The following is a 60948-nucleotide window of genomic DNA, read 5'->3' on the forward strand; positions in this document are numbered from 1 at the left end:
TTGTGTTGAAAAGTTTAAAGGGAAAGATTAGTACACACTGTTGAACCAACACAAATTAACACAAATAGATAAAGGAATCAGGGAAAGTATCTTTTAATTATTTTTAGGATGAAAACTCAAGTGAAGTCAACTTCACGTGAAGTTGATATATGAGAGTCGTTAAATGAAAATTTAGTCAAATCAGTCAAATCATCTAATGGTTTTCAAATATTAACTTCACGTGAAGTCGACTGCACCTGAGTTTCCATTCTCTCTTGAGTTGGATTCTCCTTAAAAGATATAAATAGAGTTTGCTTATTTAAAATGGTTGCCTACTTTATATTTCTGCAATATTCGAGAAATTATTCGTTAAATTTTTGACCTGATAGATATTCAAGTGAAAAAAAAAGTATATAATGTTAAAAAATGATTATAATTTTTTTTATAACATCTTTTATTAATATATTTTTTTATGGTGTGCAGTCGACTTCACGTGAAGTTGATAGTTGAGAGCCGTTAGATGAAAATTTAGTTAAATCAGTCAAACCATCTAACGGCTCTTAGCTATTAATTTCACATGAAATCGACTGCACCTGAGTTTCCACCATTTTTTATATATGTTTAATATACTCCTCTGTCCTCTCATCTTTCTTTTTGCATGTAACTTCAACCTTTTCTTTTTCACGATATATGTCATTCTCACTTTTCTATCCAACTTTTATTATTAAATTACTAATTATATATATACTCTTAATCTATAGAAGTGTTGAAATTTAAAAATGATTCTATTGTTAGCTCTCTTCATTGCTTAACTATTGTTTATATCATTTTTTCTATGATATGAAGTTTAATGATATTACTTTTAGTTTAGTCTTAGCTTGATTTCGAATTTCTCAAGGATTGTACATTTAATTATTTATCTCTGCTGTTCTATATATTAAGGTAATATATATTATGCAAACTTTTCACACAAGAGTACATAAGCCTCACTAAAAAACCATATATAGGTCCCAGGTGCTCTTGTGATGAGATGAAATTAAACATAGAGAATTCACAGAAACATTTTTTTATTTTATTAATATATTTTATTCATTTACTTTAACCATGTTATATGATACCTATAAATTAAGAAAAGATAATTAATTATGCTATTTTTTAATAGAAATATCATTACAAATCAAAATTAAATTATTCCAGTATTTTCGAAGAATAAATTACTATCTTTTATATATTATCAGATAATAAACTTAATTATACATGTATGTAATACATAAAAAAAAATCTTTCTGCATATTTTGTTGGAATATAAAGGAGTTAAGTTTTAAATAATTAACTTTATGAGTTATAAAATATTTTGCACAGTTATACAACGATATCTGTCTTTTGGACCACTATTCACGTGATCTATATCAAAAATAGTTATTTTTTATGATTTATCGTTACGTAATTAAATACATGTATAAAATTATTTTATATTGATTGTACATCAAAATTAAATTCTTAACTTATTGCATCATTATATTTTTTTCTCGTTGAGCTATAAAACTTGATAAATTCTTGCGTAATTATTGATTATATTAGAGTGCACCTTGTATTATTTGATATGTGTGTTGCAAAATTTATCCAAACTTTAACTATATGTTGCATTAATAAATGTATATTTATTTTATATATATTAAAAAATGTATAAAACAGACATATTATTTATATAATAATAATAATACATGAGAGAATGTAAACCTTTAATCTCAAAGAAAAATTCTCCACATACAAGTCATACAAGTTATTTATTTCTTCTTCTTTTTCTTTCTCCATACCTCCTCTTTTTTTTTCTCCTTCTTCTTCTTCTTCTTCTTCTTCTTCTTCTTTTCTTTCTTTTCTTACCTTCTCTTTCTCCTTCTTCATTTACGTGCTTTTTTCTCTGTTTTCTTTTTTTGTTATTCTCGATGTCCATTGTTTTTTGACATCAAACTCTGAAATCGTTTTTGAAGAAGAAGAAGCAGCAGAAGATGAGGAGGAGAAAGAGAAAGAGTTCTGCATAAGGTGTACTTCAACAAATTTTGGGTGTATTTCTTAAATTCTTTGGGTGTATTTTTGTAATCCGTTGGGTGTATTTCTGTAATTCTTTGAGTGTATTTTTATAATCGTTTGGGTGAATTTCTGTAACTGTTTGGGTGTATTTCTGTAATTCTTTGGGTGTATTTATGTAATTGTTCGGGTGTATTTCTGAAGTTTCATTATCTTCAAAACGATTTCAAAGCTTGATTTCAGAAATCATGAAAATCGAAAAAAAAAAAACGAAGCAAGAATACCAGTGATAAACACAGATAAAACAATGAATGAAAAGACAAAGAGAGAATGCACAAAGGAGATCAAATTTGACAAGAAGTTCGTTTTCATGGAAGAAGAAGAAGAAGAGTAGGAGAAGAAGAAGGAAGAGGAGAAGAAGAAGAAGAAGAAGGAGAAGGAGAAGAAGAAGGAAGAGGAGAAGAAGAAGGAGGAGCACGCCATGGAAATCGTATATGGGTCATCTGGGTTAGCATGTTTTTTGTTAAGTTTATCGCACCTTGTACGATGACTTGTAAACCAAATGACTTATATGTGTATCACTCCTCAATTTCAAAAGGGTACTGAAATAATTGTCATAAATTTTCAAAAATAGACTACTATTATTTGAGAAACAGAGGAAGTAGTATATCTAAACAGTATAGAGAAATTGCAAAGAACTTTACTAGAAGTGATTCTTCGCCGCAAAATTGGATTTGAAGCCATTACTCTCTCCAGGGTCACGATGACTTTCTAGCTAGTTTCTGTTGATCCGAAATTACACGGTGGATTCCCATTGACAAAACATCACTTTTGATGGAGTCATGAGAAAAGATTAAAGGAGAAAAAGACAATAACATTGTTACACCTTTTTCCTCAAATATATGATCGATTAACTTTAATTTCATGAAAGGAGAAATAAAGCTAATTAGGATTTGATAAGGGTGCATGCAACAACAATCAACGAGTCCACAAAAGCGTTGCGCGTTGAAGCTTGATACAAACATTATACACATTATTGAAAAAGTCTTTTTATGCGACTTGGTCTTTCTATTAATGTTTGAATCATCATTCTTCATCAGATCAAAGTTTCCTTTGTTTTTTTGGTAAACATAAATTTCTAATATGTTGAATGAATTGCAACTATTAAGAGATGAATGTATTATATATACAGTTCCTACCTAACAATTTATGATTGGCGTTAGGGATGTCAATGGAGCAGGGCGGGGGCGGGGGATGCCTCCCTACTTCCCATTCCCGCCCTCAGATTTGCTCCCCATCCCCGCCCCATTTTCTGTCGTGGGGGAATATTGCTCTCCATTTCCATTCCCCACGGGCCCCATTTCCCGCGGGGACCCCATTCTCCATCTACATAATAGTTCTAACTAATTATTAATTTCCATATGAATAGAGCTGCAAGTATCTATCTTATACAAAAACTGCAAGATTTTATACAAAAAGTCTAAATGACACGATGGTGACTTCTTTCGAAATAACGCAATGGGGGGACGCAACGACGAGTCAAAGGAAAAAGCAGTGGACGAGGTGGGAGACGCGGAAACAGAGAAGAGAATGGACACAACGGTAGAGTTACGAAAATGAACGCCGCAAATAGAAATTACGACACGGTAAAGGTGATAGCACGGTGAGGTGTGACGATGCGGTGAGAATGGTGACGAGGGGGTGGCTGCATAGAGGTTGGATGGAGTATGGACAGCCTTAAGATCTCTGAATTGAAGAATGATTATGCAAATAAAGAATAGGAGTTTTGGGTTTCTATATATATGTGTGTGTGAGAAATGACTAAAAAACATATATGAAAAATAAACTATTAAGGATAATTTAAGGAATTCATTAATTTCGGAGAATAGCGGGGACGGGGCGGGGATCCCCGCTCGGGTCCCCGCGCCTGCTTCGGAGAAATTTTGTCCCCCATCCCCATCTCTGCGAGAAAAATTCCCCACAATCGGATTCCCATTCGAGACAGTCCCTACAGGAATCCCCGCGTCTCGGAAAATTTTGCCATTCCTAATTGGCGTGTGTTTATGCAAAACATATTGATAAACATGAGTTTATTTGTCTTTATTTTTTTTATAGACTAAGTTATGCTAAATTTTTTCTAATAACATCTTTAAAATTCGTAAAAATAAAGGATTAAAGATCAATAAATATATTATGTAACAGCTCAGACCGAAACTCCCTCACTCACTCGTCAAAATACGTCATACTAGAAAAAGATATTTATATCTTTATAAGGCATGATTCGTTTCTCTCTCCCACCGATGTGGACCTTACATATTATATAGATTATATCAAATGGCATATATATATATACAACAAATATACATATATGCTTTTCACTAATCTGTCCTCTACCGTGTAACTAACTAGTGGTAGCTATTGTAACAATTCTTTGCTTTTTAAAAGGGAAAAAGATAAGAGGGAAAAAGGCTTCAATAATAAGTATTTGTGTATTACACGCTTATGTTATTTCATGTATCACTTTTGTTAAAGCAATTGCTTTGAAGGATGATGATAGATGAAGGTGCAAAATTTGTACTATTCTCACAGCTTCCGCGTTGTAAATAGTGATAGACACATGATTGAATACAATGATGGTCATTTTTTTATTTAATTAAATCAATGATTTTGAGTTTAAGCTACTAAATATCTAATTAATGCTCTAATAACTTTACTTTACATACTACTCGGCTTGACTTGGGGTTGACTTGACTTGACTTGACTTGAATATATATTTTCACTTCACCAGCTTGCTAGAATCATCCTCATCAATTATATCTTCTATATAAGTGTGTCTTGCTCAAACTTAGCTTCATAGCAACACACATCATCACCACCTTCACCTACTTAATCACAACTCTATTCTACTTAATTACCTTAGCTTTCAATTTGCAACTGTGACCAAAAAAATTTACTCAGCTCTCACAAATTTCATCAACAATGAAGGTAAGAATTATTAGACTCTACACTGGTTAATATAATAAAATTAAAGTATATTTTTTATCTTTAAAATTTATTAAAAGTTTTAAAAATGTTCTAAGTTTTATTTTATTTTAATTTTAATTTGTTCTAGAAATGTTTAAATCGCATGAAATATACTTTTGATGACTAATTTTTTAAAAAATTTAGAACCAATTCAGTAATAATTTCATAAGAATAATCTTTAACACAAACAAGTCAGACATAATCGTCATGCGTTATTATTGGATTGGTCCTAAACTTTTTGAAAATTTAGCTATCAAGATATATTTGATACAAATCGAAAATTTTAAGGACAAAATTAAAATAGGGTAAAGTATACTTTTTGTCCCTGAAGTTTGACAAAAATTTCAAAAATACCCCTAAGTTTTATTTTGTTTCAATTTTGTCCCAAAAGTTTTCGATTTGCATTAAATATACCCTTGGCGGCTAATTTTTCAAACAATTTAAGACAAATTTAATAATAATTTCATAAGAACAACTCTCAACACAAGCAAATTAAGCATTATTTTCATGCATTATTGTTAGATTAGTCTTAAATTTTTTTGAAAATTTAGCTGTCGGGAGTATATTTGATGCAAATCGAAAATTTTTGGGACAAAATTGAAACAAAATAAAACTTAAGGGTATTTTTGAAACTTTTGCCAAACTTCAAAGACAAAAAATATACTTTACCCATTAAAATAACATAAAATTTAAGAATATTTTTAAAAATTTTTACAAACTTTAATGACAAAAAATATACTTTATCCATATAATAATTACTTTGTTAATGTATGTACTACAAGTCCTAACGTGTACTTTAATTTGTTAATGTATGTTTCAGAAAGTAGTTTTGAAGGTGGACTTTTATGATAATAGAACCAAGCAAAAAGCTATGAAGAAAGTCTCTAGCCTTTCAGGTATATATATAATTTATATTGATCTTAATTTTCTCTCTTTAATTTGCTAACACCTCTAATTATCAATCATATGTACAATTATTAAATTATATTTGTTATTTAATTTTGAAGGGGTTGAATCAATATCTGTGGACATGGAAAACAAGAAATTTGCTATAATTGGGGAGATGGATCCAGTAGATGTTGTAGAGAAGCTTAGGAAATTGTGTAATGCTGAAATGGTTTCTGTTGGACCTGCCAAAGAAGATAAACCATATTATGGCATGGAATTTTTAACAAATATTAAATCATCATCATCAAATTCAGATCCAATCATCACATTCCATGAAGCCTATCCTCCTCTTAATTATTATTACTATCAAATGGGGCCACCACTATATAATAATAATCAGTGTTATTACAACTATGTTGGACATGCACAAGAAGATCATCATGGTTGTGTTATTTGCTAGATTATTGTAAAATTGCAGAAACTTTAATTTTAATCAAGAGTGTGTGTCCTACTATGTAATATATGGTAATTTCTTCTGTACCTAACTAATTTAAAGGTATTACCCTTTTTACATGTTTCAACTAATTAGTGACAAGTGTATTCATTAATTTCAATCAGCAAATAAATTTTTAATTTTTAAAAATAAAAAATAATAAATTTAATATATGTATTAAATACTTTATATATACATATCTTAATATATTGTACATATATTTAACTTTGTTAAATCAAACCACCATAATTTTATTTAAAATTTATCATATATGGTGGTTTGATTTAACCAGAATTAAATGTATATACAATGTATTAAGATATGTATATATAAAGTATTTAATATATGTATTAAATTCATTATTTTTTATTTTTAAAAATTAAAAATTTATTTACTGATTGAAATTAATGAATACACTTGTCACCAATTAATTAGAACATGTAAGAAAGATATGTAATACCCTCAAATTAGTTGGATATCCAAGAAATCACCAATATATATATATATATGCTGTAAGCCTGTAAGGATTAGTTTTGTGATGATGTTTATATTATTTGATTACACGTTGAAACTTTAATTTGATGTGGTAATGCTATTATTTCATAAGTCACTGGAATAAAGATGCGTGCATTGTTAGTTATCTCTATAAGAATAATTTTGTTGCCTTCCTTATTGTGTTTGTTAAAAAGTTAAATGAAATTTGTCACACTAAAAATTAATTAACTATTTTTAAACTGATAAGTCACAATTATATCTTCATTATGGAGTACATATGATATTTCAATAGTATGACTCCCTAAGCCTCATTTTGCCAAGGTTCGGAAACCGGACCGGTCATCAAACTGCTCTAGTTACTGGTTTACTGGTTTACTGGTCCAACCGGTCTAACCGGTAGTTCAACCGAAAAAACCGTTTTAAAATAAAATAATAAATAAATTATAAATAAACATGCTAAAATATAATTAATTAATTATAGTATAACATAAATATTAAAATAGTTTTCAAATTTAAAAAACTACATTAAATGTCATCAATCAAATTCATATAATCTTATTAATATGTTGATGGTGGTGGTGTCTTCTGAGGCATCAATGTCTCTTCATCCAGCCCCTCCAATTTCTTCGGCTAAAGCCAACAATTAGAAAACAAAGCCAGCAATTAGAAAACACTAAACCTTCACCCAGCAATTACAAACAAAGCTAGCAAAACCAACACAACCAGCAACTACAAATCAAAGCAAAACCAGCAACTACAACACAATGAAAACAGAGTAGCATTCAGCAACAACCATTACAAAACAGCAGCATAACAACAACAATGCCATAACAAAACAGCAGCATAACATCAACAGCACCTTAACAAGTCACTAATCAGAAATTCCAAATTTAATTAGCAATCCTATTCTTGTTTCGTGCATTTAATTACTCATAAACAAAACTCAACTCCACCTGAATTGTTAATTTAACCTTGGTCTTATGGAATCATAAATAGGAATACATTACATTGCTCTTTCTACTAAAATTCAAGCAACAACACATGATTTCACAGTTTAAAACCTTATTCACCGGCTTCTCTTCTGATGTTGTGACTGGGAAGCAACAAATTCAGCAACAAGCAACAAATTTAACAAATCCTAGTAAAGTCCCGATTTATAGCAAAAAGGCAAATTTATTGATTACCAATTCAGCAACATGTAGAAATACAAGAGAAGGGAAATATGGAAAAGAGAGAACACCAAACCAAAACATTAACCAATAATCACAAAACACTAAACTTTCACCCAGCAATTACAAACAAAGCCAGCAATTGAGCAACAAACAGAAATTGAGCTACAAACAGAAATTGAGCAACAAATAGAATTTTAGTAACCATGGAATATAAAGGGATCTGATGCTGTGGAACACTAGCAGCCACTGTTGCTGCATTACCAGCTGAATTCCTGAATTGAATCGGAAAAATAAAGTGAACTTTCAAACAGATCAACACTCTACAACACAAACTTCCCATTTACAATCATATATATATACACTAGCTTAGTTTGAACACCCTAAGAGATTTTAGGGAGAAAAACCATTTTCAAGAGCTATGTCATAAATTTTTGTATTACAGGTTATTATTTCAAACACAAACTAACTTAATCAAGTAACCAGAGCAAAATTACAAAACAGAGCCAGCAACAAGCAACCAGCTAACAACGATTAGAAAACAGCAATTACACTAACATTGGTACATTATGAAACAGACCAGTAACCAGAGCAAAATTACAAAACAGAGCCAGCAACAAGCAACCAGCTAACAACAATTACAAAACAAACCAAAACATTAACCAATGCAATAATCACAAAACACTAAACCTTCACCCAGCAATTACAAACAAATCACTGAGGACCTAGGGAGGGCGGCGGCGCTGAGGACCTCGGGCACGACGGCGGCAATGAAGGGCTAGGGTTTTGCTTTGCTTTAGAGGTCTCCAGGGAGTGCACAAATGATTTGGGATTTGGAATACAATAAAATAGAAATTGGAATTAATTTAATTTTATGATTATTTTTTTCTTATACTAAACAAGAAGACCGAAGAAGACCAGAGGCGAAGAACGAAGAAGATGAGCAGTGGAAGTTCAGAGAAGATGAAGGGGACGAGTCACTCACCTGGGTTCGATGGAGGGCTACTGGTGTTGAGGACCAGGCGACAATGAAGACGATGAGAGGGCTACTGGTGTTGAGAAGATGAAGACGATGGAGGGCTACTAGGCTGGGAACCAAGCGACGATGGAGGGCTACTGGTGCTGAGGACCAGGCGACGGCGGTGGCGCTGACGACCTGAGACCGCGGCGACGATGGAGGGCTACTGGGCTGGGAATGCTTCAGACTTCAGAGGGTTAGGGTTCACTGAGACTAAGATGAATGAACGGGGGTTGAGGGAAGAAGGGGGGTGTGGTTCACGGGTGGGTCGGGTTTTTTTTTTTAATTTTTTAAAAACAATTACAAAACGGCATCGTTTATAAGAACCGGCCGGTCACCGGTCCGGCCCAACCGGCCGGTTTTCGGCCGGTTCACCGATTTTTTAGCGATTTTTTATCTAACGGTTATTAAAGGAGGACCGGACCGCTTACATCGCCGGTTCGCAATTAAACCGGTCGAACCGGCCGATCCGGTCCGGTTTTCAGAACCTTGAATTTTGCACAATGAAAAATCTATATAAAAGTCATAACTTTTTATTTTTTATAGTTTATGTCTTACCAATTTAAGTAATCAGCTGACACATACTATAACTTTAAAATAGAAAAAAGTATTTAAATAATGACTAGCAATAAATTTTTAAATAGAACTCAAATTTATTTATAACAGATTAATTTTGACCTACTAAAAAATATCGTAAAAAATAAAAAAATAATATTATTTGTATAATATTCTATCTCAAGCATACAATTTTTTTACTGTGCAAGGTAACCAAAATCAACAATCAGAACATGACGGATGCTTTTTCTTTGAATAAATACTAGTGTCAAATTATAGGTTTTTAGATTTTTTTTTTTGGTGACTATTATAGGTTTTTAGATTAAACACTTGAATGTTTGATATAGTTGTATTGCTTTAAAAATTTTGAAAAATTATTTTTGTTACATAATTTTAATGTTTATATTATACAAATAAATTTTTAATAAATTATAGAGTAAAGTATCGTTTTTATCCTCAACGTTTGGGGTAAATTCTATTTGTGTCCCTAACGTTTAAATCGTCCTATTTATATCCTTAACGTTTATAAAAGTGATTCAATGTTATCCTACTATCAATTATACTAACAAATCAGATTATATTTTTCAATTATTCTCACTTGGATGTATTCATCCTCAATTAGGTCTCACTTGAATGTGTTCAATTTTAATATTATACCCACTATTTGTGTTTAGATTCAATTATGTTCCTAGAAAAGTGAATTATGTAATTGTTGTAGGAATTAGTTTCAATATTTGATGAGCTATTTTTCAGAGTAAATCATCAATTTCATCCCAGACATTTGTATTCTAATTTCAAGAAGAGATTTTTAAAACTCATACTAAAGCGCTCATGATGTGTAATTGACGGCAGGATAACATTGAATCACTTTTACAAACGTTAGGAATACAAATAGGACGATTTAAACGTTAAGGACACAAATAGAATTTACCCCAAATGTTGGGATAAAAACAATACTTTACTCTAAATTATAATATAAAATAATTATGTCATAAAACATATATATAATATGTTTGAGAAACTTTTAGAGTAATAAAAAATTATTAAAATTAAAATATTCTAAATCTAGCTACTTTTGATACAACTAATATTAACTAATATTATGTGTACTTAAACAATAACTACTAAATTAATTATTCGTAAAAATATATATTAAAAATTAGTTAAATAAAACATATATTGATCTATAAATATTTAGTAACTAATTTAATAATTGATTTTTTTTGTATATAGTATTTTTTTATTGAAAACCATTTTTTTCTTTTCAAGAAACTCTTGATTTTATTAAAATTGGTGGCAAGATATAAGAGGATAATATAACCCAATAACACAACATACATACTTAACATACTTATCGAAAATTTTACTGTCTAAGCCATTGTTTGAATTGAGAAAAAATGATGGAAAAAAATATAAAATGAAAGAAAATAAATAGAAAAATATATTTTATTTTATTTAGATAAAAAAAGGAAAGAAAATTTTTATGTGGTCTTACCACAAAAATTTTCTTCCTATCACTAGCAAGAAAACAACTGTGTGTGTTAGTTTTTGTATTTTTTCAATAATACCCTTAGCTATATATTTTTTATGCTAGGAACTAAGAGGGTATCAGTCAAAAACTAATTAAATATCTTTGGGTGAATTTAAATTTCTACGTGGATGGTGTTTATACTAGATATTAAAATATTTCTTCTATTAAGTATCAGAATTTTTTTTTCATACTAAATAGATGTTATTCTTTCATACTAAATAGATGTTCTTTTATATATTTTATAAATTTTTTTATATACTAAAAATCAAGATTGTTAGAAGTTCCGTGATCCCTGCCCTTATTTCTTAAACGTATCATTCAAAATTTTAATTTAAGGTGAGAAGTAATTAATATCAAATATTATAAATTAAAAATAAATAAAATTAATTAAATATAATTATAAATTAATTAAATTATTTACTTTTGACAGATCACCTCTTAGTTCCATATACTTTTTCATATTGTTATTATTAATTGTTAATTACAAACGTAGTTTCAACTTTCAACACAGTTTGAATATGTTATTACAATATAAATTCACTTCTAAACATTACATTTATTAAATAAATAATTTATATTATTGTATGAATTTATAAGTTTTTATAACATTTCAAAAAGCAATTAAAATAAATAAATAAAAATATTTATATTTTATTTTATTATAAAAGTAAATATGTCATTTTATACAGTAACTATTTTAATTTTTATTGTCTTCTCTTCTTATCCAAACAATGTATAAATAAATAACCTTAGTATAAAACTAAAATCCGTTTCTAATAACTATAGATATACTCAAAAATCAAATAAAACTCTTTTTTGTGGCCACAAAAGAATGTCCTATATTAAATACGAAAACCAGTGGCACAAAAATATAGTTGATTGATAAAAAAGGACAGAGTCAAGTTCTACGAACGTGGCAGTAAGCGAGTTACACAGTAACCGATACAAGGACGCGGTTTTGTCTTGGGAGTGGACTTGGAGTATAGAGACCCAAAGGCCGAAATAAGTGTAAGATATTACCAAAATATCATTTTTGATTCAACACGTAGTTTCGTACTTAGCTAGTTAACTTTGGCTTTGTTTCTTTCTAAAAACAAGAATATGAGTTGAAACCTATTTTGTCCTTTGAAATTTTTTATCCGTCTTAATTTCAATCTCTAAATTTATAGTTATTCAATTAACATCCTCAAATATTAGATTGTATTTTACGTTTGTTCGAATAATTATCTCCGTTAATAGAAATTTAATGTGACACGTTAAGTTAACAGAGTATGTATCTACGTGGCACCTAATTTGTCAGAATGGATGTGTGATGAGTGAATGGTATGACAAAAGTTGAATGAACTCAATTTCTCCAACAAAATATCGAATATATTGGAAAAAGAGGACTGTAAATTGAATTCATTCAACTTTTGTCACATCATTCACTCATCACACATCCATTCTAACAAGTTGGGTGCCACGTGGATACACACTCTGTCAACTTAACGTATTACATCAGACATCCATTAATGGAGATAGCTACAGAGACAAGTGTGGGGCACAATCCAATATTTGGGGTATTAATTGGATAACTATAAATTTAAGGGTCGAAATTAAGGCCGGTCGAAAATTTCAGGAGACAAAATGAGTTTCAACTCACAAGAATATATACAAAATTTTATATTCTTATATTTTATTTAATAATAAATTAAAATAAATTAAAAAAATTTAATTTATTTTTTATTTAAAAAATTTGAAATAAAAATATAATAATAAAAAATTAATAAAAATAATAAAAAAATAAATTATATTTTATTAATGTTTATATTTTTTTATTATAATATATATAAAATATATTAATTTAATATTTTAAATATAATATTTTTATATATATTTTATCTATCAAATATAATTTTATATTTTTATTTTTCTGTACCCTCTCCCTGTAAATAATTACAGCCTTTTAGATTATTGATTATTTGTCTTTTTACTGTTTTGTCAATGCTTTGCTAGTTGCTGTGATATACATAATATATAAATTTAATTGAAATTAATTACCGGTAAGTTTTTTTATTTGATTTTCATGTATACATATACAATCAGTATAAAAATTAGTTCACACAAACAATTAATGGTATATTACTATATCAACAACAACAAAAAAAAAAAACTAATTTTTAAATTTACTTTAATTAAATGATTGTACAAAACTCAATACATTTTTAATACATGAAAATCACATTCGAACTTTTTTTTACGTCGCCATCCACTTATATTATCATATTAATTAGTCATTAGAGTCAATTCTTTCACATGCACACTATTAAGATAGTAATCATACTGATTAAATTCCATGTAAATTTAAAAATAAAAAATAGAAAATAGAATCAAAGACTAAGAGTACTTCTTTTGAATCATCATCACATATGATATATATTAATTTCATATCATGACTGTACTACTTATACTATTTTAGATATTTTAAGATTCCTATCATTCTCAATACATTCTACATCATATATGGCATAATAATATACTAATCGCCTCAATTAATTGTAACCAAGAAAATAAGTAAAATTCTTACTAATAAGTAACACATAACTATCATTACCATAATTGAAAAACTCAGTTGTAAACACATGCCCTTTCATATGTGAAAAATGAAAAAATATTTCTTGTACAATAGACCTACCTTCTTATTTGAAATTATTAATAATCTTGTTTTCACTAGTTCATTTTTATTATTGGTTCTTAGATATTTTGGTAGGTGTACATATGTTTATAGGACCAACTCACTCTTTTTCTTATTAGAGTGATTTTTTGTTGTTGTTCATGGTATTTTTCAGTATGACAGGATAAGAACTAATTCGTCGCGAGTTTGAATTTTATTTAAACGTTTGTCGTTGGCCAATAGATTGCTGCATCTACAAGGTCGAATTCGAACCCCTCCGACACTTGTTTTAAGTGGACGAGCCACTCGACCAATTCAAATTTTTTTGTTGTCCACGGTATCTCTCTCAACCCGACAGATAGGAGTGTCCATGGATCGGATCGTATCCGCGGTAAATATCCGCATCGAATCCGAAAATTGCAAATTGATCGGATCGGATCGTGGATATCTGCTCTACATCCGCGGATCCGCAGATCCGCATTATAATAATTAAAAAATAAATAAATATATATATATGTTTGGTATTATATTTACTTGTTTTTATGTTTTAGTTAGTAATTATTATTCATATATTGTATTATTTTATTTTTATTATTTAGAGAGAGTTTGATTAAAAATATTTTAGGAATAAATAAGTTTAAAAGTATGAAAGAAATATTTTTATCGAATTCTTTTACATAGAAATATGATTAAAAAGAGAAGGTTAAATTATGCGGAAATATCCGATATCCAATCCGACCCGACCCGCACATTTGCGGATCGGGTCGGATTCGGCACAAAAAATGCGGATATGATATCCGATCCGACCCGATGGAAATTGTGCGGATCGGGTCGAATTTTCAGCCATATCCGATCCATCCGATTTGATCTGCGGACACTCCTATCAATAGACTAAAGACTAATCTGTCATGGATCTGAGCTCCATTTAAGGATCAACTGCTGGCCAATGAGTTGCTGCATATATAAGACGAAATTCAAATTCCAACACTTATTTAAGCGGATGAATAAACTGACCACTCGAAAAACCCAAGTTAGTTACCCGACCAATTCAAATTAGTTTCTTATTAGAGTAATTTGATTTTATTCTCACACTCTATAATCCAATAGTAAGCCAAAGTAAATGACTTGTGTTATGTGCTAATAACAAGATTGATGGAAGGCCCAAAACAAAACTGGGCTTGACTTGTGTGTTGACTTCCTCTCTCTAAAACCTCCACATTGCATCTCTCTCTCTAATTAAGGAATAGTAGCTTGTGATTGTTTGTGCCTATAAATACCCTCAAAGGGAAGCCTTAGAAGTTCATCATCAGTTTCATTCAGAACTATCTCTTCTCTCATTCTCTCAACTCTTACCCTTCCTCAGCATCCTAATCCTTCTTCAATATCAACATGATGGTGAGATTTTTTCCTCTCTTATATAATTAGCTTCTATCTCATTTATATAATATTTTCAACCACTCTTTGATGAGATCAAGTTCTTAATTATGTATCAATTTCAACATGTGCCTATGTTATTCATTCTTTAATTAATTAACTCATTCCTATTGTAATTTCCTTGCTAGTAGAATAACACCTTCTATATATCATGTTGTGACAGAAATTGGTGCTAAAAGTGGAACTCTATGATAACAAAGTTAAGACAAAGGCCATGAAGGCAGTTTCTGGTCTTTCAGGTACATGTCATTAAAAATCGAATAATTTTGTCGAACTAATTCAAATTTTTTTTTAGCCAATGAGTTATAGCTCAAATGGCATAGTCTCCCCATACTCAATTAAGAGGTTGCGGGTTCGAGTCTCCTATCTTTGGTAAAAAAAAAAAAAAGTTAGTTTAGATCTTCTATGATTAAAATTGTAAGAGTTGAAATATTTCAGGAGTGGAATCAGTGTCGGTGGACATGAAGGACCTAAAGATGACAATAATTGGGGAAGCTGATCCAGTGACAGTGGTGGGGAAGCTTAGGAAACTGTGCCATGTTGAGATAGTCTCTGTTGGGCCAGCCAAAGAGGAGAAGAAGGAAGAGGCGAAGAAAGAAGAAAAGAAGGGAGGAGAAGAGAAAAAGAAGGATCCAAAGGAAGAGATGGCTGATCTTATTAAGGCATATGAACAGTATTATAATCAGACGAGGCAGCCATATCCCTATCACTACTATTACAGAGTTGTGGAAGAGGATCCTAATTCCTGTGTTATCATTTAGGGGGATTTGAATATTGGAAACAATATATATATTTATTTTAAAATAGAAAATAAATGAGGACATGGTGGGAAAAGAATAGGGTGGTATGTATACTACGGTACATTTTAGTTTTGTTTAAATTTTGGGCTTTTTTTCTTGGAATAAAGAAAAAAAAAGTTGTGGTTGTGAGTCTTGTAAGTTGTGACTTTGTGGAGGAGCAATATAATCTGTACATTATTTTTATGGTGCAACAGTGTTTTTAGACTTGCTTGGACTAGATGTATGTATGATGTATCAATTATGCTATACGTATACTAAAATCAGCCATAAGTATAAATACATGTTAGAATATAAATATATATTGAAAATAAACTAAACTACACACGTAATTACACACAAATATATTGGTAGCTAATTTTAGTGACTAATTTTAGTATACAAATAATATTTTTGATGATGTATATATTCAAAGCTAAATTTCAAGTAGTTAATTTACTCATCTGCTTAAATAAGTATTGAAATTTTGAATCTTAATTTGTATACGTGACTAATTCATTAAATGAAGTTTAAACTCGCTATAAATTAATTCTTCTTTAACTTGTCAAATTAAAAATTACAGGAGGAAAAAAAAAAACTGTTGTATAATAATAAAAGTGACATTTGAGATATTTGGTTTGATTTTGAATATTTTTACCATATGTTAATTAATTTTTAAACTTAATCTTGTAACTATTTAGTTTGAGAATGAGTACTGGAGCCAAATTAGTAAGAAAAATAAAAACTATTCTATCAGTTTTGTATTCTTCAGCATGATCAATTGCAGTTGAAATAATTCCTCCAGGATTAGTGACTTTATTATCAAAAGAATTTTCCTTCCTTGCAATCAATATTCAACAGGCAAACAAACAAGGAAAAAATGTAGAGACAAAATAATTATCTATAAGAAAAGGAAAGAGAAAAAAAAAAAAGAGAAGGACGTATATATGGACAGGGAGGGGTTTATATTATTACAAGAGATAAGACAAAATACAGTTGTGGTTTTAAAAAAATTCGGTGGGCATGAACTATTCATTTTCATATGGATGCATATAATTCGAGTGTTATATGTAAATGTAATATGAGTTGATAGTGAAAAATAATAATTACTAAAAAGTTAAGGGGGTGATTGATTTGGCCATTTTAATGAAAATAAAAATAGAATATAAAAATATGTAAATGTAGGCATGCGCCAATTTTTTTTAAAATTTAAATGTCTCAAATTAATTACTGTGAATTAAATTGGTATAATTATTTGTTGTACGTTATTATTTAATTAACAGAATGATTAATTTGATTTATTATTATATTTTTTAAAACTAATTTAAGGCTTTAATATTTTAAGGGCAAAACAGAACAAAGATAATGGTTGATGGTGACAAAGGTTGATGACGACTGTGATGATGCCATGATGGTAGAGATGTTAAGTGGTATGAAATGTTGCTTCGTCGTGCTTTTAAAAATCTGTACGATTTTTAATTAATAGTGTTTGGTGGAGAGACAGAGACTAAAAAATTGATATTAAAAGACTGAGATTAAGAGATAGAGACTAAGAGACAGAGATAGAAATAAATTTCAGTATTCTGTTTGGTGCAAAGTGGGAGACAAAAATTAAAACAAGAATGAAACTTTAATTTAATTTGTACAAAAGGTAAAATTATAATTAATTAATTGAGATGAGCGTATTTTATGTATAAAATGTTATTAAAGTTTCGGTCTTTATCTTTAAAAATTTCAGTCCCTGTGTCTTACTTTTTGAAGGTACTAAAATACTGAAATTTTAGTGCCAGTTTCTGAACCAACAAACATGATACTGAATTTGAGTCTCTTAATTTTTGTCCCAATACCTCAAAACAAACGCTACGTAAGGATCTATTGGCTTTGGCTACTTCTAATTTTTAATTCAGTATGTAATACTCTGTCCTAATAAATTTATAAGGATAAAAATTGATTTAAAATTTTTAAATTCTCAAAAATCGTCTTGTCCTTCGAAGTAAAAACCATAAATGTTTACTTTAATAAAAATTTAAAACATATTAACTTAGTAACAAATATTCTCGAGAATGGTAAAAAATGTCTGCATCTCTGAGAGGATGAAGAAAGAATAGATGAGAAACATTTTCAGTTTTTTCAAAAATTTAAAAACAATCGTTAGTCATTTGTTGAATTAATTTCTTTTTTAAAGTTTCTTCTAATAGCTGTACCCACTTAAAGATCAATGTTAACAATGAAAAATACTTTCACATAAACATAATGGAAAGGAAAGACTATAACTTCCATATATCAATAATAGAGATACCTGAAATGTATATCTTAAGGATAAATATAAAACAAAATTGGAAAAAATTAGTCAAAATCAAATAACCTAAATTTTGAATTTTTATAATTTTTAGATTTTAAATATATAAATTTATTTTTATCTAATTATTAGTCAATTTTTATTTTTCCCTAACAAGACAAAATTTCTTTAAATTTTCCCTGAGTGCATAGTAGTATAATAGATTAATAATATGGGTCAAGTCTCCTTCTTGACTCAGTATGATTAGTACACATTATAGTGGCAGTGTGGTACCCTTTCTATTACGTTATTCTTCTTCTGTAACAACTAACTAGTCTTTTTCATAGAATCAAATCTGCACACGAAAGTGGTTTAGCTTTGTTGAAAAATTATTAGGGAATCACTTTTTATTTATTATTATTATTATTATTATTATTATTATTATTATTATTATTATTAGGGTAAAGTATTAAATTGGTCTCCTATGTTTAGGCGTATTTCTATTTTGGTCCTTAAGGTTTAAAGTGTTCATTTAGCATCAATTTAGTCCCACAGTGAGGTCAAAATTAAATAATTAACGAAATGTCCTACATAACAATAATAGTATAAGAACAAAATCGATAATCTGACTTTGACCTCATTGTGGACTAAATTTGATGCTAAATCAAACTTTTTTGGATTCAAATAGAACACTATAAACTTTAAAGACCAAAACAAAAATACGCCTAAACATAGAGGACCAATTTAGTACTTTACTATTATTATTATTATTATTATTATTATTATTATTATTATTATTGTGGATATTATTCCAATCAAGTTGAATTAGAAAATTTTACATTACTTAAACAATGCTTAATTACAAACTTTTCCCTTCAAAAAGATCCATAGTCAATACCGGAGACTCATTTAATCTATAATAAAGGAAAAAGAAGAAGCACACATACATTATTCTATTACTCATGGAGGCTATATTTTAATTTTTGATATTTTTAATTAAATTATGAACCATAATTTTAAAATATTAGAAAGGGGGTGGCGTCTCCATCATCTTCCTTTCAGCTTCTGCTAATCTGGTGTACCAATTCTTCTGGCTTCTTCTAAAAAAGACAAGGCGTATCATTAATTATTATTGGACTTATTATGAGTTGATGCAAATTTCTTAAGTGCTTCCGGGCCAAGATTTTATATTTTTTCTTTATTATTATTATTATTATTATTAGGGTAAAGTATATTTTTTGTCCTTGAAGTCTTAAGTTTAGCAAAAATTTTAAAAATACCCTTAAGTTTTATTTTGTTTCAATTTTGTCCTAAAAGTTTTCGATTTGCATCAAATATACCCTTAACGGCTAAAATTTCAAAAAAATTAAGACCAATCTAACAATAATGCATGAAAACTATGCTTGATTTGTTTGTGTTGAGGGTTGTTCTTATGAAATTGTTGTTGAATTGGTCTTCAATTTTTTTAAAAATTAGCCGTTCGGGATATATTTGATGCAAATCGAAAATTTTTAGGACAAAATTGAAACAAAATAAAATTTAGGGATATTTTTGAAACTTTTGTCAAACTTCAAGGACAAAAAATATATTTTACCCTTATTATTATTATTATTATTATTATTAAAAGTGGATTTGAATCCTCTAAAATTTGAATTTCACTTTAAAGAGTAAAGTATGATTTTTTACTATTGATTTTATAGGTGAGACCAAGAATAAATATGAAAGAAAAACTATTCAAAGGTAAAAAATCACATTTTAATCTCTAAAGTGAAATTCAAACTTTAGAGGATCCAAATCCATTAAAAGTATAATAGTTGCTTAACCAAAACAATAAAATTTCAACCATATGATGCTAAAAGCCTAAAAACAAACTAGAAAGCTAAGTCTGGTTCCATCAATGGCATAATAAAAAATAAAATAAAATAAAATAAAAATCATCTAAAAAATGAAGAAAAAAAAAATTTGCTGTTCCATAAAGACGTAATTGATCTTCTCTCTACTCTATCTTCCATTCATGATAACGATGTTCTTCTCATTGGAATATATAATATTCTTTGAGCAATTTTATCACGATAAGTTCATGTTTTCAATATCCGTTGGTTTTTTATTTTTTATTTTGAATATGACACTTGTTTTTTTTTTTTAATTGTTGAGAGTATACCTTTAAATTTACGAGAAAAGTAATCTCATTTCTAAATTATGTGATGAAAATAACTCATAAAAAGGTAGCTTAAAAATAATAAATAATAAAAAGAGTGACATTATCCATTAGAAAATGACAAAACCTATTCCCTTTAATCTGATGCATCATTTAGGTTGGGGGGTTAGTTTGATTTAATTTGCACTCATATTAATTTTGATATACTTTTGATGAGTTAAAGCCATCTTTTAATTATTTCTATCATCAATCCCTATTCACAACTAAAATAGACAAACTATTTGTATTAATTAATTATCCAGTATATTTGTACGGATCTTCATAGCATAAATGAATAAATGTGCACCAACGAATTATAATTCAAATGACATAATTTTTTAGAAGTTGCAAATTTAAATTTTTCTATCTTTAGTTAAAAAAAAATAAATAAATACATGTGTATGGTGTTATAGCTTTGGACACACTTCTATAATTATTGTATCGGTATTTATTAGATTTAGTTAATGTTTTGAGTTAAGATCAAGTTAATTTAACTCTTAATAGTTAGCAAAAAAGTTAATAACACAAAAAAAAAATTATAAAAAAATTTATTATTCTAATATCTGTTACAAATAACACACCATAACACATTCATTTTTTTATTTATAATCATCTATTTTTTCAATAGACAACTAGGATTAAATCTAATCAACACAGTTCATATTAAGTGTTTAAAACCTTTACTACAAATATCTAACGATTTAGTACATTTTTTTAAAATATTTTTATATTATTTTGTATTACTTTTTGTATTTTTATTTATATTCATACTCTTTTAGAATGTTTTATGACCTTTCAGAATTTTTAAATTTTTTTTAGGATCTTTTGAAATTTTTTAAAACATTCTAAAACACTCTAAAATAATTTAAAGTATTCTCAAATACTATAAAATATTATATAAATATTATTAAATATAATCTTCTAAAATTTACGGTAACATAGACATGTAAAATTGAATAAACCCACTTAAATTATAATATGATATAGTAGTGATAGGATGAATTATTAGTGGTAATTGATACTTATTTATTTATTTATTTTTTAAATTTTTTGGGAGAGGATCGTTCAATAATTGATACACTTTAGTTTTGCTACAAAAAAAGTATTTGTAGTGTTATAAATTTTAAAAATGTTATTTGTATATCAAAATCAGGCATTAAAATTAGTTATTAATATATTTGTATATAAATATATATAATTTAATTTATTTTTAATATTTATTTATATTTTAATATATATTTTATACTAATAACTAATTTTAATGACTGATTTTAGTATGCACATAACATAGTTATATAAATTTTCACTCACCAAAAAGCAATAGTTGAGTTGTTACATATTGTTGAATTGGAAATGATATTTTAACTCCTAAGGGACAAAATATGTGGACTCACACCGTGTATCAAAATTAATTAGATAACATGTATATTAAATATTAGTCACCAATCAGACATTCCGTATAAAAAGTTAAAAATATATATTTGATTTTTCGTCTATTACATATTTGGTTAGTAATCTAATATAACATTTAATTATTCTAAATTTGATTATTTGGTTGAAAAAAGATGTAAATATTTGTAATGATATCTAGTCATAAATGAAGGTGGATACTATCATGAAGATTTTACTATTATCTTTATATGAAGATGTTTCTTTTTTATCATTAGATGATGAAATGTATGGTTTGATTTTGATGTGTTATAAAAGTGTTATTTTTTTAAAGTGTGGCTAAACAAACAAAGTACACTTTTAACACAAGAATCTTCATAAAAAGATGTTTTTAGCATCTTCATTTGAGTAATTACCATAAATGAATGATGTATTGTCCCAAAATTCAATTAGAAAAGTAATATTTCAAATATGGTGCACTAACAATTACACATCTATGCTTGTTGAGGGATACAATACAATACATAATCAAAATCCAAATATATACTATACAATATGCATTAATATTCCTTGTGAATCATCACTACCTTTAGGTCTAACTTTGATCCTCCTGATCCTCCTCTTGCCACATCTCAGTCCAATTGTTCTGAAGTTCATTGAGGCCAAGAAATGTACCTTCCCTATCTTTATCCAAACTTGTGGAGAGTGCCCCATAAGCAATCCCAAGAGTGGAAGCTCCAAATGTCAAGAATGTTGTCATGAATGGCACCCACATGGGCATGTCCCATATGTGTCTCACCTTAAGTTCTCCAAACACATACAAAATTCCCAACCCTAAACCCATTGGTGCCAAAACAGACACCAATATTCTAACTATGATCCTGTTGAACACTTCCCTAGGAATCTCATCATCTTTATCTTTGTTCTTGTTGGGATTGTTATTCTTGCTACTCACAAGTTCACCCTCAACACTTGAAAATCCCTTGGCATTATAAGCATGTGGTGGATTTAATGTGCTTAAGGGGTAATTGAGTTTTCCTAAACTTAGTTTGGGGCTTAAAGGTGAGAAATTTGGTTTCCTTGATGGAAGATTTGAGAGATGAAGAGTTGGGTTTGATGAACAAATAAGAGTGTTCATGGCTTCTAATTTGGGCTACATGTAATTTCGGTTACAGATTCTTATCATAGGCATATCTCTTATCCATAAAGTAAATGTATGGACATGAAACTCATGGCCTTATCGCCTGAGATATTTGTTGGTCTCTAGATTTTTAGCATTAGGGGGTTGCCGAAAAGGGCATATTTGGTATTTTCTTTTCAGGCTTTGTGTCATGCTTCAAAGTTTTTTTTTTTTTTTGGGTCAGTATGCTTCAAAGTTTTAACTTCCCATACTACTTGGGTCTAGAATTAGTGAATTACAGTATGGATTTATTGGCGATGGATTATGTAGGTAAGCCCACATAATAGGACATGCCTAGACATAGCATGGATTTCTGGATCAAATAGAAAAACATACGGTTTTGTATAAGTTAGCTCATAATAAAGGAAAGGCCCATACATGCCTCCAATTTTGTAATGTCTTTATTTTTGGGGCTTTCTGGATAAATTGGGCTTTTTTTATTTATTATTTGTTAATGTTAAGTGTTAACAAACTATCATAATCATTCTTACCCAAAAAAAAAAAAATTTATCATAACAATTAATCAATTAAACCAAAAAAAAAAAAAAAATCATAATCAACTTATATTCACTCCTCCTTTTAAACAAGTATAAGAAATTTGAATATTGTCTTGTGTATATAATAACTCATTAACTAAAAACAAACCTTTAAATAAAACTTCAATACACGATAAATTAATATTTGACCTGTCAAATTATAAAATAAAAACAAACTATTATACTCAAACTATCGTACTCAAATTTTTGTATTCTTTTTACTTTTTTATTATAAAAAAACTTTATTCTTTATTAAATACACCATAATTTGTCATATTTTATAATAATACATCTTTTGTGAATTTTATTTTTAAACTGATTTGAAACCTCTATTTATAAAGGGATTATAAGAAATATATAGAATAAAATAGTCTATCAAATTCGCCTATTTAATTAGATTTGGACATTTGTAAAATAAATATAAATTTTAAAAAAATATATTAAAAAATAGCAGTATTTTAATATTTTTAATTGTTAACCTCAACTATAAAAAATATATAATATTTAAATTTAAAATTAAAATCAATAACTAAATTTATTAGAACACCAATGTCCTTAAAATACTTGAAACCTAAACTTTATCACGGTGTACTATACAGAAATAATAAACACAAAATAAAGATAATATTCATTTTAACATTACAATTTACAAACGATAATTACAATGGACTTGTTTAGGTGAGCTTTTAAAAAAAAGATCTTTTTTCGAGTTATTTTTTTTTAAAAGATCTTATAGAGAAGTAAAAGTAATTTTATGTTTGGATATCTCATGTAAAAAAGATCTTTTTATCAATCAATTATGTTTGGGTATAATAATATAAAAGTACTTTTTTGTTTATTTATTACATGAAAAACATCTTTTTTTTTAAGGAAAAAAAATCTTTTAAAAAAAGATGTAAATTACAGCTTCTCAAAAAAGATCTTTTTTTGATTTTACTAGTGCTTTTACTTTTACTACTAAAAATTTGCCAAACACGTTAAAAAATAAAAAAAGATCTTTTTTCATTGAAAAAATATCTTTTTTTAACAAAATAATGACGCCCAAACATGCACTTGAGAACTTGAATTTGAAATTGTTTGAGCAGCACTGCTGCACTTGGATCCTAAGTAAGCTGAAGCTCAAGCTTTTACTCAACCTCATATGAACTCAAATGGCGGCTCTATGACTCCCTCTCCCAGTCCTTCTGGAAATTATAAACAGTAACAGCAATCTCGTAAATGTTTTCAGTAGTCTGAATAATTTATATGTGAACATATAGTATTTTCGTTAGTGATTATTCTCATAATTTACATACATCTTTGTCTAGCAATCTATGTCAGAACTAGTGAATAATAACAGTGATATGTACATATTAATGGTAGGTGGTAAACTTATAAGTCTAAATATTTTGGTGCAATCAAGTTTTGGTAGAAGTCTCCTTCCCCTGTTTTAAGTCTTGGATAGGTGTTGTCCACCATCGGGAGAAACCAAGTGAGAAAACAAATATCCAAATTAAAATTTTAAAAAAAGTATAGGGAGCCAATGACCTAAGTGTACAATGTTTACAATGAAGGTTTAGAAAGTATTAAGGATATGGTTATTAGTGTTACATTATCCTGTTAGGTTACGCTTTTGGAATGAGTGGTTTCAGGACATGGTATTAGAGTTCCAGATCCGGAAAGTCAAGAGTTCGAATTTTGGTGAACCAAAAATTAGCTTTTTATAACATGAGATGTTTATTATCCCTGGTATCCGGATGGTTATTCTAGATAGTATAGGTGATGTTCATTTTATTCATAAACCAAAGATTTAGCCCATTGTACACATTGTACGTTTAGGCCATTGGCTCTCTAGCACTACTCAAAATTTTAAGGTATTTCACCTTAATACTTTTTAAAATTAATGAGTCTCTCATCTTATAAACTACTCACTTCTCTTTGTTCTTTTTGAAGTGGACCTAATTCATTACAATTCAGAGTTCCTCACACTTGCAACATTAATAATGTATTATTATTGGCAGTTTGACACTGATAATCTTGCCGACCAAGTCTACTGATTTTGCAAGCTAACTACTCAAGAAAACAGAGAACAGAAATGATTAAAGTGCATTAATTACGGGATTCAAAGTCTAGTAAGTCAACTTGATCTTTGGAGCTTGATATTTATTTTCTTAGTTAATTGGTAAAATCAAATATGTTTATATTCAAGATCTCGGGTTCAAGCCGTGAATTCAGTCACTAATATAATTATCAGATTAAACTGCCTACATTAACGCGGAATGTTTGTGCACCGGGCTGCTTTTCATTCTACATTTCTAAGTGTTGATTCCCAGTCAAACATATTTATGAAGTCAATGTCAGGGAAGCACCACTTTATCCGTTCTTTCCAAGTTGAATGGCGCCTAACACATTATTACTATTAAAAGGAAGAACAGGAATGCCACAATGTTTTAGTCTTCCATATAAATACAAACCTCATTCCCATTATTTGGTGTGTACTCTTATCCCTTCTTAAAAAATGAGAATGTCATTGAATACCTTAGCATTTGTGATGCTTCTCTTATTCACAATAACTGCTGACCAATGTTTGAGCTGCATTGAACAAGAGAACCAGGCTCTTCTCAACTTCAAAAAAAGCATTCGCAGCTACTTTGATGATGATCCATCATCACCACCTATATTTTCCTCATGGGAAGGCCATGAATGTTGCCAGTGGAAATGCATAGCTTGCAACAATGTTACTGGACATGTTGTCAAGATTGAACTCAGCAGTGGTTGTGCATCAAGCCTTTTATCATGGGAAGACACTGCTATTATAGAACCAAACTATGATGACTTTTACCCTGATTTGTTTGTTGAACACTTGAATTCATCTCTGTTACACTTAAAACACTTGATCCATTTGGATTTGAGTGGAGTTTCACTTTATTCGAGTCCGGCCAAGTTCCTTGGTTCTATGCAACAACTTAGATATCTTTCTCTGTGGACTGAGTTTGAAGGCATGATTCCCAGCAGTATTGGAAACCTCACCAATTTGCGTGTTCTTCGCATCAGTAACTTCTATGAGACTTATTCTGATGATCTTAGTTGGGTTGCTCAACTTTCATCATTACAATACCTTGGCTTCTTTGGTGTTAATCTTTCCATGGCACACAATTTGTTTCAGGTACTTAACATGCTTCCTTCTTTGTCTCAGATACACCTAGTTGATTGTGGGCTTGGAAACATGCCAATTCCTCTTCATCCAATTAACCTCATGAACCTTACAAATGTTCAAGTTCTCAATCTTGAAAGTAATAATCTCAAAGATCCAGTTCTTGATGCTTTCAGAAACCTGACCTCAATTAGATTTTTTCACATTTCACAAAACAGCTTAACTTCACTGCCACAGTGGTTTGATAAGCTTAACAAACTTGTTGGTCTGTACCTTGCTGGCAATCAATTTTCTGGTCAGTTTCTTCTTAATCATCAAAACATGACCTTCACGCCCTTCATTAGAGAATTTGACCTTAGTAATACCAATCTATATTCTGTACCTTCATGGTTAAGTAAATGCAAGAGCCTTGTGAAGTTAGGCCTTGCATATACTTCCCTTCACGGATCAATTCCGTATGCTCTAAGAAATTTGACATCCCTCACAGTTCTTAACCTCTATGGCAACAAACTCACTTCAGTTCCAATTTGGTTAGGTGAGTTAAAGAGTCTTATCCATCTCAATCTTCAGAGAAATGATATCACTAGTGTAGAGGAGGGTTCTCTGGCATCAATTTTGGGAAATATGTGTCATTTAAAAGAATTTTATTTGTCTGGACACAAGCTTCAAGGAGAGGTATTTCCCAGTAGTTCAAATATATCTGGCTGCAACAACTATGATTTAGAGGAGTTAGATTTGAGTAATAACAACTTCAGTGACAAGTTACCAAGTTGGTTGGGGAAATTTAAAAATTTAAATTACCTTGATCTCAGCTCAAATTCATTTTCTGGCCCCATTCTACATAGTCTTGGAGAACTGGTGAATCTCACATGCTTGGACCTTTCTTCTAACTTATTTAATGGTGTCATTCCTTGGAGTATTGGGAAGCTTGAAAACCTAGGCACATTAGATCTTTCATCCAACTTGTTTACTGGTGTCATTCCTTGGAGTATTGGGGAGCTTGAAAACCTATGCACACTAGATCTTTCATCCAACTTGTTTACTGGTGTCATTCCTTTGAGTCTTGGAAAGCTTGAAAATGCAGCATTTATGAGCCTTGCTAGTAACCATTTATATGGGAACATTCCAGATAGTCTTGGACATCTCAAAAATCTGAATACCCTTAATCTTTCTTCTAACTCTTTGGAAGGAACAATTAGCCATTTAGAAAGATGGACTGCAGCAAAGAGGCTTCAGACCTTGTGTCTCTCCAATAACCGAATCAGTGGATCCTTTCCAGAAAACCTTGATGAGATAATCCCTGAGTTGAAGTACCTGGCACTTGACAATAACCATATAAATGGTTCATTACCAAATTCATTGTGCAAACTCAAAGCAGTGGTGACTATTGATATTTCCAACAACAAATTATCAGGTAGAATTCCGGACTGCCGGAGGGATGCACTTATAGAAGAATTTGATTTGTCATCAAACAACTTATCAGGTGTTATTCCAAACTCTATCTTGAACATGACATCATTGGTGTGGCTACATTTGAACAACAATAGTCTTCATGGAGAACTTCCACTGTACATAAGCGTGGAAAAGTTGTTGATTTTGGATCTTGGTGATAATCAATTATCCGGTGCCTTACCTTCATGGAAGAATGACGCAATTCCTGAGCTGCAAATTCTTAGATTGCGGGGAAACATGTTCAATGGTACCGTCCCTTCAAACTTGTGCCAATTTGCTAAATTGCAAATATTGGACCTTGCTAACAACAGTTTAAAAGGTCCAATACCTCATTGCATTGGCAATATCACAGGAATGGCTTTAGTAACAAAAATCCTGTCAAACGGGACGCAAGTCAATGCCACCAAGCAATGGAATCAAGAGGATGTCAAGCAAGTCATCAAGGGAAGAGAGCTTGATTACACTAAAAATTTGGTTCTTCTAACCAATTTGGACTTGTCAAACAACAGATTGGACGGACCAATTCCTAAAGAACTATCTTCACTTTCAGGATTACTTGGACTGAATTTGTCTTATAATAATCTGTCTGGAGAGATACCTGCAATGATAGGAGATATGAGGTCCCTAGAATCTCTTGATTTCTCTCATAACCACTTCTTTGGTGCTATTCCAAGTAGCATGTCCAGTTTAACTTTTCTTAGCCACTTGAACTTGTCAAACAACAACTTTTCAGGTCCAATTCCAAGTGGTAACCAGTTCCAGGTTCTTGATGATCCACTTATTTACTCTGGCAATCCATTTCTCTGTGGAGTTCCACTTAAAACAATCTGCCCTGGTGATGTTTCTCATCAAGATTCTCATGACGAAGGCTATGATGATGAAGCCGGAGAAAATGACAAGTCAGGTAAAATATTGTTTTACTTTGTCATAGCCGTCGGCTTTGCAACTGGCTTCTGGGGAATTATTGGTGTTTTGTATTTCAAGAATAATTGGAGGTATGCTTGCTTTGGATATGTGGATGAGGTAGCAGACAGAATTTATGTTGCAATTGTGTTGAAAGTAGCAAAGCTGAAGAACAGATTGCAGTAAAAATGTCTTTTATTAGCAATACTTTGAAACCTGCTTTCTAGTTTTTACATCTCATCAGAATGTTTCACCTCAATTCAAATAAGGCAGTGCCAGAAATTGTATCTTTTATTAGCATGCTTTTGTATTTAGCTTTGGTTGCTGGTTATACTTTGGGTTTTTTCTTTGGTTGTTGCATTTGTATCCACTTCAGACACCTTTCTTTTGGTTATCTCTTTATATACCGAAGGAAACAGGTCAAGTCAGTCCAGGCTTTGCTCTTAACGTAATAAACATATTTATATGTAATATGTTATATTTAATATTTATAAAAAAAAATTTAAGTTTTAAAGTATTTAAAATATACAAATTATTTATAATTAAATATAATAAATTTAAAATATCTCATAATTTTGTTAATAATAAAAAATTATTTTTTTGGTAATATAAAAAAATTATTTATATATGTAATTATGTATTAACAAGCCTAGACAGGCTAATAAGGTTAATTAGTGAGCTTGGGCCTGGCCTATTAATATCATATCTTTTGGAATGAGTCATTGTATATGAAACTCATAATTCTTACACATATGAATTTATATACTACATCCAACTCAAAACTTTAAAATAATATATTAATGGGTCTCTCATCTTATAAACTCTTCACTCTTTCTTGCTTTTTTTGATGTGAGACTAACTTCATACACTCCTCACACTTGCAACATTAACACATGTGAGAGAGAAAAAATAATATATAATCTAAAACTCTATGCCTTAGAATTGAATTGGCAAAGAAAGAACAGATATACATCAAGATTTATTATTTGGGGGAAAGGTTCCCCCCATCATGAATCCACTTGTTGAACTGAACTTTCTTTTCTACTCAAGTGTGCATGCAAAAATGGATGGTAAAAGGGGGAGACATGTTGCAAAAAATGGTAATTGGAGGACCCTTCGCCATCCTCTTGAAAATATCAACAAACAAATAGATAGTTTATTTTATAGTTATATTATAGCAGTCATCATAAAAGTTCTAATGTGAGTTTTAAGTAATATATTGAACTATACACATCTCCTAATTAATGTGTGACTTCAATAAATAGCCCTCAAAAACACCTTCAATATAAATTGTACACACAAACTACTAATGAAGCCAAGCATGTGTTTTGTGATGATCAAGTGCTTGGTATCACTTTCAGCCATGATGATTCTAGTTACTGCTCTGCATCCACAAGATGCTAAGCCGCTGCCGAGTGCATTGGACTCTCCTCCTCCTCCACAAAGCCCACCCAACTGTGATGAAAAGTGTTCAACACAATGTGCTCAAAATGGAATCTTCAGTAGGATGTTATGCTATGGTGTGTGTATGGCGGAGTGCACCATTTTGCCATTGGATCATGCTAACTCCCCCTGCACTCAAAACTCTGTTGTAATTAACACCATCCACCATAAACCATGTATGGACTAGTCAGTGTTCATCTTAACTTCTTTGATCAACTCAATCCACGCACGCCCACGCGCACACACACTAGTAACTTTGTTGGTTTTCTTTTTATGTTCTAATGTGAATCATTGAATTGGCAGATGAGAAGCACGTTGATGGCATTGTCAACCATTGTTAGAAAAAGGTTCAATTAGAAGAGAAGCTGCTAGAACCAGTTATGTCAAATAAACAAGGGGCATGAATTAAAGTCAATTGTCTAATGCTATAATGTAATGTCCCTTTCAATATTGTTTTTTTTTGTTTTTAAATTTGAAGAGAAGACCCTTTCAACATTATTTTGCACTACCAGTCCCTTGTTACATATATGCCTTCATAGTTCATTCTCTTCCACCAAGTTGCAACAGATTTTTATGTTTATTTTCATTTTTTGTTGAACAAAATTTTCCGTTTGAGGCTTTGCTGTTAGGTGATAAGCATGACTTGCATGGATAGTTACCATTCTCATGCTTGTTGCACTATGAAAAACAATAGATACATCAAATATATGTGTAGAATAGAAAAATGTTAGACAACTTTGGAATAACTCATTATTCAGCTCCTTGTTTTGGTATGAATGAAATAATGGGGCAGGTTTCAATTGTTATAGGGAATATTCAATTTCCTGATATTCTTTTTACTTTTTCATTTTCACCAAATATTTCAATATAGGATGCATATTCACTTTTGCCACTAACCAATTCAAACTTACTATCATCTGTAAAATATTTATTTCACAACTATGAATGAGTAATATTTTACAATTTTTGCTTTGATTGATTCAAAATCAGAATTTGAATACACTGACCTAATTAAGTGCATGACTTTTGTGTGCTGCCAATAGTGGTTGATAATCTTTGAGGAGTATGTGTATATTGCACCAAAATAATTGCTTGAAGGATTGTTAACTCCATTATTGAAGGAAGGATGTGATGAACTTTAAAAATCGAATACTAAAAACTAAAGCATTACTTTGCAATACAAAAAATAAAGCAAAATGTTTACAATAATAAGAGGGAAAAAAAAAAAAAAGAAAGAATGTACCAAAAAACAAAAAAAGGAACCTAAGGAAAGCAAAGCAAATTATTCTTAGTTAATATTTTACAACCATGCAACGTGTATACCAAATTTTAATCACGGTAGCGAATACATGTTGAAATATAAAATATACATTGAAAATGAGTATATACAGATTTGATAATAGATTTTTAGTATATACATAATATTTTTTAATATATTATTGGCATTTGTAATTCAATTTTGCCACAGTAATACAGCATCTGAAAGAACTCATAGTTGTGTTTCTTCTCCCTCCTTTCACTTCTTTATCAAAGGATAAAGTACCGAAAGAAAAAGTAAAAGGGCATAGAAGAAATAGCAAGTATATTATTAACCCTTTTGCTTTCATTCATATCTTTGCTGGGGCTACAAAGTAGCATAGTGGGACCAAAATAGATGTTGAACAACATTTTATTCCTCTTTTCTCTTAAATAAATTAAAAGAGTTTGGTGAAAACAACTCATGCATGATGCTTCATTTATTCATTTTTCATCTTTTGACTAATGTACATGCAATGCAACCAATTATGAAGAAGCACAAAATAATTGAAATGCTACATCTTTTTTTATCTTTCCAACTTCACTTCTGCCAAAACCATAGAGAAAGAAATGCTTTTATGAACTTTCAAACATAGCATGTGATTCCAAAATTGAATATCTCTGTTACTAACTTTATCATAGCATTATATCACATTTATAAGCTATATCAGTGTATTAATAGGTATTAATGTGTTTATTAATTCACCTTTTTATTAATAATGAATTGCTGTAATCATTTTCATGCTACATAAGAACTTCTTTCCAGAAGAATCATCCATACAACATCCTTTTCTTTTCATCCCAACAAATTTTCCCGCTCTCCAAAACCCTCCAAAGAAAACTAATCATTACCATATATATATATATAGAACAATATCATCATATCAATACCTCTTTCATAGTTCAGATCATTTAGGATTCCAAAATGGGAAACTGCTTGTTAGGGGGAATGTCAGAACCTGAAGGAGTAATCAAAGTGATAACATCAAATGGTGGCATCATGGAATTCACTGCACCAGTAACAGTGAATTTCATCACCAATGAGTTCCCAGGGCATGCCATTTTCCCAAGCCATGACCTCTTCTGGAAGCCATTGTCATCATTAGATGAGCTTGAACCAGGTCAGTCATACTACTTGCTCCCAATCAGCAGCAACAACAATAACAAAGAAGCTGAAGAATACCCTTTTGCCACGGCCACGGCCGGCTGCAGTATCGTCCGGCAAGGCCACGTCCGCTCTCGCAGTGTTCCTACAACTCCTCATCCTCCTCCATATAGAATGTCATTGGACTATCAGCCCCAGAAAGGAGCAGGGTTGCTCAAAACAAGAAGAATCTCCAAAGAAAACTTCTCTTGCAAGAAACTGACTAGTAAGAACAGTACTAGTACTAATAGCAGTAGCTGTAGGTTCTGGAAAGTGAAGCTGGCGATTACGCCGGAGCAGTTGCTGGAGATTTTGTCACAAGAGGCTAGGACCAAGGAGTTGATGGAGAGTGTGAGGATTGTGGCAAAATGTGGTGGGGTTTCATCTTGTGCAGGTTCTGCAGCAGCAAGCATAGTTTCTGAAGATTGGAGCCATTCAAGCAGTGGTAGAAGTGTTAATTCCTCTAAGATTGATGCTTTAGTACTAGACATTTAACTACAGCTACAAAACCACCTATGCTTCCTCCTTATGTATTTTTTTTCTTTTTTTTTGGATAGAATTTAGTTTAGAAATACAACTTATTCTCAAATTTTATGCCATGTTGTACAATCTCTGTGCGATTTATCTTATGGTAGTTGTGTTGCATGCTTTCAAGAATCATGATTATTCCTATACATATGTTCTGTTCATTTTAATCTGTTTGGAAAATTGGAAGATATGTGAACCCTCTTTTTTCTTTTATAATTAGTGATATAGCCTATTATATGGAGCAAACAATGCCTCATAAGATTATTGTAAGGAGCTTCTGCCATGTGAAGAAATCTCCTAATAAATAAGAATGTCCAAATGTCAAGGAGAGACTCAGAGAGTGCCTCTGGAGAACCATGAAATGGCAATGTAGAAATTGTTTTAGTAAATTATTCTTCAAAACTTAGTACTATTTGGGAGACTGGTATTATGATTGGTTCAAAATAAATTTGACTCTAGTACTAAAGCAATTACTGTGATAAATATTACATAGCATTATTATAAACTCATCAATTCAGAACTTTGAAGTCCTCATAAGTTATATCATATACCCCATTGGATAGATGAATGAATGTAATCATACCAAGCAAAGAAATTAGGAAAGGAATAAAAATTATGATGCTTTGAGTATTCTACTATAAGAAAATTATTCATTACCAAACTCACATAAATATTTTAGATTATGTCTTCAAATTTTAATATGCCTTCTACTATAGTTGCTTGACTTTTTTCTCTTAGTCTTAGGTAACTCTCAAGAGTCAGGAATTCATGATTTGGGGGCCTTTGACCAAAATTTTGGGATACCCTAACTTTGTATTTAAGTCTTTAGGCTTCCTTGAGGGAGCTATGTGTCTTGTGCTTAGTTACATTCCATTGTTGCAATAGCTTTTGTCATTGATCTAATTCTCTTTTACTTCTCCACTTACTTTCATCATCAAAAAATAGAATATGAGTTCATTCTTTGATGAACAGGCACCATGTTGTGGAACTCATTTTTGGGTTATGGTAATCATGTGTTGGATCTTTGTACTATTTGCTGCTATCACATCTGGTTTAGCTCTTGGGCTCTTGTCCTTTAGCCAAGTTGATCTTGAGGTTCTTGTTAAAGCTGGCCAACCTCATATTCAGAAAAATGCTGGTAAGTGAAATACAAATATACAGAGAAAGGGAAAAAGAAAAAGATAAAGTGAACATTTTTTGTATTAGCTTTTAGGAAGTACAAAAATATAAGATAGAATAGAACCAAACGATTTTATATTGTTTCATTTAATTATAAGAATATGAAAAAGTGACATATAAAATTATAAATCTAAATACTTTCCATTCTAAGAGGAATGAGTAATATTATTTGCATATTAAAAATAGATATCAAGTACTATTTATAAAAGAAAAAAAAAAAAGAAAAGTGGCATGGAATCTAAACTCTACCTAACACTTTCAAACATGTGGCTTTTAAACGCTATTTGACAACTATTTAAGATAGAAATATATACAAATATAAAAAAAAATGATACACCATTTTTGTTTTAAGAGACATTTACTTTATCCAAGTCTCTAAGGTAGCGTTTGTTTTGAGGTACTGTTTGTTCGCTCAGAGACTGGTACTAAAATTTCTGTCTCTGTCTCTAAAATTTCAGTATTTCAGTACCTCCAAAAAGTGAGGACACATGGGACTGAAATTTTTAGAGACAGAGACTGAAACTTTAATAATATTTTATACATAAAATACCTTCATTTGAATTAATTAATTCCAATTTTATTTTTTGTACAAATTAAATTAGAGTTTCATTCTTATTTTAATTTCTGTCTCCCACTTTGCACCAAACAGAATACTAAAATTTATTTCTGTCTCTGTCTCTTAGTCTCTCCGTCTTAGTTTTTCAGTCTCTGTCTCTCCACCAAACGCTACCTAATTTTTTATATACACATATACAATGTTAGTTGCTGGCTAATAATATAAAGTTTGTGAAAATATCTAACCAAATATTAATAATAAAAGAAAAAAAAATAGTAGAGGCTATAATTAAAGAAGAAATTTTGGAGAAGAAACAAACACTGAACTTGGAACCATTTGTCCCTCTATTTTGTTAAGTATTGAAAACTTCTTTTTTTTTTTTTTAATATTATTTGCAGCAAAGATTATGCCAATTATTAAGAATGAGCATTTACTTTTAAGCGCCCTCCTCATAGCTAAATCATTGGCATTGGAGGTATGTTCACATAAACTTTTCAGCTACTTTATACAACATTTGATTTTATCATTTATGTGAACAAGGCATGTTCCTCCATGTCCATTTTGGTATGATTAATCTAAATAAAATTTGTGTTATACAAGGGGGTTTCTGTTTCTATGGAGAAAATGTTCCCAGAGTGGCTTGCAGTAATCATATCAGCTACCCTTTTAGGTATCATTGCTGAGGTAAAATTTCTATACCTTTTATAGGAACATTTATACATAGATTCATAGTTATGTATATACATTTTTGTACTTTGTTTAATTTCTCATGTTACAAATTTGATCTTAGATTATCCCTCAAGCATTGTGCTCTAGATATGGTTTGAGTGTTGGGGCAACCATGACTCCCTTTGTGAAAGTACTTCTGTTGATTTTCTTCCCCATTGCATATCCAATTAGTAAGGTATACTCCTTTTATTGCTTAAATATTAAGTTACCATAGTTGACTCACTTAATAAATCATTGTATATCATTTTTCTTCTATTGGTAAATAATACTAAATTACATGGCATCAAAATTAGGATGAAAAGAAAAATGATTTCATTATATTAGCAGCATTTCGAAGATAATGAAAGTGTCACTTAATATATGACACTTGATTTGATACTCCTATATTTTGAAAACATGACATTTTAGATAAATTTAGCCCTGTTCTTTAGGTGTTGGATTGGCTTTTTGGCAAGGGGCATAGTGCACTTCTAGGAAGAGAAGAGCTCAAGGCTTTGGTTCATTTACATTCCAATGAGGTTAGTTTTTTTGTTTATTTATTGAGAAACTTTATCATACTTTTACTGCCACATGCTAAGGTTCATTTTCATTCATTATTAGGCAGGTAAAGGGGGAGAGTTGTCACTACATGAAGCTACAATAATTGCTGGAGCATTAGACTTAACTTTGAAGACTGCTAAAGATGCCATGACACCAATAAGTGAAACATTTTCTCTGGACATTAACTCCAAACTCAACATGTATGTCCTTCAATACATGTCTATCACTAATGCATAAAAGTGTTACTTTTACCTAAACTTAAATTTTGCTAATTCAATACTAATAGGCATACAATGGCCTTGATAATGAGCAAAGGTCACAGCCGTATACCAATTTATTCTGGAATACCAACAAATATTGTTGGTATTATCCTGGTAAGTAACCATATGAGTCATTTTGTTAATATGAAATATTAATATCTTTTGATGTTTGATTAAGCTTGTGCTTTTTAGGTCAAGAATTTAATCTTCTGTCGTCTGGAAGACGAAACGCCCATTAAACATATGACGATTAGGAGAGTTCCTAGGTATGGAGTTTATTGGTAAATCTGTCCATTTTTTTATAACTGCCAATTTGACAAAATTGGTACATTGAAAAATTAACATTGTTCCACAATGGCTAACAGAGTAGGTGAAAATTGGCCACTATATGAGATCTTGAATCAATTTCAAAAGGGTCAAAGCCATATGGCTGTTGTCATCAAGGGTGAAGTGAACATCAAAGATGCTGCAACTGATTCACATGGTATGATTCTATATGAATTAAGTCACATTCAGAAAATCATTAGGAGTTCAATGTTTTCATGACATTTTAGGCCATTTAACTATGGACTCTGCAGGACTTCGCGCCTTTGAAATGGTTGATTATACTAGTATGTCAACTGATGCATCAAATTTGACCTCACAAGAAACAGAATATTATAGTGCAACACTAAAGAATACCATGAAGCTAGAGGGTGACTCGGATGCATTGCGCGCAAGATCACGATGCGAAAGCGAAGCAAATGCATCATTTGAGAACGTGGAAGCTCTTAATGTTCATGAAGAAGTAATTGGGATAATAACATTGGAAGATGTTATGGAAGAGCTACTTCAGGTTAATTTAAGTAGTAATCATATACTATTAAGTTATGACATTGTTATATCCTCACAAATCTTTAGTACTAATAATGTTTTACTTGTTTAAAATTTTCAAGGATGATATACTGGATGAAACTGATCAATATGTTGATGTTCATCAAAAGTGAGAACAGTTTCATGCTCTAATAACTCCATAGCTACTCTAGCTTTAAAGTTTATACATATCTCATGCATTATGTTGCTCTATATTTTGTTTTAGTATCAAGATCAAACTGCAAAATCCAAGAAGAATGTCATCAGGGTCCTCCAGAAGATCCTCAAATTCTAATCAATGGTGGAGAAATTCAGACGCATCTCGAGTTTGCTTCTTAACTCCTACATATGTTTCACCCATTTCGGAAACTAACCAGAACTGAACAAGAGCCAAGTCTCTCCTCATGATTTGATTTTGATCCAAGGGGGAAGATGATAAATGTTGCTAAATCATCATAAGTTACAAAAGATTAATGTACTTTACATCATTTTTCTCTCATTCCTATTAGTACTATTAGTTTTATACATGTTCTAAGTCCTAACTTCATTAACAAACCAATACTCTTGAAAGGTTGAGTTTTTAGAAGACTCGTATCTTTTTTTCCTTTTTCGTGTAAGAGTCAAACGAATATAAACTTCTTTTCAAAAATAATTATATTTTTTTATTAATTATTAGTAAATTATAATAACTAACTACTAAGATGAAATGAAATTGATATATTTACGAGTCTTGCTAATATATGTGTTAAGAACACATTTTAAGAATCCGATAAAAAAAAATTGTTTTATCAAAAAGTTATTAAAAAGATAAATTTGTATACATTTATAATATACTGAATTCACCAAAAGCTGAAAAAAATTATATGAATAAATTACCATTTGTATCCATGAAAGATATAAACGCTGACAAATGTATCCATATAAGAATAAAACGACAATTGTACCCACGGAAGATAGCTTCCGTATGCCAAGAATACCCTAATGGACTAATTGTGTAACCAACGTCTGGGTACTCTTGGCACACGGAAGCCATCTTCCGTAGTTATAATTGTCGTTTTATTCTTATATGGGTACATTTATCAGCATCTGTATCTTTTATGAGTACAAATGGTAATTTATTCTAATTATATTATTATCTTAAAATGTATTGTGATTTGTGTGTGTGTGTGAGAGAGAGAGAGAGAACAAACTATGAAGTCAATGATTGGGGGACCTTGGACTTGGAGTCTTGGACACTTAAAGGTACTTCTGGGCCAATTTTTGGGTCCAATTTTTAAGATAGTGGCTAACAAAAAGCCCAACAATCGGACTAAAATAAAATGCCCCGGACATGAAGGCCCAATATAAAAACCCGAAGATTTTCCATTTCGTCCGCGGAATTCAAATTCCCGCCCCTTCAAAACAATCGAGAAGAGAAAACCATTACCTATTTTCCAGTCCGAGAAGAATTCTCATTTCTCAGAGAAGAACAAAAGAGAAAGAAGTAAACAGAAAAAAAAAAAAAGCATATGACAGGAATCAGAAAAAGTAATAACAGCATGGAGGACGTCGATCGCTTGTTTGCAAACTTCAAGTGCGGTTTATCCCCTCCCGGTACATATTCGCATTCTTATTTTCTGTTTGATTTTCTCGAGGAAATTCAACTAATCTTGGAAAGGACAAAAGAAAGAAAATAAAGAAGAAGAAACTATTTATACGCTTCAAATTTCGATTTGATATGAATTTGATAGTTCCTTTCATGTTGATGCTGCCGAGTATATGACTGTGAGAATGTATTGTTGTTTCAGCATCTGCTCTGAGAGAAAGGAAAAGAAGTAAGAGCAGATCTGAGAATGGCGGTTTGAGGAACGATGAATTGCCGTCACGATCTCCGGCAAGTGGTGGATCAGTTGGCGGAGAACAGAAAACGCCTTCAACATGCAGTAATGCGACAAACTTGCCGTCTTCAATCGAGAGAGTGAGTGAGATTATTCGCTTCTGTTCTGCATCATTGATCTGTATTCGCTTCTGTACTTCTACCAGCTCATCACAAGTACAATCATGTCTAGCAAATCTTTCTAATTTGTGGAATATTCTAATAAGATACTAACAGAATAAAGAATAAAAGCTGACTCACACATTCTAGAATAATAAAAGAAAAATGTAGAGTTATTGATCATCTTATTTGGTCTAATAATTGCCTCTATATTTTGTATGCTTCACCGATTACATATCGTTGTGTTGTGTCTTACTTGATGCTAATATAGTGGCTTGAAGTTGAACTCTACACAATTGTATAAGGTTCATCTTTTCTTTCCTTTATTATTTTTGAAATTTTCTTATTGAATCTTTTAATTCATTTAAGCTAACTATCACAATTAGTAGAGTAGCACTGCTCCAAATTTTGTCCGGTTTGCTATTAGGTTACGGATATTTTCTGTTTGAAGTGTAGATAGTGTATCCCCTTCAAGTATTTTTTGTTTGCTTCGTATAGTTCCTGAAGTTTGTATCCACATCTATGCAATTTAGCTCGTAGCAAATTAAATTACCTTGTCTTGAAATTTCAGCTAAAATCTGCAGCAGCTAAAGCAAAATGGTTTAATCCTGGGAAGCAGCTTTCTCCAATTGTATTCTATGGGTCTCCTTGTGGTGTGCCTCCCAAAAAACCAATCCGGTTATGGCGATTGCTACATGAGATTCGTCTTGATCTATCTCAGCAAAATAAATTGATGTCAAGGTTGTTATCCCGGATGCTGGTTCAACCTTTTACTGTGTTCACTTGTTTATTTTTGTTCTTATTTCGCTGTATCAGAATATGATTTGACTCCTGATTTGTATTTGTTTAGGAAGGAAGTTTGGGCTACGTTTCCAAGGCAGGATGAAGCAATGAAGTTTGCCAAAGACCAAGAGGATGTTCATGTTTTCAGCTATCAAGACCACTTCAATGGACAAAGAAGGTTCCTTGTGTCTACGTATACAGAATTCTGGCGAAGGTTGCTTTTCATATGTTTTGTTTCTTATATACTGTATTGTTTGTTACCAAATGACTAATGAGAGAGATTTATCATTTATGTCCCTATATTTTTGCATTACTGATGTATGTACTCTCTATATACTCTCAGGTACAAAAACATGGATTCAAAATTCCGTCATCACTATGAAGTCATTCAAGAGGTAATAAACTTGTTTGTTTCATATTCAATAATTTAACGGGGACAAATGGTAGTGGCATTGCAGTGATATTGGTGCATGAACAATTGAACATATTTACCTTTTCCACCGGTCCTAAAGTTTCTTTGCCTTCAGGGTTTACCATGCCACCTTTATTTTGACTTGGAGTTTGATAAGAGAGTCAACATTGGAAAGGATGGAGATGAGATGGTTGACCTCTTTATATCAGTAGTTCTAGAAGCCTTTCAGGAAAAATATTCAATCCATGGAAATCTTGATTGGATAGTAGAACTTGATTCTTCAACCAAAGGTATGGCTTTTTAGTGAGCTTTTGGTGTATGCTTATATTCCTTTTCTTGCAATGTTCGTGAATTCTTGGTTCTGAGGTTTTCTTATGTTCTTTATAGGTTCACATTTTTTTTATTTTTCACTCAATCTAATACATGGAAGATTTGTGTCTAACTGATCTCCATTGACACTGACACTGACAATTTGGCACTAATTGTTTTACCACTTAATAATCAACAATTAAGATTACATAGTTGAACTTTTGGACTGAGTGACACATTACGCACTTACTATTATAAGTAAAGTTGTTAAGCAACCATGACTTCAGTTCCAATTTTTAACAAATATGATACGAGCCTTATCATCTTTTATCTTATACACAGAGAAGTTCTCTCGTCATCTAATCATTCGCATACCAAAAGTTTCTTTTAAGGATAACTCTCATGCAGGAGCTTTTGTTTCCGAAGTAAGTATGAATACGCAGATCCTGTCTTGGCTAGAGAGAAATTTAGATCTTAATGGTTTCCTATCGATTATTGAGATTTCACTTCTTTCTTTCTCTCACTCTTGCATAAAGTGAGCCGTAGTTTGAATTTAATACAATAAGTATCATTAACGTTGAGTATTTTTTATGACAATGTTTTTGGAATATGCACCTTTCCTATGGTATTTCTTTTGTAGAAAACTAGAAATATCAACTACCAACCTTTGTCACTTCATGATGACGTGTTACCAGATATGCTCAAGAATTCAAAATGCAAGGGAGACAGATAAAAGCTTTGAAAAATTGTTTATTATGAAAGATTCAAGCTGCAATGGATCTACAAGCCATCTTTTTGTGGACACCGCTGTATATACTCGGAATCGTTGTTTCCGCCTTTTCTTATCTTCAAAGGCGGGAAAGAGTTCTTTTCTTCTACCAACAGGGCGATTCAAGTGTAAGAACTTGGTATGGTGTTTCATCTAAATTTCTATTTCAAATTGCACTATCAAAATAGTTTTATTTAGAAGCAGGTTCGTTCAAAAAATAGGAAAGAAAACCCAACTTTTTTTGGGGATAAAAAAGAAGAATTTTATTAAGATAGAAAACATAAATATTCCAGTTTCGATTGTGTAATATGGAATAGGACCGAACTGAAACAGTGTAAAATTTTATCATCTAAAATGTCCTGTTGACAGAGTTCTAGACTTCTAGGATCATACTAATGTAGATTTCTCGGTATTATGAGAAAAATAGTGTATGTATGACTGCATTCCGTGTATTGTTCTCGATGCAGATTTTTTTTGTTCACTAGGTTATTTTTTTTGTTACAATATCTCTAAGTGACAGGATGAAGAAGAAGTGTTTAAGGCTTCCTTGATTTGCAATATGGATGTTGATTGTGAAAAGCTTTTGGTCTGCAAACCAGACCTCGATTGTGTAAAGACTCTGCATTTTGATACAGAGGTAGTTTTGCTCTTTAAATAAATTTAATAAAAAGACGTTCACGGCATCAAATTAGTTTACTCTCAGCTCAAAAATATTACTAACTATAAAATTGCAGCATACCTTTAATTTCAATTTGTAAAATTTATTTATTTATTATAATACAACTTTTTAAATTTGGTATGTGCTTAGAAAAGTCGTTTATCACGTTATATTTTGACAGCTGAATTGCAATTCTGGAAATTCATGCCAAATTCCTTCGGAGTTTACGCTGAATACTTGCGGCAGTGAGGTTTCAACAACATACTTCGTTGGAAATTCTCCATTCCCATTTCTGGACAGATTTATTCTATCTGTGGCCTCTGTTGGAAATATACCAGGCATGCTTTGTTATATCATATTTTCGATATGCATAGATTTCGTCTTCACAAATTCCTCGCACTCCCATGCTATCTATTGGATAATGTCTGCTCTCATTTTTTCTGTTTCCACAATTACTGTTAACTTCCAGATATTTTGTTTCATACTATCACTGAACTTTGAAGCTCCAGGTTTCAATCTGATCCTGCTCACTGCTGATAGTTTGCTGCAATTATAGGAAAAATACACAGCTGGTATTTATTCTCCGAATTTGGGTTGATGGTTTACAGCATGACAAAAAATAGATACTGTGAGCGAATTGGCAGACACCATAAAAGCAATAATGGTAATTTTCCTGGAAGTGCTTACTCTTTTGCATGTATTTTTTTCTACTCAACTACAGTCTGCACATTCGTGAAGTTTAAATTATGTCCCTGTTATGAGTTCTTTATGTTAGGCAGGAGGTTTCTTGACTTATAATTATGGTTGTAAATGTAGCTAGGTCAGGAACATTACTCATGTTTCTGTCTCACAAAAATGGCTGCACCTGTCCTGCACCATATGTGTTTCATTTCATTGTTTATCTGAATGTAACTTACCAATACGTTTGATATGATTTTCTTTACTGGTACAGTGATATATGTCGTTGATCTGAGAAGGGCAGTATATTACCAGAAATGTCATGATCCTGATTGCAGAGGTTAATATGATTTTCATTTTAACATATATGGAAGACTCTTTTGACACGCAATTCTTAACTCCGTTATTAACATGCTAACCAATGGGACCAGGGTACAGATCTCCCTTGCGACAAATTCCAGTTCATGTCTTCGCCAATTCTTCCGTTGTATGTGGTTCTGAGATATTAGATGATGAACAGACAATAGATAATGAGAGAGAAAATATTTTACAATATGAAGGGGATGTCGACGACAACTGCAATGATTCTTGGTGGCTAGATGTCGTGAAAGTTGCCGAAGAGATTGAGAAGCAAACCAAGACAGAACCGAGCACTGTGGTTTGTCCATCTTACTCGTATTTAAAATGCAGTTAAATAAATAAAAAATGCTTCGTTAAAAAACTATAGGCAATGCTTTGATCGGTCTTGTTATAAAATGCGGACCAATTTGGAATAAAACTGGAAGGACTAAGCTCCTGTTTAGGTAAACAACTTAATTAAGTTTCTTTTGAAAAAATAGTTTAAATAATAAATGACTATATTAAAAATAGCTTATAAATAAGTTATTTTGTACTTTGATTTTTAGTTCTAAAAGTGCTTATTTTATAAAAATGTAGTAAAAAGTATTAGTATTATGAGAGAAGTCATTTTCTCCTAAATAGCTTCTTAGAAAGCCACAATTTAGTTTTCAAAATTGCACCAAGACATTAATACTACTACTTTTCATAAATCAAAAGCTAAAAAAAGTTACTTTTGAAGCTTCCCAAACGGACCATAAGTCTAGAAGAATGAAATTTGGCAGTATCAAATAAAAGAGTTAACTACTCGTATTCGAAAAAAAGTTTTGAAAAATAGTATTGATAAAATAGTCTTTGAAGAATTTGAAAATATGAAAAAAAATCAATAAATACAAGAGTTTAATTTTGATGTAGTTTTATATAATTGTGTTATCATATCTATTCTCTTGAATAATCATTTATACCGTCAATATGAAAGTAATTTTTACTAATGTGGTGTTACATCATTCATATTATATATTTTTTTGTAAGTAAAAAAAAAAATTCATATTTAGCAAATGGCTTATTTGTTAGGTTTAAATTTGTGATAATATTTAAATATTTAGAAGGTGCACAAAAAAATTCAGAAAAAAATTTGATCTCTAAATTTTTTTATTTTTCAAAAAAATGTGGTCATTCACAATAATGTTTAAAAAAATTTACTTGACAAAAAATTATAAAATTTTCAGAATGAAAAGATTTTATTTTTCTAATTATGATCATAAAAATTTGCATCAAAATTTCATGTCTGAAGTTTTTTAGAATATATAATATTTAATTTTTTTGTCGTCTTTTTAAATCTTAAGGATTTATTTATCGTTAATATTTTTTGGGGTTTGTTTTATTAACAATGAATATTTTTTTATACTATTTTAATAGCTTACTCTCAAATAAATGACATTAGAAAAAATTTCTATCACAAAAAAGAGACCATGAAAAAAAATATCCAAAAATTTAGGTGCATATAATATAGATAAGCAAACCAACAAAAATGAGAAAATAATAAAATCGTATAAAAAATATTAGGCACACGTTAAAATTTAATTATTATGTATTTATGTATAAATATATTTGTCATTAAATTTATTTTTAATGTATATTTTTTATTTTAATATATATTTCATATCAATAACTGATTTAGTGATTAATTTTTTATGTATATGTAGTATGATTGCGTGATTGTTTTTGCATATACTTAACATGATTGAATACGATTTTAGACTTATTTCATTTATTTAATTTTTGACTATTCACAAAAGATAATAATAATTTGAAAGGAAAATTATTTTGCGTAAAATAACTATAACTTTAAAAAGTGAAAAGATTTCATTTTCCTCCTCATATTTGGAAAAAATATCAAAGTTTAATATTAAATTATATTAAAAAAATTGTGTACGTTAAAATTAATAATTTATTTTTAATGTGTATTATATATTTTAATATGTATTTTATATTAGTTAATTTTAGATAGCCTAACATAATTAATGCAAAAACAGTTATTAAATAGTTATTTGTAAAAAAATATATAATGAAATATAAAATATAAATTAAAAAGATGTAAAATAATATATGTATGTATTGATAGTAATTTTTAAAGTATATATATTACTTTTTAATCAAATTTTGTTTTATTTTTACATACATTTCCTAAACATTATCCAAAAATGAAATGCTTACACTATTTATCACTTATAAATATAATTTTTTATTTTTATTTTTTCCTGAAAGAGAAGATAATCGATGATGACGACGGAGATGTTGAATGGTGGTTAGCGGTAGAAAGGACTGCATCTCAGGCGGAACTGACAACTTCCATGAACTAATTCAGGATAGGATAATTGATGTTCATTAAGCCAAAGTTATTGTAAATAATCTATCTTTTTAGGATACTCTAGCAGTGAAGAAGAGGTCAGTGATACGTCATATACTCATATGATAGACGGTTCTTCACTTCAGCTGAGAGATTCTAGATTTGTTATAATGATGCAATCCACGGCTATATAAATGCTTCTTGAGGATATAAATATTAAATAATCGTTTAGCTCTAGTTCAAAAGAAAAAACAATAAACAGAGTGGCCGACATTTTATTTCATTTTTATTTTTTGGTTATTCTTTTACAATTTGGTTTGGCAACTTCAATTTTTCAGAAAGTTTAACAAAATTAGTTTTTGAAAAGTAATTTTTCAAAAAATTATAATAGCTATATTTAGTAAATTAAATATAATTTTTAGTAAGTATAAATAACAATAATTATGTTTAGTAAGATCATTTTTAAAATTTAAGACAATCATAATAGACAGAAATAAAAAAAATTTGTTCGTAACTAAAAATAACTAACTGAAGATAATTTTAAATATTTATTAATGTATAATATATATTAGATATTTTAATTTTAATAAATACAAATTAGCTTTAAAAAATATCTCAACTTTTTAAAATTACAAGCACATGTACAATCACAATTTTATTTATTTATCAAATACCAATTAAAAACACAAACTACTCTCAAAAAATTTTTGGCAAATTAGGTCCATGTAAGGAACACGAGACAGAAAATAAGCTAAATATATATTTATTTTTTAATTATAACGCCATATTGCCATGATCAATTAAGTGGCACGCACGGAAGTGAAAACCTTGAAAGTAGAAACTCTTTCATTTACAAGCCTTAAAATTCGGGCAATTTACTTAAATGAAATAAACGGATGAAATGTTTACGCAATTACAACATTTAAAAATTATTTAGCTTTGTGTTCTATTACAATTCTATGAAATTTGTGAAAACCTCTTACGTTTTAGTGTTTACACATAAACTATGATAACCTACCACTGTTTATGAAGACAACAATATAAACGTAAATCTTGGTAATTTACCACAGTTTATAAAGAGAAGATATGTACACATAATCTGTGGTAACCTGCCATGGTTTATGATGAATAAAAATTCTATATATACACGGTGAATCTCATTCAGTTGTAGAGGAGCATTTTCACAAAGGTAAGTGAGGATGAGAGTTTCTTAGTACTAGTACATTGTTCTGGAAAAATTTAAAGAAGCAAGAAATATTGTGTGAAGTTCACTGACAAAATATATTTATCCGTCATCAAGTACTTTGTCAAATCTAGTGTGTCATCAAGTACTTTGTCAAATCTAGTGTGTGGGAAGGAGTTAGGGTTTCTAGTTTTTCTATATATATATATATGGGTGGTGAAGTGACTAAAGCCAATATAAAAAATAAATTATTAAGAGTGTTTAAGTAATTTAATATATTCGTGGATGATGGAAAATACGGGGACGGGGACAGGGATCCCCACTCGGGTCCTCGCACCTGCTTCAAGAGAATTTTACCCCCCGTCCCGCAGGAAAAATTCTCCGCCATCGGGACCCCATTCAGGGCGGCCCGCAAGGATCCCTGCCTCCTGGAAATTTTTGACACCCCTACTTATATTGTTGTCTTTATAAACCTTGATAGATTACCACGGTTTATGTGTAAACACTAAAACGTGGGAGGTTCTACGGATTACATAGAATTGTAAAAGAATACAAAGATAAACAATTCTCAAATGTTGAGATTGCGTAAACATTTCATCCCTTTATTTCATTTAAGTAAATTGCCCTAATTTTGGCGTTTGTAAATGAAAGAGTTTCAACGGTCAAGGTTTTCACTTCCGTGTGTGCCACTGAATTGATCATGGCAATATGGCATTACAATTAAAAAATAAATTATATATTTAGCTTATATTCTGTCTAATCTCTCATGTTGCTTACGTTTTCAGACCTTAGAATAGTCAACTAAGGTTGAGTTCAATACTTCAGCGAATGTGTACATCAAAATACATCCACAGTATAAAATATGTTAAAATATAAAAAATAAGTTAAACAATAGATGTATTTAACTATTTATACATAAATATATGGTGATGGTGGCTGATTTTGTGTGCACATAATATGCTTTTGTAAAAAAATGTTGAATAGTGTAGGAAACAACTGCGAAAAATAATTACTTTAAAACAATTAAATGCGATACAAAATTACATCACCTGATTTGCTCCGCATGCATGGCTGGCCATTACTTCTATACACAATCATTGGCCAATGGCATATAGACATACAAGTACAAAACTTACTCGAGATAATCAGAAGATTTCGGCTTTCATTTGGAGGGGGGTGCTTCGTTTTTTGCAGCTTTTGGGTGATTTATAGGAAATAATAATTCATTGAGTTGTCTCTCTGCACTGTACTCTGAAGTGGCCTGTAAAGTAAATTGAAATGAATGATAGTGGGGGTCAAGAGAGAAGCCCGTTTTCTTTTCTAAAATGTGAGTCAAAGATATGCAAAACCTTTTAGCTGGAGTTTGGAGGAGGTATAATGCACGGCAATACTAATATCCAAACTTGAAAAAAATTAAGACATCAGAACTTGTAGCTATGAAATAAACTCATATACCCTCTTTTTGAATGTAAATCTCAGGGTTTGAACTTGAGCTCCTGAACAAACTCTTAGATCAAACCCAAGGGAGTCTACAGAAATAAGTTGTGCCTCCTGCAACAAATTGAAACAAGAAGATCAAATTGATCATAACTGGTTGTAATGAAAAGTAATATTTCTAAATAGATATTAATGAAAAGCAATAAGGTAATGGATTACATTGTTCTTAACTGTTTGATTAAATTGAGAAAGATAACTTTACGTATTAATGACAAAATGAATCAAACCCAACTCTATGCTAACTTGCATAACATAACCAGTTAACTATTCCAACTGGCAAGAAAAATGTTTATAGAAAATTACTCGATCAGTTCTTAATTAATTGTACCAAAATAGTGAAGATGACAATTAATTAAGAATGCAGGGAGTACACAGTAAAAAGAGAGCCTAAAACAAACTATTCAAGAGTTTATTTAATACCTCTACTTGGATACTCTTGTATCTCCAACACACAGACTTAAAGGCCTGTAAGGTCTTTTCCCCATCAGCTTTCAAACGAGCTATGATTTTGGAGGCTGAGTGTGCAAGGGCATCAGGTTGAGCTTTGCTGTAGTCTTCTATTTCAACGTCAGTCTGCAGAAAACCAGATTAACATTTTATTTTCCAACAAAAAGGCCAAATAACACGTACTATGCACAGGCATCAAAGTGCAATATTATTAGGTATTGTATACATATTACGCATATGGATGAAGAATGTGTCTCACTAATTACACTAGGCTAAAAAGGCTAAAAAGTAGGACATTTAGTTTCTGCTAATTAATGTAATTCCAACATCTAATCTGTGTGACTGCTTAGTTTAACCATTGTATTAAAGAGTTAGAGAATTTTTTTTTTTTTCATAATATAACCCATAGAACATGAAGCAACAAAAACTCTGGTTGATATATCTTGGTGCAATGGTACTATCCATTGAACACCAAAATGTCAGAAATTGCTAACTAAAACATCAGTACCATTGAATTACATTGTGCATAATCAATTTGTGCTTGTTCAGAATATAACCAAAACTTACAGGATGTCCATGTGCTGAAATCACTTGAATCTTAATCATCTCCAATTTGTAAAATGAAGTCTCATTGAAAGGCAAATCACTATTCTCATTATTCTCCACCTGTTCTGCTGTATTATCTTTAGATGACATTGAGTTATGCACATGACCATTAATAACACCGATTTCCCCCTTTACAGATTCAGTTATGTCAGAATTATTTGATTGATTGGTAGATAGATGCTTTTGTATTGTAGAATGTTCTTCAATAAAAGCAGGTCTTATAACCCCTTGGATAGCTACACAAGCTGGAGGCTGCTCCATCCAATCAATTGGATCATCAGAAGCACTCTAGAAAATAATAATATATAATATAATAAAAAAGTTAATTTGTAGCAATAAATCAAGTAAATTTGCAATGGAAAAGATGCTATGTCAAGGCCTTTAACTTAGAAGACACAAATTCATACTTCCAAACTCCATATGATGAACATTCTAACACTAATTGATACCTCAGCCAATTTTTTGGCAAAATACATTGGATGAGAAGAGCGCATAGTCTCCAACTTTGCCCAGTCTTCAAGTGTTTCATCTGCATCTTCTTGCTCATCGTTGTCGGAAACAACAGTCACCCATTCCTGCAAATACGAGTATAACAAATTAATGGATAGTTTAGAAAGGAAAGCTTAGGAATAACCTTAAAAATAAAATTTAGAAGTAAATTCAGACCGAATCATATTCTTCATTCTCATCCTCATCTTCATCCTCTTCATCACTGTCATCTGTATCATCAGTATCTTGATCATCAATTTCTTCAATCCCAAAACCAATTTCTGAGGGACCTGATAAGTCCATCTCAGACAACATTTCCATGGCATCCACACCAACAATAACTTGCTACAAGGTACAGTAAGAGCAACACAACCAAAAAATCATTAAATGTTAAAGAGACACAATTGTCACTTTTCTAAGGAAATTATGGGGCACCATATAAAATATTAAAGACACGATCATACCACAAAATTATTCTCTGAAGTTAGAGATTGCAAAACATCATCACTGTTCTTCACCTGGAAGTATATATCTGCAATGCATATAGCATTTGATTTGATGGATGAAGCTTCTCAGCATGAAACAACTAATACATAAGAAATTATATCATATGGCCTTCACTTACTTCCTCGATCATCAGTCAAATAAGGCATATCTGGCCAAACAACATTTTCATGAACCACATCGTTAATCACACTTGTGAACATCAGTGTTGCTTTGCTGTTAACCTAAAAATGGTATGCGTAAGTAATTTTTAGCTATGCATTCTACATTGCAATGACGAGAATGAAAAGCAATGGATGTGCTGCTTGATATATATTTCCTCAAATTCAGCTAATCAACTTTTTCAGAACATGAGTTTATATTGTGCTTGATGCCATATTACAATAAGTGAGACCACACATTTATTCCAAAGAGTGAATTTCTTCTTTCCCTACGTCATACAAATAGCGTTTCAATATGAAGCCTAAATGGCTAAATGTTTCCCAAATTATAGTTGCAAAAATTGATATAAATTTATACCTCAATAATTGTTCTACTTGTTTCTGCTGCTGTAAGCCTAGCATCTTCAGTATTCTCAGATGTTGACATGGCAATTTCTTCAAATGGATGATAGGATGACTTTTCATCTTTCTTGACAGGATCCTGAGGCGAGCCCAGATTCTCTGATGATACTCGAATTCTATTCTTTACATATTTGTTTCTTTTTATGAATGGAGTGCCAGTGTATTTTTGACGTCTTATCCTATATAATAATATAAATTCATTATGTATTGTTCTATTCATAACATTTAACATTAGAGAGGTAGAACAAAATTTCAACATAAATAGACAGCTAGAATTGAAGCATCACAATATTTTTACATTTTGTGAACTCATCACATTCTAAAGTATTTCCACTGACAAAAAAGAAAATAAGAAAGACAAAACAGTAAGAACGAAAACATAACCAGAAACTTCGCTACAATGGAGAAGATTATATTACAAATGCGCAAGACATGCTCCCGTCGGTAATTACAAATATTTTTCAGTGCTAGAATGCAAAATTCAATTAAAATATAACGTGTGTTTATCAATCATTTAGGAGCGTTTAGATAAACTAATATTAGAGTTCAAAATAACTTCTAACCAAACATTTTCCTCAGACAAAGTGACAAATGCATCAGAAGCTAGTCAGCTACTGATACTTAGCTTCTGAAAAAAGTTATTTATACTTTTACTGAATTTTTCTGGATCAACAAAAACAAAAAGGAAAAACCAATAGCTGTTGTTTGCATCTCTATCCTCAAGTTCGTAGAATAGCAGATCAGAAAAATGAACTGTTAAATCGAACATACCACGGAGCTTCGAAACCGCACGTACATGCAAGCTGGTACGAAGCAACGGAACCTGCTGCATTTACATCATCGGCACTCCACAGTGATCTTTTATCTGAAAAAATAAAATAGAGAGAGAACTTGTAAGTGAAACGAAAGAGCGCACAAATCAAAACTAGCAAAACTACAAAACGTTGTCGTTTCTAAAATCGCAGTCCGAATCATACAAGAGATAGTAACTGCTTTAGAGAGAGAGAGAAAATGCGTGTTGTGTGTGTAAAGAGAGAGTACGAAATCCAGCGGCGGCGGCGGCGGAGCGAGTGGCGGAAGCGGAGGTAAATCGGACAGCGATCGATGGCTCGATGATCATCATTCTTTGTCAGTTATCGCTCGCTCGCGCTCTCTCTCTCTCGCTCTCCCTCTCTCCCTCTTTTGAGAGATCCAAAACGCTCAGCTTAGCTTACTACTAGTAATAGATGAGGATGAGGTGCTCTTTGCTTTTGGGGCTTTGTTAAGCTACGCCCGGAAATATAATAAAATTTCTACTCTAGCGACACGTGTCTTCCTTTAAGTGGTTCCTACAAGAGGGTACTAAAATATCAATATAATTTTAAAACCATGTGAAAAGTCAAATTTAGCCCACTAATTTCTTAAACCAAGTTATCGTACATTAGGGTGTGCATGGGCGGGTGAAACCGGGTTTGATGTGATCCAGATCTGATCTAAAATATATACTGGACCTATTTGTTAGACCCAAATTCGACCCGATGAAACTTATAAACTTTCGTGCCACGATTATATCGGATAAAAACCGGGCCGTTAACATTATATTACCTTGATACCTTCTTGTAAGTTAACATGTAAAAATATCCAAATTTCCAAGACTCCAATCATTATTTGACATGGTAAAATTTACTTAGAAAAATATAATAAAAACCAACTATTCTCTAAAATTAAAGCATAACCATAATCAATACTAATATTGCCTAACAACACCAAATATTTAAATCAATACAAATAACACAAGATTATGCATTAGTCTAAAATCTTATGCATTTTAAACATAAAATATTAACTTATAGTCTTATATATAATGACTAAAAATACAAAATATTAAAGTTTACAACACTTAAATTTCACATAATAATAACCATCATCCATCACTAATAACACAAAATATTAATTATGTATGATGACCACCAATCAGGGATGGATTTAATCTTAATAGAATACATGAAGAGTTAGGTTATATATTACTAATTATTGGTTAAATATATTGAGGATTTTATTTGAATGTATTAATTATTATTGGAATTGATTCTATAAACATTGATTTGAGGCTGTTAATGCATAAAATTAAGATTTTTTGGGGTCAAAATTACAAATACATTATTATTATTATTATTATTATTATTATTATTATTATTATTTAAAAATAAAAAATCAACACCGAGAACAAGACAAAGCCACAAAGGAATGCTATGCTTAGTTCGAACTTCGGACAGGATATAGGCAGTTACTAATTAGGCATACAGCAAGCATTACTTTCTCTCACAGCTGACCTGACAGCATCCAATCCCCCGTCGTCGATGGCTCAGCCGTCAGAACCTCTCCGCCGCCGCAACAACCACCACCACCGTGACAACCACATCTGCAACTTCCTTCAATCAACAGCTTCCAACCTCCTCTCTCTCTTCAACAACAACAGCAGCAGCAGCAACCTTTCTCCTCCAACCCTTCCACAACCACTCTCCTCCAAAATCTCTCTCGCTCTACCACTTCCTCTCCAATTCGCACCGCTACTCCCCGCGCAATCATCATCCACCTCGGCCGAGTCAACTCGCCCCGACTCACCATTCCCCTCCGCCGCCAAATCGCTGCGCGTGGCCGGACTCAGCAAGGATGGCAAGGGTGGCGGCGGCCCTGCCTTCGTCGGTCAGGTATTCAGCATGTGTGACCTCTCAGGGACTGGCCTCATGGCAGTTTCCACTCACTTCGATATTCCCTTCATCTCTAAAAGGTTCCTCTTAATCTTATCTTTTCCGTGTTTTCCAATATTAAGCTAGTTTTGTTGAAAACGTCTCGTTATAAAATCAGTTAATACCTGTTTTTCTCCATCTTCTAGTATTTATTTGTTGGTCTAAGGAGGGAAATTGATAACAATTTATATACTTGTGTTATGGATTTATGAATGAAAATTTGCTCCATTTTCCCCCTTTTAATTCTGATGTGTAAATACACATAAAATTACCACATGAATTAGACAACTTACTTGTGCTAACTTCTAAAACATTATTGTTCTGTTTTAGTGTAAGTTTGTGATTTTGTGGGTCTACTGGTTTTGTATGTTATACCATAGTGTTATAGTGTCTTTGAATTACTAACATTTGTGGTGTCCTAATATCCTGCCATTGTTGTGACTGTATCTTGTGTCATAAAAAGAATTTTATGGTTAAGACTTAAAGAGTCTTAATTGAAATGGCTTTTGTTATTATATGTAGAACACCTGAGTGGCTGAAAAAAATATTTGCAGCAATCACCAAGAGTGAGAGGAATGGCCCTGTATTCCGCTTTTTTATTGATCTAGGAGATGCAGGTTAGCTTTTAATCTTTGAGGCTACTTTGATAGTTCGATTGAAATTTCTCTATAGCTTTTCTGCAGCAATTGATCAGATGATCTTTGGTTGTAACATTATCTAAATATCATTTTTAAAATTGCATATTTTTATGAACTGAGATTGCTTTTTGTCTCATATATGACTAAGATGAGGAAAGTAAATCTATGTGAGAAATAGATATTCGACATAACCTAGATAGTAAAACAAGGAGCGAGAAAAATAACTTGACTGCCCATTATCTGCATATCCAAAATGGCAATTCCATTAAGTAGCTGCGTGCGTATGTTTTGTGTTATTTACATGTGTATCCATGAATTTATTCTCCTATCATCTTTGTTTGGCTAATGTTGATATCTGATATTTCTTCTTCATATACTGACCCTTCTGATGGTCTTAGTTTCATATGTCAAAAAACTGAATATTCCAAGTGGTGTGGTGGGAGCCTGTCGTCTTGATCTAGTATATGAACATTTCAAGGTACTTCTGAACATTTTCGGTTGCCATTCAGATGAACTTATGATGGTTTGATAAAGTGCATTAATGTCATAAATGATGGGATTTGATATGTTATTTTTTTCTTTTCACCCATTTTTATGATGTTTGGTTAATCTATAATGTTCTTCACTATATACCATGCAGGAAAAACCACACTTGTTCCAATTTGTACCAAATGAGAAGCAGGTATTATTTGTCTTACGTTGGTTCATGCTATAGTTTGATGCTGCCTGAATTTTTTATAGATACACTTTTCTTCCTCTGTAGGTCAAGGCAGCTAACAAGCTTTTGAAGACAATTCCACAAGATGGTGTTGGAAAAAAGGTCGATGGGGTGCCTGTGTTTAGTGCCCAGAACTTAGACATTGCAATTGCAACTAAAGATGGAATTAAATGGTGCATGTTGCTCTTCTTCTTTGTTACATATGACCCTAGTGTTATTTTCACAATTTGTTGATATGAAATTTAGTATCCATCATATGAATATGGATTTTGAATTGAAGGGTACCTCTCGATTTTTTCCCCAGAGAAGTGATTCAACAGGAATATCTCATGTTTCTTGTGCAATTGTATGGATATGAAATAATAGTTGCTTTATCATAGCCTGTTTCTTTTTGCCGTTAATTTTTTCTTCTTTTTGGGGGTGTATTTTGGTTTTTGAGCTTTTTTGGCATTTTATTTTTCATCCCTACAATGGTTGTGAGCTGAAAATTTTTCTGTTAGGTTTGAAATTGTTTTGGTTGTTTACCCCATTATACCGAATGGTTGTAGAATATCTATAATGTATGATAAGAAAAGCACATAACAGAGTATACATTATGCTTACACTTCCTTCTTTTTCCTTTTTTCTTTATGCTCGATCTATCAGGTATACTCCCTACTTTTTTGATAAAGGCGTGCTTGATAACATTCTTGAAGAAGCTGTTGATCAACATTTCCATACATTAATCCAAACTCGACACTTGCAGCGACGGCGAGATGTGGTTGATGACAACCTAGCAGCAGAAGTGATTGAGGAAATGAATGACAGTTTAGGGGATCCTCCAGAGGTAGGATTCATTTAATGACATTTTATACTAGAAAGAGAGAAATTTCGTGAAGAAGGATACGATGTTGTTTATTGCATGACTCTGATATTACACAATTATTTGCAATCATAAAAGCACTGAGTATGATCCTTCTTTATTACTCTTCTCATTTCTCTTTGGAAAATTGGAAAGTTTAGTTTTTTTTTTTTTTTTTTTTTTCCCTGTGATAGGTTCAGGAAGTCCTAGATGAAATGGGCCATCCAAGTATACCACTAAGTGTTATTTCAAAAGCTGCAGAACTTCAGTTCCATTATACTGTTGACAAGGTAATCCTGGGTAATAGGTGGTTGCGGAAAGCAACAGGCATACAACCAAAATTTCCCTATATGGTCGACTCGTTTGAGAGAAGGTACATTCCATGTTGGTTTTATCCTTTTAAACTGACTTAAAATCCAAATTCAGTGGTTTCCTAGTTACGTCGATCTTATCATATATGTAAAATTAACAAATATTCGCAAGTCTGCCCAAGAATATACAATAGTTATTCTTTCAGGTTAAATTGAATTCAGTTTATACTTTCACTTGTCAAAAGGTGTGATTTAGCTTGTGTTTTGAAATGCTGCTACCTTTTGGGTTCATCTACTATGGTTTTATTGTCAACCACAGAGCATAACTATTCTGCTTTGGTTGAAATAAGTTTTCCAAGTGAGGTTTTTTATTTCCCATACAGTGATTTGTAACTTTTTTTTATATGGTTCTGCAGAAGTGAAGCTTCTTTGCTGAGGATTTCAGATTCAAGCAGCTGTCTTGATAACTCTAAAGGGGAAGATGATAGGAAACATTCTGAATGCATTGACTCCTCTTGTTTCAATTTGAATGATAACAATTCTACAATCGAAGACTCTCATCCCAAATTTAGGCTACCTTTTGGTGGTTGGTTTCCCCGAAAACAGCAGGAAAAAGTAGAATCCTCGAGAAAAGGGGTACACAAAGAAGATTCAAGACTGAGTCCCTTCCTTCCAAAAGTAACAATGATTGGTCTATCTACAGAGGAAGCAAGCCAGATGAGCAAAGCTAGTTTGAAAAAGCAAATGGAGAATTTAACAAAAGAGTTGGAGAAGTCAGAGTTAGATAATGTGATTGGTAGTGGTAGCAGTGAGGACAATGTAGAAGATAGAGATCCACTTTTTGTAGCAAACGTTGGTGATTATTATTCTGGTATTGCAAGAAAAGGACCTGGTCGCTGGATACGTGGAGGAACCAACTAAAACCTTAATTTATAGAAAGACAACTCCATTTGCAGTTGTAACCTTGCAGGTAATTGTGCTCTTGTGGATATTTTTGTTTGTCTCCCCAATAAAATATAGAGAGGATTTGTTAGAAACTAACAGGTTAAAACGTTTCTGAGGTAGAAATAAACTTATAATGAGATAGAGGTGCATAATGCCACTGCATACTGTGAGCTTGAGATTGGGGCTGGTCAATGTTGTAAATTATTTATATTTTTTTCCTTGTAATCCATCAATATGGCCCATTTTGCTGACCTTTGAGGAGTTAAGTGAAACTTTTGTACCAGAAGAATTGAAACTATATAAATCTTAGAGACTATCGCCTTCTATGTTAATGCTGTTTCGATTTTTTTATCAATACACACGTCTTGATAGTTATACTTACATTCATGGATGATTTTTATACCATGTCTATGGTTTATTAAAATTTTTTACCTTATTAAACGAAGAATGAAGTTTCACCCTTTTGTATCTTTCAAAAAGATTCTTCTACTAACTAACTTGGATTGGTCAAGTAATTTGTTTACTTGTCTGCTTAAGCAAGTGTTAGATTTAAATCCTGTCTTATGTATATAACAATTCATTTATTAATGATGAATTCTTAAATGAAATTGAGATCTACGGTGAATTAATTCTTGGCCAACAAGTTGGAGAACTATGTGAGAAATAATAGTAAACAAAAAAAATTAAAAAAGAAAGAACCTTCCTCTGAGTGAATAAGAAAGGAGAATGTCCCTTGGCCAATAATACATAAGATGTGTCTTTGTTTTCAACAGCAAAAAACGAGTATTTTTCAGCTTACTTGATTGAGTAACACTTATTATAGCTATTGGTAGTGCAATTGTCATTGTAGGTTTGATCTCATCTGAAAGTGTGGAACTCAAGTAGTGGAGCATATATATTGCATGATGATTAGAAGCACTTAAGCACATGCCAGAAAACGTCATGTATTGGCTCTATTTACAAATACCTTTCATAGTTTTGTTAATGGAATTTCTTAGTGCTCCCTTATCTTTCTAGTAGTTGTGATATTGAAATATTTATACACGCATTTTCTGCATATAACTCTTAACTCATTAGAGAACTTGATAATTATGCAAATTATTTTTTTTAATTTAATCGTAATTTATCCTCATTTTAAATATATTTTATATTTTCTTTTAATGCATGTATCCAGTTACCTATTATTGCTATATCAATAGAAATATAGAATATTTAACTTTCATTCATATTTGTAAATCGCCACCCAAAATATACATTTAATTACATATTTTTTAAAAAAAAAATTACACGGTTAGTGTATTATTATTTTTTTTTGTTGGCACAAAACAACGTTAAATTCTTATATTAGGTATATGGCATATTTATGTCACCCACAATGTTTGAATCACAACAAACCGAGAAATATATATCTGGAAAGTTGGTTTGGGTATCCTCGAAATCACATCTTTTTAAAATATATTTTGAGCTTTTAGTCTTTTTACTATATGTGTCAACTCTCCTAGCTTAGCCTATCAATTGATATCTAAGTCATGGATATTGGACTCTCACCATCAACATATTGGTAAAGTGAGCAATGGTTAGCGGCTAACAAAAAAGGAGGATGCTCGAAAACATTTTTTCATAAAAAAACACTTATGTGTCTTAGACGTATTAATGAATCGGTTATTTTTTAATTTTTTAATAAATTAAAATAAAACTGATTTTTTTATAACAATAACAAATAACAATAAATCCAATTATTAGTCGAATCGATCAATTTACATAACCTACTAGATCATAGGTTTTTTTTTGTTCTTTTTAAATAAAAATCAGGGATATATTTATCTTTTTATCAAAAAATTTAAACATGATTCGGTTTAGATTGTGTAAATCGATCGGATCAAATCGAGTCTAATAATTATAATACGGAGAATGGGGTTTATTATTGTTGCTATAATAAACCGATTTTGTTCTGGTTTATTAAAAAATAAATTATTAACCAGTTTAATAGAAATGTCCAATAATATCATGACATATATAAATTACATAAAAAAAAAAATATTTTTAGTGTCTTTATCGAAGTGGACTTCAACAAAAAAGTGACAGGTTAAGGACTAATTCAAATCCCTGACACTTGCTTAAGCAAACGAGTAAATCAACTACTCGACCAACTCAAATTGGTTAAACCGACACCTTTCTTGATCTATCTAACTCAATTTAGTCAATTAGATAGTTGAAACAAATAATAGAATATAGAGATTAAAAGTTTAGAGACAAACAAAACAAGTGCAATTGTGCAAAGATAGGATCATGCATGTGCATGAGCTTGTTAAACATTGTTAATGTTCGTTCTCTATATATATCTTTCTTTCTTTTTTTGGTTAAGTGGATTGGACAGCTCCCAATCTTAGATATTACACCCATGCATTACACACTCACACAATCCACTCACACACATTACATGGGAGTACACACAAATGGTTCTATATTTCTTTATGAGGATTTGAATTCGATGCAACTCTATAAGAGACAAATAAAATTGCCATTTGACTCAGGCCTCGGCTGCGTTCTCCGTATATATCTTAAACACACACACCACTATCCATGGGTGATGGATGAGTATCAACTTCAGGTTTTTTGAGATGTCCCTATCAATATATTGTCATGATTAATTGATAAAAATAGTAAGACATCTTTTGCCAAACTAGCAGGGGGAAGTAATTGGAGTTGCCAAACCAAATGGATCTCACGCTACCCTTTCAATTTTTGCGATAGGTACATACCTTAATCATGCTATTACTGAAACTTCCATTGATAATGACTACCAAATCAGATTATGAACCAAACTATCAATTTCATGATATATCCTTTCAACCTTGGTATGAAATTAGTTTCTTAAAGATTTTTCGCTTCCACTTTATCTTTCATTGATTTAAAATAGACTTTAATTTTGAGTATCAATAGTGTAAAATATTTTATGAAGTTATTTAATCATACTAGTTCTTTTGGATGACCATTCATAAGATTAATGTTTTACAAAGCCAATATAAAAAGTAATTTTTTTTATTTTGTGACATTACATAATTAAATATAAGTATAAATTTATTTTATATTGATAATGTATTAAAATTAAATTCTTTAAAATAATAATAAAATAGTTTATCTGCTCGTGTCATAAAAAGCTTGAAAAAAAAATATTTGGATGTAATTTTAATTTTTAGAAGAAAAATATAGAAAATTAACTTTCTTTTAGCCAATTATTTCCTTTTAATTTTAAAAAAATTATTTTTTGAGAATTTAAAGTTTCAGGTTTATAATTTAGGATCTGAATTTAAAATAAATAAAATAATCTTAAAAAATTTATTAATATTAACTGAAAAAGTTAGTTCTCTAACGTTATTCTTTTTAAAAAAATACAAACCAAATAAATTAGTAATTGAGGATTTTTTTTTATGAGTTAATTAGGTTCTTTAATTTCTCTACATATTAGCCTTAACTTTTTTCTGCCTTTTAATTTTTTTCTTGGAGTGGATTATCATATGATTCAAGAAATGCAGCGAAATTATTTGAATGTGTAGAGTTTTATCATT

At 30.9% G+C, this 60948-nt stretch overlaps 9 protein-coding genes across 14 annotated transcripts; 7 read left to right on the forward strand and 2 right to left on the reverse strand.

The window, feature by feature from the left end:
• The first annotated feature begins 4823 nt into the window (after positions 1-4823).
• On the forward strand, positions 4824-7052 carry LOC112751860 (heavy metal-associated isoprenylated plant protein 12). The gene is made up of 3 exons (XM_025801146.3): positions 4824-4992; positions 5852-5927; positions 6039-7052. Exons 1-3 carry the CDS (start codon positions 4987-4989, stop codon positions 6377-6379), a joined length of 423 nt encoding a protein of 140 aa, XP_025656931.1. The 5' UTR covers positions 4824-4986; the 3' UTR covers positions 6380-7052.
• A 7809-nt stretch (positions 7053-14861) lies between these two features.
• LOC112751861 (heavy metal-associated isoprenylated plant protein 39) lies at positions 14862-16258 on the forward strand. The gene is made up of 3 exons (XM_025801147.3): positions 14862-15228; positions 15431-15506; positions 15706-16258. Exons 1-3 carry the CDS (start codon positions 15223-15225, stop codon positions 16026-16028), a joined length of 405 nt encoding a protein of 134 aa, XP_025656932.1. The 5' UTR covers positions 14862-15222; the 3' UTR covers positions 16029-16258.
• Positions 16259-22281: 6023 nt separating this feature from the next.
• LOC112751862 (uncharacterized protein PAM68-like) lies at positions 22282-23478 on the reverse strand. The gene has a single exon (XM_025801148.3). The coding sequence runs from the start codon at positions 23043-23045 to the stop codon at positions 22503-22505; it is 543 nt and encodes a 180-aa protein (XP_025656933.1). The 5' UTR covers positions 23046-23478; the 3' UTR covers positions 22282-22502.
• A 2642-nt stretch (positions 23479-26120) lies between these two features.
• Positions 26121-29297, forward strand: LOC112749436 (uncharacterized). Its single transcript, XM_025797686.2, has one exon. It carries the CDS (start codon positions 26121-26123, stop codon positions 29295-29297), a length of 3177 nt encoding a protein of 1058 aa, XP_025653471.1.
• A 2960-nt stretch (positions 29298-32257) lies between these two features.
• On the forward strand, positions 32258-33689 carry LOC112751863 (uncharacterized). Its single transcript, XM_025801149.3, has one exon. The coding sequence runs from the start codon at positions 32776-32778 to the stop codon at positions 33487-33489; it is 714 nt and encodes a 237-aa protein (XP_025656934.1). The 5' UTR covers positions 32258-32775; the 3' UTR covers positions 33490-33689.
• A 678-nt stretch (positions 33690-34367) lies between these two features.
• On the forward strand, positions 34368-38126 carry LOC112751864 (DUF21 domain-containing protein At2g14520). The gene is made up of 12 exons (XM_025801151.3): positions 34368-34660; positions 35656-35732; positions 35858-35941; positions 36048-36161; positions 36418-36504; positions 36587-36726; positions 36813-36900; positions 36979-37052; positions 37152-37270; positions 37365-37621; positions 37722-37768; positions 37865-38126. Exons 1-12 carry the CDS (start codon positions 34471-34473, stop codon positions 38019-38021), a joined length of 1434 nt encoding a protein of 477 aa, XP_025656936.1. The 5' UTR covers positions 34368-34470; the 3' UTR covers positions 38022-38126.
• Positions 38127-39015: 889 nt separating this feature from the next.
• On the forward strand, positions 39016-46145 carry LOC112751865 (uncharacterized). The gene is made up of 14 exons (XM_025801152.3): positions 39016-39231; positions 39426-39595; positions 40185-40354; positions 40464-40610; positions 40740-40791; positions 40924-41098; positions 41460-41542; positions 41813-42025; positions 42407-42523; positions 42726-42882; positions 43101-43208; positions 43497-43562; positions 43654-43880; positions 45832-46145. Exons 1-14 carry the CDS (start codon positions 39147-39149, stop codon positions 45919-45921), a joined length of 1860 nt encoding a protein of 619 aa, XP_025656937.1. The 5' UTR covers positions 39016-39146; the 3' UTR covers positions 45922-46145.
• Positions 46146-47971: 1826 nt separating this feature from the next.
• On the reverse strand, positions 47972-52448 carry LOC112751866 (uncharacterized protein At3g49140). 6 transcript variants are annotated; one of them, XR_003176507.3, is made up of 11 exons: positions 52239-52445; positions 51969-52062; positions 51154-51376; positions 50756-50858; positions 50595-50662; positions 50308-50475; positions 50091-50216; positions 49603-49929; positions 49009-49161; positions 48441-48642; positions 47972-48352 (listed from the first exon to the last, which is right to left on the reverse strand). XR_003176507.3 is itself a non-coding variant. In XM_072218107.1 (11 exons), the coding sequence occupies exons 3-11, from the start codon at positions 51220-51222 to the stop codon at positions 48254-48256; spliced, it is 1209 nt and encodes a 402-aa protein (XP_072074208.1). In that variant the 5' UTR covers positions 51223-51376; positions 51969-52062; positions 52175-52448; the 3' UTR covers positions 47972-48253. The 6 variants fall into 6 exon arrangements, 5 of the variants coding, with proteins under 5 accessions (XP_072074208.1, XP_025656939.1, XP_025656938.1 ...); XM_072218107.1 differs by having other exon boundaries at positions 48547-48642; positions 52175-52448; XM_025801154.3 differs by having other exon boundaries at positions 48547-48642; positions 49603-49893.
• Positions 52449-53409: 961 nt separating this feature from the next.
• On the forward strand, positions 53410-57711 carry LOC112751867 (uncharacterized). The gene is made up of 8 exons (XM_025801155.3): positions 53410-53967; positions 54449-54543; positions 54963-55042; positions 55205-55246; positions 55328-55455; positions 55928-56108; positions 56318-56496; positions 56851-57711. Exons 1-8 carry the CDS (start codon positions 53537-53539, stop codon positions 57353-57355), a joined length of 1641 nt encoding a protein of 546 aa, XP_025656940.1. The 5' UTR covers positions 53410-53536; the 3' UTR covers positions 57356-57711.
• The last annotated feature ends 3237 nt before the right edge of the window (positions 57712-60948 follow it).

The sequence above is a fragment of the Arachis hypogaea genome, chromosome 15 (genome assembly GCF_003086295.3).
Source record: "Arachis hypogaea cultivar Tifrunner chromosome 15, arahy.Tifrunner.gnm2.J5K5, whole genome shotgun sequence".
Taxonomy (NCBI): Eukaryota; Viridiplantae; Streptophyta; class Magnoliopsida; order Fabales; family Fabaceae; genus Arachis; species Arachis hypogaea.

Bases quoted from the DNA above. Each gene is read 5' to 3' on its own strand.
- LOC112751860 (XM_025801146.3), top strand. The intron at 5,928-6,038 runs GTATATATATAA...TTAATTTTGAAG, and splicing joins GAAAGTCTCTAGCCTTTCAG to GGGTTGAATCAATATCTGTG.
- LOC112751861 (XM_025801147.3), top strand. The intron at 15,507-15,705 runs GTACATGTCATT...GAAATATTTCAG, and splicing joins GGCAGTTTCTGGTCTTTCAG to GAGTGGAATCAGTGTCGGTG.
- LOC112751862 (XM_025801148.3), bottom strand. From the start codon at position 23,045: ATGAACACTCTTATTTGTTCATCAAACCCAACTCTTCATCTCTCAAAT.
- LOC112749436 (XM_025797686.2), top strand. From the start codon at position 26,121: ATGAGAATGTCATTGAATACCTTAGCATTTGTGATGCTTCTCTTATTC.
- LOC112751863 (XM_025801149.3), top strand. From the start codon at position 32,776: ATGGGAAACTGCTTGTTAGGGGGAATGTCAGAACCTGAAGGAGTAATC.
- LOC112751864 (XM_025801151.3), top strand. From the start codon at position 34,471: ATGAGTTCATTCTTTGATGAACAGGCACCATGTTGTGGAACTCATTTT. The intron at 34,661-35,655 runs GTAAGTGAAATA...TATTATTTGCAG, and splicing joins TCATATTCAGAAAAATGCTG to CAAAGATTATGCCAATTATT. The intron at 37,769-37,864 runs GTGAGAACAGTT...ATTTTGTTTTAG, and splicing joins TATGTTGATGTTCATCAAAA to TATCAAGATCAAACTGCAAA.
- LOC112751865 (XM_025801152.3), top strand. From the start codon at position 39,147: ATGACAGGAATCAGAAAAAGTAATAACAGCATGGAGGACGTCGATCGC. The intron at 39,232-39,425 runs GTACATATTCGC...TTGTTGTTTCAG, and splicing joins GTGCGGTTTATCCCCTCCCG to CATCTGCTCTGAGAGAAAGG. The intron at 40,611-40,739 runs GTTGCTTTTCAT...ATATACTCTCAG, and splicing joins TATACAGAATTCTGGCGAAG to GTACAAAAACATGGATTCAA.
- LOC112751866 (XM_025801153.3), bottom strand. From the start codon at position 52,320: ATGATGATCATCGAGCCATCGATCGCTGTCCGATTTACCTCCGCTTCC. The intron at 52,063-52,238 runs GTACTCTCTCTT...TTATTTTTTCAG, and splicing joins CGCCGCCGCCGCTGGATTTC to ATAAAAGATCACTGTGGAGT. The intron at 50,476-50,594 runs GTATGATCGTGT...TGTACCTTGTAG, and splicing joins CTTCAGAGAATAATTTTGTG to CAAGTTATTGTTGGTGTGGA.
- LOC112751867 (XM_025801155.3), top strand. From the start codon at position 53,537: ATGGCTCAGCCGTCAGAACCTCTCCGCCGCCGCAACAACCACCACCAC. The intron at 53,968-54,448 runs GTTCCTCTTAAT...TATTATATGTAG, and splicing joins ATTCCCTTCATCTCTAAAAG to AACACCTGAGTGGCTGAAAA. The intron at 55,043-55,204 runs GTACTTCTGAAC...TATACCATGCAG, and splicing joins TAGTATATGAACATTTCAAG to GAAAAACCACACTTGTTCCA.